The sequence below is a fragment of the Gobio gobio genome (assembly GCF_949357685.1).
Source record: "Gobio gobio genome assembly, chromosome: 25".
NCBI classification, from domain to species: domain Eukaryota; kingdom Metazoa; phylum Chordata; class Actinopteri; order Cypriniformes; family Gobionidae; genus Gobio; species Gobio gobio.
The window spans coordinates 455,112-527,200 of NC_137121.1; the positions used below are offsets into that span (position 1 = coordinate 455,112).

Consider the following 72,089-nt stretch of genomic DNA (forward strand, 5'->3'; position numbering starts at 1 on the left):
TTTTCCAACACGCCGAGGGAGGTAAGGAGGCTGGTGAATTGCTGTTGGCGCTCCGCCAGGGGAGACAAACGGCAGCGGAATACGCGCTCACGTTTCGCACTCTGGCCGCGCAAACGACATGGGTGGAGGACACGCTTAAATTGCTGTTTCGCAAGGGTTTGAACGTGGACCTTCAATCTGAACTTGCCTGTCGTGATGAGGGGATAACTCTGAATGGTTTCATTGATCTGGCAATCCACCTCGACAATTTAATTCGCTCACGACGTTACCCGAGAAACACCCCGTTATCTTCTGTTCCCAGTCCACCTCTGACCGACCCCGAACCCATGCAAGTTGGCATCACTCACCTGTCTGCCGAGGAGAGGGGCAGACGTATTCAGCACCATCTGTGCCTTTATTGTGGCCAACCCGGCCATCGGAGAGCTGCGTGCCCCACACGACCCACAAGCAGAGACAACGCTGCGGTGAGTTCTCCATCTACTTCTCTCAATATTGCAATTCCAGCCAGACTTGCAGTAAAGGATAAGCCTGTGAATGTTCAAGCCATGATAGACTCTGGGGCAGCCGGTAACTTCATGGATGGTGATTTTGCTAAGACTCTGAACATCACGCTAATTCCTTGTGATTCTGTTTTGTCAGTGGCAGCGCTAGACGGACGCCCTCTGGGGACTGGACAGGTTCACTACACCACGGGTGATGTATCTCTTCAAATTGGAGCTCTGCACACTGAAATCATTCGCTTCTTCATTATCAGATCACCTCAGAACCCCATTATTCTCGGATTACCCTGGCTACGGCTCCATAACCCCCAAATTTCTTGGGCAGACAACCAGATCACTCACTGGTCCGACCATTGTCATCGTAACTGTCTCCAGACTCCCGGCCCGTCAAGCTCATCCAACCACATCCCTACTACCAGCCAACTGCCAGTCGAATATCATGATCTCGCTGAAGCTTTCAGTAAATCCAGGGCAGCTCAGCTTCCTCCACATCGCTCCAGTGACTGTGCCATTGATCTCATTCCAGGTAGTACGCCCCCTAGGGGCCGAATTTTCCCCTTGTCACAGCCTGAGTCTGAAGCTATGAGAAATTACATAGAAGAGGAACTGGCCAAAGGATTCATTCAGCCCTCCACGTCTCCCGCATCTGCTGGTTTCTTCTTTGTAAAGAAAAAAGATGGAGGTCTAAGGCCCTGCATTGACTACCGCGCCCTCAACGAGATCACGGTGAAGTTTCGCTACCCACTACCATTGGTTCCTGCTGCCTTAGAACAACTTCGCACAGCCAAATATTTCACCAAGCTAGACCTTCGAAGTGCCTACAACCTGATCCGCATTCGAGAGGGAGACGAATGGAAGACCGCTTTCTCTACCACCACGGGGCACTATGAATACCGGGTCATGCCGTTCAGACTGGTCAATAGTCCTTCCGTCTTCCAGGCTTTCATCAAGGACGTCTTCCGGGATATGCTCAATAAGTGGGTCATCGTATACATTGATGACATTCTCATTTATTCAGACACCTACCCCGATCACGTCCGTCATGTCCGCTCAGTCCTCCAAAGACTCATTGATAACCAGCTCTACGCCAAGATTGAAAAGTGTGAGTTTCATCAGACCGTCATATCCTTCCTGGGGTATATAATCAGTTCTGAGGGGGTCGCTATGGACGACAGTAAGGTCCAAGCAGTACTAAACTGGCCATTACCCACCACTCTAAAGGAGCTGCAACGCTTCTTAGGCTTCGCGAATTTCTATAGACGTTTCATCAGAAACTTTAGCATAACTGCATCACCTCTTACCTCTATGCTCAGGAGGGGGAACCCCAAATTGGTCTGGTCAGCCACATCCCAGGACGCCTTTCGTAAGCTGAAGGAGTTGTTCACAACGGCTCCCATACTGCATCATCCAGACCCCGAACAACAATTTCTGGTCGAGGTGGACGCTTCCAGCACAGGTATTGGGGCTATTCTCTCCCAACGCCACGGCAATCCACCCAAGCTGTTTCCCTGTGCTTACCATTCACGCAAGCTCACACCCACCGAACAGAACTATGATGTGGGAGATCGTGAACTACTGGCGATGAAGGCTGCCTTGGAGCAGTGGCGACACTGGTTGGAGGGAAGCAAACACCCATTTGTAATCTTAACTGACCACCGGAATCTTGAGTACCTTCGCTCTGCCAAACGTCTCAACCCCCGACAGGCCAGATGGGCCCTGTTTTTCACCAGATTCCAATTCACCGTTACCTACAGACCCGGGTCCAAGAACACTAAAGCCGATGCCTTGTCCCGCCAGTTTGAATCTTCGTTGGCTCCGCCCACTCACGAACCCATACTGTCTCCCACCATCATACTCGCTCCAGTTCAATGGGACATTATGACCGAGATTACCGACGCCCAACAGGCCGAGCCGTCTCCCCCAGACTGTCCCAACGATCGCACCTATGTTCCCACATCCCTTCGCTCGAGGGTTATTCAACACATCCACACAGCACCCAGTTCGGGTCATCCTGGTATTGCAGCTACCATTCACCTCATCAGTAACCGCTTTTGGTGGTCTTCATTACGGTCCGAGGTCGTCACCTTCATCCGTAACTGTGCCGTTTGCCAGACATCCAAGTCATCACGTCAAAATGGTAAATGGTAAATGGACTGCATTTATATAGCGCTTTTAACAGACCTACGGCCATCCAAAGCGCTTTACATTTTGCCTCACATTCACCCATTCACACACTCATTCATACACCGACGGCGGTGTCAGCCATGCAAGGCGCCATCCAGCTTGTCAGGAGCAGCTGGGGTTAGGTGTCTTGCTCATGGACACCTCGACACTTGGTCAGGTGGAACCGGGGATCGAACCACCAACCTTCCGGTTTGTAGACAACCTACATGAACCACTGAGCCACTGCCGCCCCATCAAGTTCCTGCAGGTCTATTGAATCCACTACCCATCCCTCAACGCCCCTGGTCTCATATCGCCATAGACTTTGTCACTGATCTCCCCAAGTCGCAGGGCCAGACCACGATTCTCACGGTCGTGGATCGCTTCTCCAAGGCTTGCCGCTTCATTCCCTTGCCTAAAATACCCACCGCCCTGGAGACCGCTGAACAGCTCTGCAATTATGTATTCCGGTTCTACGGACTTCCCGAAGAGATTGTCTCCGATCGTGGTCCCCAATTCACGTCACGACTTTGGTCATCCTTCTTTCAAAGACTCAATGTTAATATCAGTCTGACTTCTGGTTATCACCCTCAGGCCAATGGTCAGGTCGAGCGCCTTAACCAGGAGCTCACCCGCTATCTTCGTTCCTATTGTCACCACAATCAGACTGACTGGAGCCGGTATTTGTTCTGGGCAGAGTACGCGCAAAACTCACTCCAAAAACCATCAACGGGGCTCACACCTTTCCAGTGCATACTCGGATACCAGCCCCCGCTGTTTCCATGGTCAGGAGAACCCACGGATCTTCCAGCTGTGGATCATTGGCTCCAGCGGAGTGAGGCAGTCTGGAACAGGGCCCATGTTCACCTCCAGAGGGCAGTAAGGCGCCAGAAGGAACAGGCTGACCGCCATCGTCGCCCACATCCGGAGTACCAACCGGGCCAATGGGTCTGGTTATCAACCCGGGACCTTCGTCTCCGATTGCCCTGTAAAAAGCTCAGTCCAAGGTACGTGGGTCCATTCAGAATCATTAGGCAGATAACCCCAGTTTCTTATCGATTAGCGTTACCCCAGGAATACCGTATCTCACCCACTTTCCATGTCTCTTTGCTCAAGCCCGCAGGTGGTCCGAGAGGAGTGGAGAACCTAGATGGGGCCCCTGACCAGAGACCTCCTCCCTTAATCGTGGAGGGCGAGGAGGCTTACCAGGTACACAAACTTGTGGATTCCAGACGCCGGGGCAGATTCCTACAATACCTCGTCGACTGGGAAGGGTATGGTCCGGAAGAACGTTCCTGGGTCAATGCAGATGACATACTGGACCCCTCGCTCATCAACGAGTTCCATAGGAACCACCCGGAGAAACCTGCCCCTCGGCCTCGTGGAAGACCCCGGCGTCGCCCGCCTCCTCGCTTCAGGAGCCGCTCGCAGGGAGGGGGCTCTGTCACAAACTCGGCCCCTGTGGCTCCCTCCGATCGCCACCAGAGGGCTCCCTCACCTGAATACTGATCTTGCCTGACTACACTTCCCATCAGCCTTCACTCGAGCTCATCACACACACACACCTGTTTCCCATTACCCGGACTATTTAGGCCTGTGCTCACAAACGCTCATCGCGAAGTCTTGTTTTGCCACGGCTGACATCTCTGAGCATTCTCCCTGTTTATTGTTACTATCGTGTTCTGGACCTTGGACTGTTTTCGACTATTGTGAGTGTTTTCTGCCTGCCCTGAACTTTTGCCTGTTTCTTGGATTACTCTGCCTTGTCTGCTGCCTGTCCTGACCCATTGCCTGTTCCTGTTCACGATCTGCCTTGCCCTTGATACTGTCGTTGCTGGTGTTTGACCCTTGCCTGTATTATTACGGTTACTTCTTAATAAAGCTGCTGATGGATCCCACTGAGTCTCCCGCCTCGTCACAGTAGGCTACTAGCTACTTAAATTAATTAATAAAAACAACCATATTGTTTTTTTCTTTTTAATTAAATTTCTATGGAAAGATTTCTCTCAAATTATGTGTTGTGTGTTTTCTGATTTTTTTTGTCAAACAATGTGCTGCACAACTGAGCTTTATACGGTTAAAATTAAAACATGAAGAAAAATAGTAATTTATTACTTAAAAAATAAAGTTTTGATAATTTATTGTTATTACATTAGTGTTATTACATTGAGACATATCTAATTTCTACTGTACAACAGTGATGTATTTGTCAAGAAAAACTGAACTTTTATTTTGACGTGTTGCAATGAAGATCTTTGAGTTTCTGTGTTTATGACGGTAGTTTTTCTCAAACAAAATGGTAAAATGCTGATGAAGTGACTCTCAGTGGCTCTGGAGATGATGTTCATGCGTTCATGTCTTCATATGAGACGGCAGAGATGGAAACACGCGACTGTCACACACGATTCTGAGTGTGTGTGTGTGGTAAACCACGCGTCTACGGCATTCATTCGCACAGAGACACACAGGATTCGTATTTAAATAGTCTTTTTGCGGTTTATTATTCACAGACACTAGCCTATATCACCAGATGTGTTCTCAGGTACCGAAATTTGGTACAGATTGATTTAATGTGAATCGGTACACGGTAGTACCATCGTAATTCGGTCGATGCCCTTAAAAGTACAGAGAACGGTACCCAAACCTTATTGTGGACATCTCTAAGATCAACCAGGATACAAAACTGTAAGATATAAAACACCTCAATACACTCTTATAAGTGTGTGTTCCCTCCGCCACTTACAGTTAGTGAATGGCTTGGGTTTTGTTGTATATTTCTTAGAAGAACATAAAAAGTAGACTGAAAGTATTATAATGTACAAGTATACTAAAAGCACACTTGAATAAACTCCTTTTTTGTAAGGGCAATGATGAGTTGCATTAAACAGTAAACATATAACAAATAAGAAGAATAAAAATGAACTCACCGTTGAACTCGATTTCAAATATGATCTGGTGTATCACAGCTTTGGTGAACTCTCTGCGTCTGAGATCCATTCTCCTCAGAGCAGGAAGCAAACTCTGCAGAAACTGCTGATCTGCGTCCGCTTCCACAGAGGAAGATTCTGGATTGCCTACGAACACAAACATGACAATGAGTGAGATATATTAATAACAAGAGATCTGGATAGCAGCCTCTCAATAGAAGATTAAAAGAAAGTGCAGTCAAACTAGAGTACTAGATGTTGTAATCACAGCTATGAACTCATGTAAAAGTAAAAACACCTCAATACACTCTTATAAGTGTGTGTTCCCTCCATCACTTACGGTCAGTTGTTGGACGGGGTGTTGTTGTTCTTGTATATCGAGGCACTGGGGCTCTTTCTTTAATCTTCTCTGCTGATCTCTGGGAGAATGAGCCGCGAACCTTCAACCCATCTGAAAAGACATCACAACATTCAACCACTGAAGACTCTTCCACAAGCACTTCACTAACCTACCAAAGAACGCATTACTTCTGTTAAACCCTCGTGCATCCTTATGGGCATTTTTTGTCTTTTTCAGTGTTTATTTTTATGATTTTGCCTGTGTTAATGCTAACTCCTTTTTCAAACCGTTTCACCGTTTGTATCACTCCACTGGCGGCAACTGTCATGGTGGTCATCAAATCCACCATACGTTTTAAAAATACTACTGTTGTTGTGTCACGAAATGTTGAGAGAGCGAACCAATAGGGGAAAAACCCGCCGAAAAGGGTCTCCTAAATTTGCATAGAAATAAGATTTTATCTCCTTCAGCAACACCATTGCTGACCTCCGGAATAAAGCAGCCGCCGTCGACAAGCAACCAGCGGAACCCTGCAGCCTTGAGGACGTCGGATTCCCTCCCGGTCTCCGCCTTCACATCTGCCGTTCCAGCTACGCCATCCAGTGCCATATCCTTTTATTCAGTGTTGTGTTGCCGCTGCAACCCTCACTTCACAAAAAGAGCAGCGAGCGTTGTTCCAAATGTCTCGCACCAACTGTGGCTCGTGCAGAGCCCCTCTCCTCAGCGGCGACCGCCACATTATCTGTGTGGCGTGTCTAGGATGGGACCACGCGCAGATCGCGCTCTCTCGGGGCGGTAGACCCTGAGGGCTCATCTCGCCATCTCCGACCAGATTCCCTCCCCGCCCGCGCCTCTGGGACCCACTGACGCTGAGACTCTGAGAGACCCGCGGAGCGCCACGGACCTAGCCCTTCGCGCTACTAAGTCCACCGCGCAGTCCATAGGCAAGAGCATTGCCAACCTGACAGTTTTGGAAAGACACCTGTGGCTTAACCTAACGGAGATGAAGGATGTGGACAAGGCCACCTTCCTGGATGCCCCCATCTCCACCACTGGTCTTTTCGGTCCGGCAGTAGTGGGATTTGCTGAGCGTTTCACAGAAGCGCAGAAGGCATTGCAAGCTATGAGGCACTTTTTGCCTAAACGCTCCAGCTCTTCCTCTGGTCGTCAAGCCAAATCTCCGCCCCCTCAGCCTGCTAAGGCGGTGCCGCCGACTTCACGAACCCGCTCTACTTCCAGGACACGACCCCGGTATATCAAATTGGGTGTTGAACATAATAAAACGAGGATACTCACTACAGTTTGCTCGCAGACCCCCACGCTTTCGCGCCGTGGTCGAGACCTCTGTGAAAAGCAGCGTCATTCACGTGCTTCGCACCGAGGTGTCGAAACTGCTGGAGAAGGGAGTGGTGGAACCCGTTCCCCCGTCATTAAGCTACTTCCTTGATCCCAAAAAAGGACAGAGGCCCCAGGCCCATCCTAGATCTCAGACATCTGAACAAAGCTCTCATGCTTCGTTCATTCAAGATGCTGACGGTGAAACAAATCCTCGCGCACATTCGCCCGGCGGATTGGTTTCTCACGATCGATCTGAAAGATGCCTACTTTCACATTCAAATAGTCCGCCACCACAGGCCATTCTTGAGATTCACCTTTGAGGGGCAGGCTTATCAGTACACAGTCCTGCCATTCGGGTTATCTCTGGCACCCCGCACTTTTACGAAATGCATGGACGCGGCAGTAGCCCCACTCAGACTGAGAGGTGTATGCATTCTCAACTACCTCGACGATTGGCTTGTAATAGCCCAATCAGAGACACAGTTGTTAACCCACAGATCCTGGCTCCTCAGCCATCTAGAATGTCTGGGTCTCAGGATCAATACCACCAAAAGTTCACTGTCTCCTGCCCAGAATGTCACCTTTCTGTGTATAGTTATAGACTCAATACACAGCGCGGCTTACATCACAGCTCGCTGTGATGTAAGCCGCGCTCTCTGTCCAGAGCTCTCTGTCCGGAGCATGGCAGCGTCATTCAAGATCGGGGCTCGCGCTCCCCTAAAACGTTTTCAGAGGATTCTGGGCCTTATGGCCTCGGCATCTGCAGTACTCAAACTGGGTCTGTTACACATGCGCCCCCTTCAGCGTTGACTGTATTCCCGCGTTCCGGCTCATGCATGGAAATCAGGCCAACTTCGCATCAAAGTAGACCACAGCTGTGACAGCTCTGGCTCTTTGGAAGAAGACCGCCTGGTACCAGAAGGGCGTGGCTATGGGCAGAGTCACGAAGTTGAAAGTGGTCTCAACAGATGCCTCCACCCTGGGGTGGGGTGCCCTACACGAGGGCAAGCCAATCTCTGGCCAGTGGGCAGAATCAGAGAGACAGCTGCACATAAACTGTCTAGAGATGAGAGCGGTTATTCTATCGCGGAGAGCTTTCCTTCCACACATAAGGGGTCACCACGTCTTGGTCCGATCGGACAATATGTCAGTGGTATCCTATATAAATCGCCAGGGTGGTCTGAGGTCAGACTCTCTGCACTCCATGGCGAAACACCTCCTTTTATGGGCAGAGGGCAACCTGAGCTCCCTGAGAGCGGCTCACGTGCCAGGTATCCTGAATCAGGGCCTGGATATGTTATCCAGGGACGGCATTCCCCCAGGGGAATGGTCCCTACACCGACAAACGATTCAGTCGATCTGGAGCATCTTCGGCAAAGCGGAAGTAGACCTCCTCGCCTCAGAAGACAATGCTCAATGCCCAAATTTTTTCTCCAAACGCAGGGATGCACTGGCCCACGTTCTCCCTCTGTATGCCTTTCCTCCGATCGCGATGCTGCCACAGGCCATCAAAAATATCAGAGAGACAGTTTCCACAGTGCTTTTAATAGCCCCGCTATGGAGGAACCGAATTTGGTTCTCCGAGCTGATTCAGCTGTCAGACACAGCCCCATGGCCTATTCCGCTGAGGAGGGACCTCCTCACGCAGGCGAAAGGGAAGATCTGGCATCCCAGTCCCGAATTATGGGCCCTCCACGTATGGCCCATCAACGGATACCCGGGAATCTCTCTGAAAGAGTTCTGAATACTATTTCTGAAGCCAGAGCCCCCACGACCAGGCAGCTTTATACTCTGAAATGGTCAGTATTTTCTAACTGGTGTACAGCACGAAACCTCGACGCACATTCGTGCGAGGTGGCGGAAGTGCTCTCCTTCCTCCAAGAGCTAATGGGCGTGGGTCGTTCACCCTCCACGCTCAAAGTGTACGTTGCCGCCATAGCAGCTCAAGTCGCGGGACAATCACTGGGGAAAAGTGAGCTTATCGTATGCTTTCTTAAAGGGGCCAGGAGAATGAACCCGCCTAGCCCCCCTCAGTTCCTATATGGGACCATGCCACAGTATTAGAGGCTATGTAGGGCTCCCCCTTCGAACCGCTTCAGTCTGCGAGCATAAAGCACCTGTCACTCAAAACCGCATTTCTTCTGACACGAGCCTCAGCTAAGTGGGTGGGTGATCTACACGCACTCTCCATAAGTGCTTCATGTCTTGAGTTCGGGCCTAACGACTCCAAAGTAGTCCTTAAACCGAGACATGGGTATATACCTAAAGTGCTTACCACTCCCTTCAGAGCACAGGTCATTTCACTGCTGGCCTTGCCCGAGTCGCAGGGAGAAAAAGACGCTAGCCTGCTCTGCCCAGTCAGAGCATTGAGAATATACCTAGAGCGCTCCGCCCCTTTCAGGCAGTCAGATCAGCTCTTTATTTGCTTCAGTGGCCGCACTAAAGGCTGTGCTATCACAAAGCAAAGACTGTCACACTGGATAGTGGACGCTATCTCATTGGCTTATAAGTCTAAAGATCTCGTTTGCCCTATAGGCATCAAAGCCCATTCCACTAGAGGCATGGGCATGGTCATGTGGCTTTTCTATGGAAGATATCTGTGCGGCAGCAGGCTGGGCCTCTCCGTCCACTTTTATTAGATTCTATAATTTGGAAGTTCCTGCTTTACAAAGATCTCTCTATCTAGGCTCGGGCCAGTTTTTTGCCCTACATTCATGAACAGATTTTTTTCACAAGCATATGCTACATTATACCATAAGGCCCGACTATGTCTGGTCAGGTGTTCATATGGCCTGATTTTATCCGGCCTCTTCTTCCCTTTATAGGCCCACTCTCGTTGGCCTAGCCAGGGATTTTATTACTTCCCATTATCATGTGTCTCTGGTTCCCCGAACCAGTCTGGGTCAGTCAGCACGCACAGCACTTTACATTGGGTTCCCGTAACGCAATATGAGAGACCTCTCGAAAGGGAACGTACCCGGTTACTTTCGTAACCTTGGTTCCCTGAGAGAGGGAATGAGTATTGCGTTGCCGTGCTTGTGCTTCTCAGGTATCGCTTCAGTCGATTTTTTAAATCTGATTTCTATGGCTAAGCAGGGTCTTTTATAGCCTCAATATGCAAATTTAGGAGACCCTTTTTGGCGGGTTTTTCTAGCGCCTCGCCATAGGTTCCTGCAGTTGCTCTGTTGTATTGCTGTGCAGCGGCACTGCTTTTACATAGATACTTATATGAATAAAAAAGTTTTGCTTCATATTCTCGAGAAAAGGAGTTTTCCCATAACGCAATACTCGTTCCCTCTCTCAGGGAACCGAGGTTACGAAAGTAACCGAGTACGTTTACATGAGTTCAGACTCTGTCAGATGTGAGCTCAGCGTCAGCGGCCATTCTGCGCTCATGTACCCGCAGAGAACAGCTTCATCTGGGACAGGCCTGAGGGAATTTACTTACTCTAGGTAGATAGTGGTTAAACATGATATCATTCATTTGGGCTTCATCTTTAAGGTTAGGCTGTTGCTCTTGAATCCTGTAGTGTAGTGTCTTCTGCAGCACTGCTTTTGTACGTGTGACTGCATTGTTTGCATGTGTGTTTACTTCCTTTTGTCTTTTATAATGGCTTTTGTTGTTGATTTAAATATAATTGTTCAATAAATATAACTTATATAAATAATATGCAGTATGGTCTGTCAGTGATTGAGTCTAAGGACCTCAAAGTAACTTTTAATTGATGCACAAGGGTAAAAATCCTCTTCGTTCTCTTTCTCTTCTGCATTTGTCTTCTGCTGTAGTTTGTTATACTCTAAATTTGGCATTGTGTACTATATACATATTTTTGCTCTTATAACAAATGGCATAATTTAATGATTTAATAAAGTATAAGCATATAACATGAGTCATACCTTCCACACCAGGCATTTTCAGCACAAAGAGAAGAAAAGATAAATGTCTGATTCTATAAAACGCAAGTGTATGATGGTCTTCCAGTGGCTTTGCCCCAAAAATCACCTTTATGTTTTCTGGATCTGATGAAACAAAAAAATTAATGACATGGTGACACGAATGTTCGTTTACAAACATAAATTCTGTTTATGAACAGATTATTACAGTATACTCTGTAGTTCCAGTCATATTGTTCTAAAATCAAAACAGAATGCATTATTGGCTTTATTTGTGCAGAGTAAAGTAATATTTCACCTACCAGGTGTTCCAGGATCCTTCTCTCTGAATTTCCTCTTCAGTTCTCTGATGGTGGTTTTATTAAACTCTTCTTCTGAATCCGCCACTGCTAATGGTCTATTCTTCTTATCATTAAAGTTGACGAGGACCTTATATATCATTCTGAGTCTGTTTAGCAGAGAATGACCACGAACAGAGAAGAAACAATTGTGTGTTTGCTGTGAGTTGAAGTTCAATCTGTGCAGTTTCACTTTTGCTTTAAACTGATTCTGTGTCTGTCAAAGGGCGTTACTCTTTTAAACGGAACGAGTTGGTCAGAAATTAAACAGTATTATCATAGAGTAAGGAAACATTATACATGAACCCATTACTGGTGTAGTTATAATTAACGAATATGACTCTTACACGCATACAGTTTGAGTTATTATGGGAGATATGCAGATAAAAATGCTGCGCCATTAGAAAATGTTTTTGACCCATAATAAACTGTAATTAATGTTATCACGTAATGAAAAACTTCGAAAAACTCAGCCTGTGTGGAGGTAATGACCCATTTGTAGTACTGCCATAGGTTCTCATGTATTATAGCCGTCATCATCCTATACAAAGCCCACAACAAAAAGACAACCAGTAGATAAGGCAATAGTCTGTCATGCCAACGGTGTTTACAAATGTTTTAACCAAATTTGAGTATTTTGTATGTATGTAGGCTACTACTGCATCATATTTGTTGCACCCCTGCCTTGCAGGTTAAAAAAAATGGACAACAACTTTAAAAAGAAATGCAAGTATGCAAGTTAATAGACACGTGATCTTTGCTGAAATGTATTGTGCTGTTGTGTTTGTTGTTAACAGGCATGTTTATTCTCTCTGCCTTATAGGATTGCAAGTGTCCTGGGAAAGGTGAGGGAGTGGGAAACTTGGCCATGGTGTGTCCTCATGGATGAGGTGTTGGGACAACCCTGTCTTCATACACTGCAGTATACACTAAATTTTTAAACTAAACATCGAAATACATCTAAATAATAAACTAAATTAACCATTTAAACTAAATTACTGATCAAATTATTGATCTAAAGCCCACACTGTCACTGTATGATACTTGAAATTTTTCCAGAATGGCTATACAGCTGAATAAAATTATGCTGCATTATTTTCCTGTTTGACACTGTAAAGCTGCTTTGAAACAATCTACATTGTTAAAAGCGCTATATAAATAAAGTTGACTTGACTTGACTTGACTTCATGACACACCAGGGCCAAGTTCAGCAGTGGATGAGCAAGATGAGGAGGAGCAACTCCAGCCAAGAGCAAACCGAGGAGACCGAGAGGAGGACCTGATGGAGACACTGAGGGAGGACAGGAAGAGAGAGAGACAGAGGAGAGCAGGGACAGAGTGTTTGCTCTTCTTGAGAGATTCTTGAGAACTAAAATGTTGGTTTCGTACTTTAAATATTATAGTTCTACACATTATTTTTGGTATGCAAGTTATAATTTGTAAATGAAATTATTTATTCTGTACATTTATTTTTGTCATGTCAATTAATTTGTAAATGAAACATTGTTCTATCCATTTGTTTACAACGATATACAAGATAAGTTACGTTTAAGCTGAGAAAAACTGTTAAATTAACAGTACATAAAACTGATTGGAAGAAAAGGTTTTTCTGTAGACTCCAGGACCAACGGTGCCTGATCTATGAGACATTTCAAGTGTATTTTATTCCTAGATTCTTTTTTTAAATGATAACTAATCTGAGATGAAGTTGAATAAAAATCTGAGGTACTTCACATTTATACTCAAATACAGAGTAAATGTATTTTGTTACATTATCTGTGATGTTTAGCAGCTGTGGCAGCTGAAGAGTAACATTCATACTGGACTTTATAAAGTTATACTGCCTAAAAACAAAACAACTAAAGATGTTCACCTCGGTCCATTTATCTACATAATAAAGAGTATAAACTATATAAAATCATATGTTGGTAATATATTAGTCAACATTTAAACATTCATTGCATGTTTTTAATTTTATCAGTAGGGTTAGGGTTAGGGTTAGGGTTAGGGTTACATTACATTACTGGAGTAAATTAAAACCCAATACTTACATTTAAAAGTGTAATCTGGCAATTTCTCTTAATTTTTGGGGTAGGCAAGGCTGCGAAGCATCCATCCGAGTATCCTTCATTTCACGGGAAAAGAGGGACGCATTTGCAGGTCTTCGAAGGCCCTACGAACCAGGTGGAGGTCACAAATGGGCTGAAATCAGTCTGTGGACGTTTCATACAAGATCTGGCAACTCAACAACCTTGGAATAATATATTGACTCCCGGCAGAAACGGGAGTGTTGACAGGAATGCTCAAATGGGACAAACAAAATGAAATCGTTTCTGTAAAAAGTCTTAAACATAATTTTGTAATGTGTCTCTTTGACCTTTGGAGCAACTGGGTATGCCATATAAAGGTAAAAGCCTTATCCCTTACTGACACTTGAATAACACTGAAAATCACCAGTGATAATGCGTTTGAGTTCTTTGTACATAAGTTTGTTATTACACTTATTGCCTAAGAGATCTACATCACACATGTTTAAATAGGGAAGAAAAGCTACAGGTCTGGATAAAGGATTTGAGAAACTGCTTTGGATTATTCTTAGCAATCCTGTGGGTATTGCATTGCATACCTTATAACCTTTTATTGTAATTTTAACTTTATATTTATAAATGAAATCATTATGAGACATGAAATACCCATTATCATCTAATAAATCATGGATAAATATAATGTCTCTACTATATCAATCACTTTTAAACAGAGATTTAATTAATAATTACAGCCCTATTATTCCAAAGAGTGGAGTTGTGAGGGGAAATTATGGGTAAAATCATCTTCCAAAAAAGCAATACTTGTTTATGAAACTTAGATCATTTCATAGGTATTTTGCAGGGATCAAGATCACATCTCAACTCAAAATCAAGGCCACCAATGTGTTTATTAAATGATTAGGAATATGGCATCATATCGAGTGTGGCTTTGTTAAACACTCTTTCAGCCATTTTGTTCCAAATGTTCCAGGGATTCAAAATCAATGGCTCTCAAGCCTCCATGTTCATACTCTCTAACCATATGGCATTGGCCTAAATAATGTGTTTTATTTTTCCATATACATTTAAATAAAACTGAGTTCACAGATTTAAGGGGCAGTATATAAAACATGAGATAAATAGATAAGTTTGGATATTCCCTCAGTTTTAGTCAAGAGGATTCTAGTATAGATAGGTCTCGAGATAACCAGTGATTAAAAGACTTTCATACTTTCTGTTTTAGAGTCAAAATGGAAATGTTCTCTATTGGCAACACTTTTGGTGATCATAACCTCTAGGTACTTAACCTCCATTGTCACTGGAATGCCTTCTATATCCTCTAAATCACAATTATGAATAGCCATTAATTCACATTTTTTAAGGTTTAGGGTCAGACCTGACGCCTTTGAAAAGATGGACGTCTTTATTTTTAAGAAATAAAAGAGTGTCGTCTGCAAACTGGCTTATATAGTAAAGGCCCTACCAAGAATGTCTATGCCTAGATTGTCCTCAAAAGATTTTATGAATAGAGATATTCATTCAACTGCTGAATTATAAAGTGATGGTGAAATGGGGCATCCTTGTCAGATTCCTCGTTTAATATGAATTCTGGGTGATGAACCTAAATAAGGCAAACACTACTAAAAATATCATTATAAAACATGGAGATTACTCTCATAGAGCAGCATTGAACATCTGAACATGTATATGTAAAGCCGTATAAAGCTCTTGATTAGAGATTCCAGCTTCAGTTCTGATGTGCTCGATCTCAGACGCTGTGTTTGAGTCTTCAGAGATTTCACACTGACGAGAAACTGGTCAAACTGGTTTCCACTCCCTGTAGCGTGAGGTTAAAGGTCATTTCTGAACACACACACACACTCACTCACACACACACTCACACACACACACAGATGAAGGAAGACAGCAGGCGAGTGCGTTCGGTCTCTATAAAGTTTAATTGAAGCAGGAAATCACGGACAGGTTAGTCACGTTAAGAGGCGGACCTGTGCTTGAACTGAACCAATGAGTATGATCAATCCCATCATGCACCTGGCCTCTGAGTAACTGCAGGCCGTAAAGCTCAAGGCATCCATGCATTTGGCAAAACTCTCTCACGCAGACGCAGATCAGGAGCGAAACACACGAAACACTGCTTCATCAGAACTAGACGCGCTCCTCCTGGACACACAACATCATCAGACCAACGGCCAATCACACGACTCAGAATCAGCAACACCGAACTAAAGTTAGCGACTGTTACAAACATCGTTAATGACATTCATCACGAGTCACCAGCGCAGCACAGAATGATACAGTCAAGACAGAAGCGCTTGTGCTCAAGAATCAGTGATAATGAATCAGTGAATCAGGGATAATGAATCAGTGAATCAGGGATAATGAATCAGTCAATCGGTGCTAATGAATCAATGAATCAGTGATAATGAATCAGTGAATCAGTGATAATGAATCAGTGAATCAGGGATAATGAATCAGTCAATCGGTGCTAATGAATCAATGAATCAGTGATAATGAATCAGTGAATCAGGGATAATGAATCAGTGAATCAGTGCTAATGAATCAATGAATCAGTGATAATGAATCAGTGATAATGAATCAGTGAATCAGGGATAATGAATCAGTGAATCAGTGCTAATGAATCAATGAATCAGTGATAATAAATCAGTGCTAATGAATCAATGAATCGGTGATAATGAATCAGTGCTAATGAATCAATGAATCAGTGAATCAGTGATAATGAATCAGTCAATCGGTGCTAATGAATCAATGAATCAGGGATAATGAATCAATGAATCGGTGCTAATAAATCAATGCTAATGAATCAGTGAATCGGTGCTAATGAATCAGTGCTAATGAAGCAGTGCTAATGAATCAGTGAATCTGTGCTAATGAATCAATGAATCAGTGAATCAGTGCTAATGAATCAGTGAATCTGTGCTAATTAATCAATGAATCAGTGCTAATGAATCAGTGAATCAGTGCTAATGAATCAATTAATCAGTGCTAATGAATCAGTGGATCGGTGCTAATGAATCAATGAATCAGTGAATCAGTGCTAATGAATCAGTGATAATGAATAAATGAATCAGTGATAATGAATAAATGAATCAGTGATAATGAATCAATTAATGAATGAATCAGTGCTAATGAGTCAATGAATCGGTGCAAATGAATCAATGAATCAGTGCTAATGAATCAATGAATCAGGGATAATTAATCAATGAATCAGTGCTACTGAATCAATGAATCAGTGAATCGGTGCCAATGAATCAGTGATAATGAATCAGTGCTAATGAATCAATGAATCAGACTAATGAATCAATGAATCAGTGCTAATGAATCAGTGAATCTGTGCTAATGAATCAATGAATCAGTGAATCAGTGCTAATGAATCAGTGAATCTGTGCTAATGAATCAATGAATCAGTGCTAATGAATCAATGAATCAGTGCTAATGAATCAGTGGATCGGTGCTAATGAATCAATGAATCAGTGCTAATGAATCAGTGATAATGAATAAATGAATCAGTGATAATGAATAAATGAATCTGTGATAATGAATCAATTAATGAATCAGTGCTAATGAGTCAATGAATCGGTGCAAATGAATCAATGAATCAGTGCTAATGAATCAATGAATCAGGGATAATTAATCAATGAATCAGTGCTACTGAATCAATGAATCAGTGAATCGGTGCTAATGAATCAGTGCTAATGAATCAATGAATCAGACTAATGAATCAATGAATCAGTGCTAATGAATCAGTGAATCTGTGCTAATGAATCAATGAATTGGTGCTAATGAATCAGTGATAATGAATCAGTGAATCAGTTATAATGAATCAATGAATCATGGATATTGAATCAACGAATCAGAGCTAATGAATCAATGCTAATGAATCAAAGAATCAATGCTAATGAATCAATGCTAATGAATCAATGCTAATGAATCAATGAATCAATGCTAATGAATCAATGAATCAGTGCTAATGAATCAATGCTAATGAATCAGTGAATCAGTGCTAATGAATCAATTAATCAGTTCATTCACATCTCAAACGTGTTCGTTTACATCAGCTGATCATATTTCATGAACACAAACACAAACGCCGCTTCATTCAGCCGCTGACGCTCCAATGCACAAATTATAGTCCTAATTAAAAAAACCTAGAGATATGCTAATATAAAAACAGATACAATACCGAAGAGACGGAAATCTATATAAATTATTGCATATATAATAATCCAGTAAAAGTGAAAGAATTGTTGCTTTGCTTTGACTGTATCCGTCACAGAAATGAGAGAAAGCCACTGATCTGACGACGACATGAAGACAAACATGAGACGCTCAGACGCTGATCCGTCACCGTGAACCGCACAGGAAGTGACCAGCAGCACTTCCTGTGTCCGCTCCTGCTGGACCAATCAGAGAGTGAGATGTTGTAAGGCATATTGAACTGACATTGAACACACGCTCTGTCCCGAATCTTCAGTCCGGACGGACTCGGGAACATGAGCGTGTTTCATCCGTGAGAGTTTGTTGAATCAGGATGAATCTACATTCAGAGAATCAAACTCAACAGAGCCGCGAAGAGCAGCGAGGAGAAGAAGCCGAGAGATGGAGACGCTAGAGCTGCCACCGCCGCTGCTGAGGAACCTGCACACACACACACACATCAGAACACTATACAGCTGAATCAACTTTGATTCATAATAGATGAGCTTTACATGTTGAACTGAATCAACACTGAACTGAATCAACATTTGAACTGAACTGAATCAACATTTGAACTGAATTGAATCAACATTGAACTGAACTGAATCAACATTGAATTGAACTGAATCAACATTGAACTGAACTGAATCAACATTGATCCTCAGGTGTAGGTCACTCTTGTGTAAATGATCCTCAGGTGTAGGTCACTCTAGTGTAAATGATCCTCAGGTGTAGGTCACTCTAGTGTAAATGACCCTCAGGTGTAGATAAATCTAGTGTAAATGACCCTCAGGTGTAGGTCACTCTAGTGTAAATGACCCTCAGGTGTAGGTCACTCTAGTGTAAATGACCCTCAGGTGTAGATCACTCTAGTGTAAATGATCCTCAGGTGTAGGTCAATCTAGTGTAAATGAGCCTCAGGTGTAGGTCAATCTAGTGTAAATGAGCCTCAGGTGTAGGTCACTCTAGTGTAAATGATCCTCAGGTGTAGGTCAATCTAGTGTAAATGAGCCTCAGGTGTAGGTCACTCTAGTGTAAATGATCCTCAGGTGTAGGTCACTCTAGTGTAAATGAGCCTCAGGTGTGGGTCACTCTAGTGTAAATGATCCTCAGGTGTAGGTCACTCTAGTGTAAATGATCCTCAGGTGTAGGTCACTCTAGTGTAAATGAGCCTCAGGTGTAGGTCACTCTAGTGTAAATGATCCTCAGGTGTAGGTCACTCTAGTGTAAATGAGCCTCAGGTGTAGGTCACTCTAGTGTAAATGAGCCTCAGGTGTAGGTCACTCTAGTGTAAATGATCCTCAGGTGTAGGTCACTCTAGTGTAAATGATCCTCAGGTGTAGGTCACTCTAGTGTAAATGATCCTCTTGTGTAGGTCACTCTAGTGTAAATGAGCCTCAGGTGTAGGTCACTCTAGTGTAAATGATCCTCAGGTGTAGGTCACTCTAGTGTAAATGATCCTCAGGTGTAGGTCACTCTAGTGTAAATGAGCCTCAGGTGTAGGTCACTCTAGTGTAAATGAGCCTCAGGTGTAGGTCACTCTAGTGTAAATGATCCTCTGGTGTAGGTCACTCTAGTGTAAATGATCCTCAGGTGTAGGTCACTCTAGTGTAAATGATCCTCAGGTGTAGGTCACTCTAGTGTAAATGAGCCTCAGGTGTAGGTCACTCTAGTGTAAATGAGCCTCAGGTGTAGGTCACTCTAGTGTAAATGATCCTCAGGTGTAGGTCACTCTAGTGTAAATGATCCTCAGGTGTAGGTCCCTCTAGTGTAAATGATCCTCAGGTGTAGGTCACTCTAGTGTAAATGATCCTCAGGTGTAGGTCACTCTAGTGTAAATGAGCCTCAGGTGTAGGTCACTCTTGTGTAAATGATGCTCAGGTGTAGGTCACTCTAGTGTAAATGATCCTCAGGTGTAGGTCACTCTAGTGTAAATGATCCTCAGGTGTAGGTCACTCTAGTGTAAATGATCCTCAGGTGTAGGTCACTCTAGTGTAAATGATCCTCTGGTGTAGGTCACTCTAGTGTAAATGAGCCTCAGGTGTAGGTCACTCTAGTGTAAATGATCCTCAGGTGTAGGTCACTCTAGTGTAAATGATCCTCTGGTGTAGGTCACTCTAGTGTAAATGATCCTCTGGTGTAGGTCACTCTAGTGTAAATGATCCTCAGGTGTAGGTCACTCTAGTGTAATTGATCCTCAGGTGTAGGTCACTCTAGTGTAAATGAGCCTCAGGTGTAGGTCACTCTAGTGTAAATGAGCCTCAGGTGTAGGTCACTCTAGTGTAAATGATCCTCTGGTGTAGGTCACTCTAGTGTAAATGATCCTCAGGTGTAGGTCACTCTAGTGTAAATGATCCTCAGGTGTAGGTCACTCTAGTGTAAATGAGCCTCAGGTGTAGGTCACTCTAGTGTAAATGATCCTCAGGTGTAGGTCACTCTAGTGTAAATGATCCTCAGGTGTAGGTCACTCTAGTGTAAATGATCCTCTAGTGTAGGTCACTCTAGTGTAAATGATCCTCAGGTGTAGGTCACTCTAGTGTAAATGATCCTCAGGTGTAGGTCACTCTAGTGTAAATGATCCTCAGGTGTAGGTCACTCTAGTGTAAATGAGCCTCAGGTGTAGGTCACTCTAGTGTAAATGAGCCTCAGGTGTAGGTCACTCTAGTGTAAATGATCCTCAGGTGTAGGTCACTCTAGTGTAAATGATCCTCAGGTGTAGGTCACTCTAGTGTAAATGATCCTCAGGTGTAGGTCACTCTAGTGTAAATGATCCTCTGGTGTAGGTCACTCTAGTGTAAATGAGCCTCAGGTGTAGGTCACTCTAGTGTAAATGATCCTCAGGTGTAGGTCACTCTAGTGTAAATGATCCTCAGGTGTAGGTCCCTCTAGTGTAAATGATCCTCAGGTGTAGGTCACTCTAGTGTAAATGATCCTCAGGTGTAGGTCACTCTAGTGTAAATGAGCCTCAGGTGTAGGTCACTCTTGTGTAAATGATGCTCAGGTGTAGGTCACTCTAGTGTAAATGATCCTCAGGTGTAGGTCACTCTAGTGTAAATGATCCTCAGGTGTAGGTCACTCTAGTGTAAATGATCCTCAGGTGTAGGTCACTCTAGTGTAAATGAGCCTCAGGTGTAGGTCACTCTTGTGTAAATGATGCTCAGGTGTAGGTCACTCTAGTGTAAATGATCCTCTGGTGTAGGTCACTCTAGTGTAAATGAGCCTCAGGTGTAGGTCACTCTAGTGTAAATGATGCTCAGGTGTAGGTCACTCTAGTGTAAATGAGCCTCAGGTGTAGGTCACTCTAGTGTAAATGATGCTCAGGTGTAGGTCACTCTTGTGTAAATGATGCTCAGGTGTAGGTCACTCTAGTGTAAATGATCCTCAGGTGTAGGTCACTCTAGTGTAAATGATCCTCAGGTGTAGGTCACTCTAGTGTAAATGATCCTCAGGTGTAGGTCACTCTAGTGTAAATGATCCTCAGGTGTAGGTCACTCTAGTGTAAATGATCCTCAGGTGTAGGTCACTCTAGTGTAAATGATGCTCAGGTGTAGGTCACTCTAGTGTAAATGATCCTCAGGTGTAGGTCACTCTTGTGTAAATGAGTGTTAGTACCTGCGATGCGCACATGAGCCACGGCGCCGTCTCCACCCTCGCTGTGCGCACGCACCTCCACCAGGTAATCTTCCTTCATCAGGGGCAGATCGATGGACTGCTTATCTGTGGTGTACAGCATCCAGCTGGACAGCTCATCCTTCCGGTACAGGACCTGAGGGAGAACAGGGACCGGTCAAGAGCTGATAGAACTCATCACGTGTGAGTCAGGAGCACAGCTGGCCTACATTTGTTCTTGTTTGAGAAGCGTTTCACTCACAGTGATGTACGCTAACCCTCTGTGCATGTTTTGTTTCGTGTACAGTATGGATGATAGCATGAGTGTTTGAGTGCTGAGACCTTATATCCGGCCACGGTCGACTCGTTGGCCAGCGCCTGCACCTTCTCCCAGGCGATGTTGATGGTTGTGCCGCTGTTGTGCACCTTTGTGCCGATGATCTTCGGAGGCTGACTGGGAGCTGAGGAACACAGAGACCATCTCATACTTAATTTAATTAATTTGTTACATTTATATAGCGCTTTTCTAGGCACTCAAAGCGCTTTTACATATAGAAGGGGGATTCTCCTCAACCACCACCAATGTGCAGCATCCACCTGGATGATGCGACGGCAGCCATATTGCGCCAGAACGCCCACCACACACCAGCTGATTGGTGGAGAGGAGACAGAGTGATACTTCATTTATTTTACTTTATCATTTTGTCACAGAGCTGTTTGTCAGTAGGTGCGTTTACATGGAGCACTGGAATCGGTTTAAAAGTCTAATCCGAATGAAAATGCTCCATATAAACACCTCAATCGGATTAAAATGGCCAAACCGAATGAAATTGTAATGGGTTTGAGAGGGGTGGGATAAACCTTTTCATGAACCGATCAAACGAAAAATTCCACCATGTAAACGACCTGATCCGATTACTGTGAGTGCATGTCCTTCTGTGATGTAATATACACCGCGCGCCTCCACAACTGAAGAGGTATACACACCAGGCTAATGTTGACTGAGAGGAAAGTTTTTTTCTGAGCTAATAAACTTTTTATTTCGTAACATGTTATGAACATGATGTTGGAATAATGACGCAGGCATAGCCTGGCTACAGCATCTCATCTGGACAGCGTTTGTCCTGTAGGCTTCAACTGCGCCTGACAGAAGAATGTATTTTTCTGAGGTGATTCTAACACTTTACAACAAGTAATGAATAGCTTTTATAAAACTGTATAAGTCCTGGTGGCCGCTGACAGTTGCCATGGCAACGGGGAACATTCAAGCCGATATTTCTGTTTCGATATATATGTCGATATTTCTGTTTCTTGTAAGCTAGATACAAAAAAAAGTTCAACAACTGCTTCAAATTTGTTAATTAACATTACCCACAGTCTACTCTAATTACTTTTGTTAAAGGTCCCGTTCTTCGTGATCTCATTGTTCAAACTTTAGTTAGTGTGTATTGTTGCTGTTAGAGCATAAATAATACCTGTAAAATTATAAAGCTCAAAGTTCAATGCCAAGCGAGATATTTCATTTAACAGAAGTTCCCTTTCAAAGCCTACAGCGAACGGCCGGTTAGGACTACATCCCTCTACTTCTTTCTTTAATGACGTCAGTAGAACAGTTAGTTGACTAACCTCCGCCCACAAGAATACGCGAAAAAGGGGTACGTGGAGAAGAGGAAGTGTTGCGTGGAGAAGAGGAAGTGTTGCGTTTGAGTGTGTTTGTCGCCATGTCGTCGAGACGCTGTTATTTTCATCCCAGAGTCAAATCACCTTTGTTTGGCTTTCCCAGGGACGCTGTAGAGATCATTGAGCGCATAGCCGCATACATCTCCCTGTTAAGAGGAGTGACCTTTCTGTGCAACGTGTGCTAAGCTGCTGTCCAATCACAACACAGGAACCGTGCAACGTGCCCTAAGCTGCTGTCCAATCACAACACGGGAACCGCTGGCACAATCAGAACTCGTGACGTATTTCTGAAGGAGGGACTTCATAGAACAGGAACTCATCAGCCGTTTTTAGGACAGTGAGAACAGCGGTGTACAGATCAATAAATTGTGTGAAAAATACTGTGTTTTTTTTACACGTGAAACATGAACACATGTTATATTGCACACTGTACACACAATCAAAGCTTCAAAAAAACACGAAGAACGGGACCTTTAATATTTAGACCTCTGTGATTATGGTATCTTTCCTTAATCATCTGAAATATCTATGCGTTTATGCCGAGCACGTCTTGTTCTTGTTTCACCATATCCTATGTTTTTATTAATAATTTGGGGGCATTTTATAGTTAATTTTGTGTTTTTCAAAATAAATTAATTGAATTAATTTTGATTCATCATTCATCATTCACAGCTGTAGAAATAGCCATTGTATAGGACATAAATTAGGTTAAACTACTGCATGTCCGCCCACAGAAAAATAAATAAATATAAAAATGACCAACACAGAACTATTGATCCACGATACGTTATGAATCTGATGCGGCAGACAAACTGTGTGCGCACGTCACAAAGTGATCCCGACTGAAAGTCAGCACATGAGAACACCAGATCGGTTTAGATAACGTCTCCTGTAAACAGTCCACCGAATCTTTCAATCGGAATGATTTTAATCGGAATGACAAAAAAGAGCGCATGTAAACTGAGAGCCGGTCTGACTGGGTCAGTGTTCGGTCAGACTCACGGGATTTCTTGGTGTGGATCTTGTGTCTCTGGCTGGCGGGTCCGTACCCGGCGCCGTTATACGCCCGCACCTCCACCAGGTACCGCGAGTCGGCCGTCATGTTGTCCAGACGCGTGTGGTTCTCTCGACTTGGCACCAGAACCCGCCGCGCCGACGCCTCATTCTCCAGCGCCTCCCTCCAGTACCGGACCTGAGAGAGAACACCCGCGGGAGATTAGCACGAGTCTAGCAGTGGTCAGGGCTGTGTGCCCGCGGGTCAGTACCTGGTAACCCTCAACGGTCTGCTGTGGCACAGGCACCCAGGACACCACGGCTTGAGTGGCCGACAGCGCTCTGGCCTCGGCGATGATGGGCGCGTCCGTTGGCACTGAGACACACACACACACACACACACACACACACAAACACGCACATACGGCAGTCAGACTCAGAACACTTCATCACCTGGGTTACCTGTGTGCGGTCACTCACCGTCCTGCGCAGAGTAGATGAAGGCGCTGATGCTGAACGGACCCTCGCCCTGACTGTTGAAGGCCTTCATCTTCACCTCAAATCGGGTGGCCGGGGGGATTTTGGGGTCCTTGTGGACGTACTTTCGGGCCTGTGGATCGGTGACCGTCACACGCAGCCACTCGGGGTCATTGAGAGGCTTGAAGGCGATGATGTAGCCGAAGTTACTGCCGTAGTAGTACTGCGACTGGACCGGCTGCAGAGCAAAACCACACAAGAACCAAACCCCATCAGCAAAACCAGGTCAGAACACGCCTCAGTTACTCTCCCCAGCTAATTAGTCACACTACAGACAATATTGTTCTGTAAATCAGCCAAAAGTGTTGTGCTGCCCCTTAACCTGCACATAAGCTTTAATGCCATCCCATTGTTAATCCGTAGGGTTAATATGGAGTCGCCCACCCTTTGCAGCTCTAATGTAGCGTTCACACCGGACACGAATGACGCAAATAATTCGCGCTATTCATGCGTAGTTGGACGCTTGAACATTTTGAGTTTACTCACTTCATTCGCGCATGACATTCACTTCACAAAAGACGTGAGTTCGCCTCATGGGCGGGGCTTCGGCCAGCGGCTCATCTCGTTGAGAAATGGCTGACATGGGCTGTGTTCATACGTCTTTTTTGTTAAAATCTATTGTTAATGTGTGACAAAACATAGTTTTAAGACTTTTTCAGGCGATAATGTAGTTGTTTAAAGCTCAAATCTGTGGTTTCTAAAGAGAGCTCCTCTCTGAACATGTGATCTGGTGTGTGTGGAGTTGAACATGTGATCTGGTGTGTGTGGAGTTGAACATGTGATCTGGTGTGTGTGGAGTTGAACATGTGATCTGGTGTGTGTGGAGCTGAACATGTGATCTGGTGTGTGTGGAGCTGAACATGTGATCTGGTGTGTGTGGAGTTGAACATGTGATCTGGTGTGTGTGGAGTTGAGCATGTGATCTGGTGTGTGTGGAGTTCAACATGTGATCTGGTGTGTGTGGAGTTGAACATGTGATCTGGTGTGTGTGGAGTTGAGCATGTGATCTGGTGTGTGTGGAGTTGAACATGTGATCTGGTGTGTGTGCAGTTGAACATGTGATCTGGTGTGTGTGGAGTTGAACATGTGATCTGGTGTGTGTGGAGCTGAACATGTGATCTGGTGTGTGTGGAGTTGAACATGTGATCTGGTGTGTGTGGAGTTGAACATGTGATCTGGTGTGTGTGGAGTTGAACATGTGATCTGGTGTGTGTGGCGCTGAACATGTGATCTGGTGTGTGTGGAGTTGAACATGTGATCTGGTGTGTGTGGAGTTGAACATGTGATCTGGTGTGTGTGGTGTTGAACATGTGATCTGGTGTGTGTGGAGTTGAACATGTGATCTGGTGTGTGTGGAGTTGAACATGTGATCTGGTGTGTGTGGAGTTGAACATGTGATCTGGTGTGTGTGTGGAGTTGAACATGTGATCTGGTGTGTGTGTGGAGTTGAACATGTGATCTGGTGTGTGGAGTTGAACATGTGATCTGGCGTGTGTGGAGTTGAACATGTGATCTGGTGTGTGTGGAGTTGAGCATGTGATCTGGTGTGTGTGGATTTGAACATGTGATCTGGTGTGTGTGTGGAGTTGAACATGTGATCTGGTGTGTGTGTGGAGTTGAACATGTGATCTGGTGTGTGTGGAGTTGAACATGTGATCTGGTGTGTGTGTGGAGTTGAACATGTGATCTGGTGTGTGTGGAGCTGAACATGTGATCTGGTGTGTGTGGAGTTGAACATGTGATCTGGTGTGTGTGGAGTTGAACATGTGATCTGGTGTGTGTGGAGTTGAACATGTGATCTGGTGTGTGTGGCACTGAACATGTGATCTGGTGTGTGTGGAGTTGAACATGTGATCTGGTGTGTGTGGTGTTGAACATGTGATCTGGTGTGTGTGGAGTTGAACATGTGATCTGGTGTGTGTCGAGTTGAACATGTGATCTGGTATGTGTGGAGCTGAACATGTGATCTGGTGTGTGTGGAGCTGAACATGTGATCTGGTGTGTGTGGAGTTGAACATGTGATCTGGTGTGTGTCGAGTTGAACATGTGATCTGGTGTGTGTGGAGCTGAACATGTTATCTGGTGTGTGTGGAGCTGAACATGTGATCTGGTGTGTGTGGAGTTGAACATGTGATCTGGTGTGTGTCGAGTTGAACATGTGATCTGGTATGTGTGGAGCTGAACATGTGATCTGGTGTGTGTGGAGTTGAACATGTGATCTGGTGTGTGTGTGGAGTTGAGCATGTGATCTGGTGTGTGTGGATTTGAACATGTGATCTGGTGTGTGTGGAGTTGAACATGTGATCTGGTGTGTGTGGAGTTGAGCATGTGATCTGGTGTGTGTGGAGTTGAACATGTGATCTGGTGTGTGTGGAGTTGAACATGTGATCTGGTGTGTGTGGAGTTGAACATGTGATCTGGTGTGCTGTGGAGTTGAACATGTGATCTGGTGTGTGTGGAGTTGAACATGTGATCTGGTGTGTGTGTGGAGTTGAACATGTGATCTGGTGTGTGTGGATTTGAACATGTGATCTGGTGTGTGTGGAGTTGAACATGTGATCTGGTGTGTGTGGAGTTGAACATGTGATCTGGTGTGTGTGGAGTTGAGCATGTGATCTGGTGTGTGTGGAGTTGAACATGTGATCTGGTGTGTGTGGAGTTGAACATGTGATCTGGTGTGTGTGGAGTTGAACATGTGATCTGGTGTGCTGTGGAGTTGAACATGTGATCTGGTGTGTGTGGAGTTGAACATGTGATCTGGTGTGTGTGTGGAGTTGAACATGTGATCTGGTGTGTGTGGATTTGAACATGTGATCTGGTGTGTGTGGAGTTGAACATGTGATCTGGTGTGTGTGGAGTTGAGCATGTGATCTGGTGTGTGTGGAGTTGAACATGTGATCTGGTGTGTGTGGAGTTGAACATGTGATCTGGTGTGCTGTGGAGTTGAACATGTGATCTGGTGTGTGTGGAGTTGAACATGTGATCTGGTGTGTGTGGAGTTGAACATGTGATCTGGTGTGCTGTGGAGTTGAACATGTGATCTGGTGTGTGTGGATTTGAACATGTGATCTGGTGTGTGTGGAGTTGTGAGCTCCAGTGGATCAGGGCGCTCAGCGCTCATTAACCCCGGCGAGAGCAGCCTTTCCTCGGCCAGTCCTTCAGCCGTTGGCTCTGGTGTCTCTGTGGCGTCTCCAGCTATAATTGGTCTTGTGTGGATCTAACGGCCCATCTTTGCTCTCATGGATCTATAATTTGTTCCCTGGTGAATCGTTTATGCTGAGGGCAAAGTGAAGTTTCATTACTCTTTTATTTTTAGGCTATTTAACTTTACGTTAGCGTTGTAGCCGACTAGCTCTCACTGTGAATGTTTGACTGAATTGTTTGCTTTATTTCATGTGTAGCTTCTTACACCTTTTACTTATTCTTCTGTATTATTGATCAATCATAAACTTGCATTTAACAAAAAGAGACTGGGTTTCATGTCATTTAATGTTATCACAGTGATAATCATATTGCCTGAACCAGATATTAATATTCAGATTTTCTCCTCATTGTTGTCACTACTAGAGCAAGCTCCTGATTGGTTAACACGGCGCGAATATCCGCCAAAGTTCAGATTTTTCAACTTGTGCGATTCGTGATTTGGCCGTCCCCACACTGTTCCCACAAAGATGGGAGCATGAAATTGTCCAAAATGTCTTGGTGAAGCATTAAGAGTTCCTTTCACTGGAACTAACCCCTGAAAAACAACCCCACCCCATAACTCCCCCTCCACCAAATTTACACTTGGCAAATGTGTGTAGAAGCATCTGCAGGCCTACATTTGTTCTTGTTTGAGAAGCATTTAAATTAAAGTTGAGTGTCAGTCACAGGAGAAAGTGTGTTTTGAGATGTTTCTGAGTGACACTGGTCTTGATGTGATAATGTGAGGTCTGGTACCGTCCATGTGATGGTGAGCTCACGACTGGCTCCGCCTCCTCCACCGATGTCTGACGGAGCCACGACCGGCCCTAAAGAGAGAGAGAGAGAGTGTGTTTGATATGGGAAAGAGGCTCAATATATTTGACTAAAGTATTTGAGAGACATAAGATCATGACAGATAACAAAGTGCACTTTAAAAACACTTCTAAACAAACAAATAAATTATGCATATTATGACAATCTTTAATAATTCACGCCGTTTGGTTCCTGCACTAAAACGCTGGATCTTCCAGTTGGAACAGGGACGGACTCACGGGCTTCTCTGGTGCTGACCCGGGGCGAGGGGTCGCTCGGCGGGCCGGTGCCCAGCGTGTTGGTGGCTGTGACCCTGAACTCATACTCCGTCCAGGGCGTGAGGCTGATGACCGTGGCCATTTCTGCATTCCCCTCCACATTGGCTGGAGCTGCGGACACAGAGTCCAGCGTTAGATGTACAGCAGCGCTCTGATGAGGGACAGGGACTGACCGTATGCACTGACCGGTGGAGGCGTCTCTCCAGGCCTGCTGCTCGTGCACCTCTCTGAGCTGGACGCTGTATTTGGAGATGGGGCTCAGGTTATCCGTCCCGTGACTCCACGTGACCTTCACGCTGCTGGCCGTCACCTCGTCCACACGCACGCCACCGGGAGGACCGGGAGGACCTGAGAGGAGGAGATGCATGTTTCTGTCACTCACCGTGTGCAGTGAGGTATTGTGGGAATGCGGGAAGCTTCCGGTGTCGGTCTCACCTCGCACCACCAGCTCAGCGGCAGCCGTGACGTTGTCCACCGGCGTCTGAGCCGTACAGGAGTATCGTCCGGCGTGTCTCAGCTGGGCATTACTGACCAGCAGCTCTGAGCTGGACGTCCCGGCCTGATTCACATCCTGACCAACACAGGGTTATTCATGTTAGAGAAACATCCGTTCACACCAAGAACCATAAAGTGAATAGTGGACGAGTGATTTCAGCTGATGAAGGATCAAATCTGGAATCTGAGGGTGCACAAAACTCTAAATATTGGGAAAATCTCCTTTAAAGTTGTCCAAATGAAGACCTTAGCAGTGCATATTGCTACTACTAATACATTTATTATACACTCACCTAAAGGATTATTAGGAACACACACTAATACTGTGTTTGACCCCCTTTCGCCTTCAGAACTGCCTTAATTCTACGTGGCATTGATTCAACAAGGAGCTGAAAGCATTCTTCAGAAATGTTGGCCCATATTGATAGGAGAGCATCTTGCAGTTGATGGAGATTTGTGGGATGCACATCCAGGGCACGAAGCTCCCGTTCCACCACATCCAAAAGATGCTCTTTTGGGTTGAGATCTGGGGACTGTGGGGGCCATTTTAGTCCAGTGAACTCATTGTCATGTTCAAGAAACCAGTTTGAAATGATTGGAGCTTTGTGATGGTGCATTATCCTGCTGGAAGTAGCCATCAGAGGATGGGGACATGGTGCTCATAAAGGGATGGACATGGTCAGAAACAATGCTCAGGTAGGCCGTGGCATTTAAACCATGCCCAATTGGCACTAAGGGGCCTAAAGTGTGCCAAGAAAACATCCCCCACACCATTACACCACCACCACCAGCCTGCACAGTGGGAACAAGGCATGATGGATCCATGTTCTCATTCTGTTTACGCCAAATTCTGACTCTACCATCTGAATGTCTCAACAGAAATCCAGACTCATCAGACCAGGCAACATTTTTCCAGTCTTCAACTGTCCAATTTTGGTGAGCTGGTGCAAATTGTCGCCTCTTTTTCCTCTTTGTAGTGGAGATGAGTGGTACCCGGTGGGGTCTTCTGCTGTTGTAGCCCATCCGCCTCAAGGTTGTGTGTGTTGTGGCTTCACAAATGCTTTGCTGCAGACCTCGGTTGTAACGAGTGGTTATTTCAGTCAAAGTTGCTCTTCTATCAGCTTGAATCAGTCGGCCCATTCTACTCTGACCTCTAGCATCAACAAGGCATTTTCTCCCACAGGACTGCCGCATACTGGATGTTTTTCCCTTTTCACACCATTCTTTGTAAACCCTAGAAATGGTTGTGTGTGAAAATCCCAGTAACTGAGCAGATTGTGAAATACTCAGACTGGCCCGTCTGGCACCAACAACCATGCCACGCTCAAAATGGCTTAAATCTCCTTTCTTTCCCATTCCGACATTCAGTTTGGAGTTCAGGAGATTGTCTTGACCAGGACCACACCCCTAAATGCACTGAAGACACTGCCATGTGATTGGTTGATTAGATAATTGCATTAATGAGAAATTGAACAGGTGTTCCTAATAATCCTTTAGGTGAGTGTATATTTACAGCAGCAAAATCACAAAATATCTTCATGGAATATGATCTTAATATCCTAATGACTTTTGGCATAACAGAACATTTTTATAATTTAGAGCAATTTAATGTATTGTTGGCTATGGGCACAGATATAGACGCAGGACAGGTGTTGAGGTCAAGGGTCACAGATACACCCGTGAGACGCAGGACTGCTGTTGAGGTCAAGGGTCCCATATGGTTATCATAGTTATAGTTATGGTTCTTGGTGTGATGATATTCATCAATAATCAAGAGCTGTTTGTCATCAGACTGAGGTTCACCATCTTGTGCTCGTAATGCTCTCTGTCCCGGTCGAAGTCGATGACGTGCTCGTCCAGGGACCAGATGAAGGTGAGGTCAAGGATCGGGTCATGTGACGCCGCACACTCCATCCTGGCGCTCTCGCCCGCGCTGATGTCAGCGTTCGACGGGGCCAACGTGATCTTAGTGGCGTCTGAGAGAGAGAGATTAAACATGATCATCTGAACACACACGACAGACGTACGGTCCTCTCACACACACCGGAGCAATGAGACGCGAGTGTGTTCACCCATGGGCATCCGGTCTGAACACCAGGTGTGTCAGGAGCATGTTGGAGCGTTGCTATTGTGTCTTTATCTGGGAGCAGTGTTGGGCACGTTACTTTAAAAAAGTAATTAGTTATAGTAACTAGTTACTTCTTACAAATAGTAACTGAGTTACATCATTATAAAAGTAACTCATTACCAGGGAAAGTAACTACGGGGTACCTTTTTTTCTTCAAATGTTCAAATATGTCAAATAACTTAGATGCCCCCAATATTAAATATGTTAAATGAATGAATTGGACTCTAAATAGAATAAATTATTATTATTATAAAAGATTGTACATTAATGTACACTATTGTAATGTTGCTGTGGGACAATGTGAGAGACACCTATCAAATTCAAAACATTATTGTAAATATTATCAGTAGACCTACTATAGTGTAAATATTGTGTGAATATTATCAGTAGACCTACTATAGTGTAAATATTGTGTAAATATTATCACTAATATACTACTCCTCTGGTAGTGGAGCTCATGTTATCACCTGGGTTTTTAGCCACTGATGTTGTGGCGGTGATGGAGTGAGGCTTCATTAGATTAGAATGACTGGCCCCCGGCGTGGAGAGACTCTTTCCTCCTGGGCATGAGTTACATAAACATTCTTACCTTTTACCCCAACGAGGGAAAAGTAGTGCTTATAAGTTATACTTCTAGTTTGCGAAAGCTACTTTTGAAGTCGTTGGACTTGCCATCGCCCTGACTCCTCCTGATCGATTCATTGGTGTGTGTGAGTGTGCATATGCGTGTGTGTGTGTGTGTGTGTGTGTGTGTGTGTGTGTGTGAACTCAACCTATCAACCTCAACCTTGTACCACCCCACCCACCCCCTAACAAGCATGGCATGCACACACACACACACACACACACACACACACACACACGTCAGAGCTCAATCACAGTCACGCTGCATTTTATTCTCAGTAACGCTAACGCCGCTGTAACGGGAGAAACAGGCATTCGTTTGAAAAAATAATTCCGCTAGTAACGCCGATTATCTATAACGCCGTTATTCCCATCACTGTCTGGGAGTCACACTGCTGGTCTTAGTGGTCAAGAGTGACCGGACCCCTGAAATTTAACTTCTTCTTTAGTGATACATTTTTGTTCAATAATATATTTTCTTTTTTATTTAGCATTTTGAGAGGGTTTGGTGGTACTGATTAATATTTATGCAGTGATTAATATCCATTTTCCCCATAGAAAATAATAGAACATTTGTTCCATGAATGCAGTATTTGAGGTTCAGATTCTGAGGGAGATGAGCGCCCTCTGTTGAGCAGACAGAGAGAACACATGTGATACCTGCAGTGACCACTAGTGGCCGCTCGTGTTTCAGCCTAGTTGTGTTTAGACATAATCACATATTATTATTAGGTGGAAGATTTAAATATGTATGTAAACAATCTCAAAGACTGCTTTCTGTCAAGTTTGAGATGGTTTGAAGTGTTAGTTTATGCATTATGATTACAGTCAAACCTGAACGTTAGAAAGAGAATGTAATTTATGTCACCCATCTTTTGATTCAGAATTTAATTAAAAAGTACAATTCATTAAATTACTGACTGCAGTATTGAGCTGTTATTACTGCATTATGACTGCATTATGACTGCAGTATTGAGCTGTTATTACTGCATTATGACTGCATTATGACTGCAGTATTGAGCTGTTATTACTGCATTATGACTGTAGTATTGAGCTGTTATTACCGCATTATGACTGAAGTATTGAGCCGTTATTACTGCATTATGACTGTAGTATTGAGCTGTTATTACCGCATTATGACTGTAGTATTGAGCTGTTATTACTGCATTATGACTGTAGTATTGAGCTGTTATTACCGCATTATGACTGTAGTATTGAGCTGTTATTACTGCATTATGACTGCAGTATTGAGCCGTTATTACTGCATTATGACTGTAGTATTGAGCTGTTATTACTGCATTATGACTGTAGTATTGAGCTGTTATTACTGCATTATGACTGTAGTATTGAGCTGTTATTACCGCATTATGACTGTAGTATTGAGCTGTTATTACTGCATTATGACTGTAGTATTGAGCTGTTATTACTGCATTATGACTGTAGTATTGAGCTGTTATTACTGCATTATGACTGCATTATGACTGCAGTATTGAGCTGTTATTACTGCATTATGACTGCATTATGACTGCAGTATTGAGCTGTTATTACTGCATTATGACTGCATTATGACTGTAGTATTGAGCTGTTATTACTGCATTATGACTGTAGTATTGAGCTGTTATTACTGCATTATGACTGCAGTATTGAGCTGTTATTACTGCATTATGACTGTAGTATTGAGCTGTTATTACCGCATTATGACTGTAGTATTGAGCCGTTATTACTGCATTATGACTGTAGTATTGAGCTGTTATTACCGCATTATGACTGTAGTATTGAGCTGTTATTACTGCATTATGACTGTAGTATTGAGCTGTTATTACCGCATTATGACTGTAGTATTGAGCTGTTATTACCGCATTATGACTGTAGTATTGAGCTGTTATCACTGCATTATGACTGCAGTATTGAGCCGTTATTACTGCATTATGACTGTAGTATTGAGCTGTTATTACTGCATTATGACTGTAGTATTGAGCTGTTATTACTGCATTATGACTGTAGTATTGAGCTGTTATTACCGCATTATGACTGTAGTATTGAGCTGTTATTACTGCATTATGACTGTAGTATTGAGCTGTTATTACTGCATTATGACTGTAGTATTAAGCTGTTATTACCGCATTATGACTGTAGTATTGAGCTGTTATTACTGCATTATGACTGTAGTATTGAGCTGTTATTACTGCATTATGACTAGTATTGAGCTGTTATTACCGCATTATGACTGTAGTATTGAGCTGTTATTACTGCATTATAACTGTAATATTGAGCTGTTATTACCGCATTATGACTGTAGTATTGAGCTGTTATTACTGCATTATGACTGTAGTATTGAGCTGTTATTACTGCATTATGACTGTAGTATTGAGCTGTTATTACTGCATTATGACTGTAGTATTGAGCTGTTATTACTGCATTATGACTGTAGTATTGAGCTGTTATTACCGCATTATGACTGTAGTATTGAGCTGTTATTACTGCATTATGACTGTAGTATTGAGCTGTTATTACTGCATCATGACTGTAGTATTGAGCTGTTATTACCGCATTATGACTGTAGTATTGAGCTGTTATTACTGCATTATGACTGTAGTATTGAGCTGTTATTACTGCATTATGACTGTAGTATTGAGCTGTTATTACCGCATTATGACTGTAGTATTGAGCTGTTATTACTGCATTATGACTGTAGTATTGAGCTGTTATTACCGCATTATGACTGTAGTATTGAGCTGTTATTACTGCATTATGACTGTAGTATTGAGCTGTTATTACCGCATTATGACTGTAGTATTGAGCTGTTATTACTGCATTATGACTGTAGTATTGAGCTGTTATTACTGCATTATGACTGTAGTATTGAGCTGTTATTACCGCATTATGACTGTAGTATTGAGCTGTTATTACCGCATTATGACTGTAGTATTGAGCTGTTATTACTGCATTATGACTGTAGTATTGAGCTGTTATTACCGCATTATGACTGTAGTATTGAGCTGTTATTACTGCATTATGACTGTAGTATTGAGCTGTTATTACTGCATTATGACTGCAGTATTGAGCTGTTATTACTGCATTATGACTGCTCTATTGAGCTGTTATTACTGCATTATGACTGAAGTATTGAGCCGTACCCGTGACGAGCAGAGATCCGGTGCTGTTGGCTCGGCCCAGGTTGTTCTCCGCGAAGCACGTGTATCTGCCCTCGTCTGGTTTGGTGAGGTTGACCAGCTCTAAACTCCCGTCCGGCCGGATGAAGACCCTGTGGCGATAGAGGACAGCTTTATTTGAGCCGGCCCATCGTGAGCCAGCGAGAGGTGCGGCGTGACCTCTGACCTGCTGGAGTTGTGCAGGAGCTCGGTTCCTTTGCTCCAGGAGACGCTGGGCCGCGGGGCCGCTCGGGGTCTGCAGTCCAGCACCACGCGCCCGTGTTTGGCCCCCAGGACTCTGGGCTTCACAGGGTTCCGCTCGAACGACGGCGCGCCGGCTGAGAGAAACGCGACACACAGTCAGAGCAGGAACACACACAATGACCTCTGACCCGGTCAGCAGCTGGGCTCACCGAACACCCGGAGCTCGGCGTTGGCGTAGATCACACCGTGACGGTTCTCAGCGACGCACTGATACATCCCAGAATCCTCAAACGCCAGGCCCGTGAAGCGCAGCTCGTGACTCCTGCCGGACTGATGGACAAACAACACACTCATATTCATAACATCATACTATCATCACACCCATATTCATAACATCATACTATCATCACACTCATATTCATAACATCATACTATCATCACACCCATATTCATAACATCATACTATCATCACACTCATATTCATAACATCATACTATCATCACACCCATATTCATAACATCATACTATCATCACACTCATATTCATAACATCATACTATCATCACACCCATATTCATAACATCATACTATCATCACACCCATATTCATAACATCATACTATCATCACACCCATATTCATAACATCATACTATCATCACATCCATATTCATAACATCATACTATCACACCCATATTCATAACATCATACTATCATCACATCCATATTCATAACATCATACTATCATCACACCCATATTCATAACATCATACTATCATCACATCCATATTCATAACATCATACTATCATCACACCCATATTCATAACATCATACTATCATCACACCCATATTCATAACATCATACTATCATCACATCCATATTCATAACATCATACTATCATCACACCCATATTCATAACATCATACTATCATCACACCCATATTCATAACATCATACTATCATCACATCCATATTCATAACATCATACTATCATCACATCCATATTCATAACATCATACTATCATCACACCCATATTCATAACATCATACTATCATCACATCCATATTCATAACATCATACTATCATCACATCCATATTCATAACATCATACTATCATCACATCCATATTCATAACATCATACTATCATCACATCCATATTCATAACATCATACTATCATCACATCCATATTCATAACATCATACTATCATCACACCCATATTCATAGCATCATACTATCATCACACCCATATTCATAACATCATACTATCATCACATCCATATTCATAACATCATACTATCATCACATCCATATTCATAACATCATACTATCATCACATCCATATTCATAACATCATACTATCATCACACCCATATTCATAACATCATACTATCATCACACCCATATTCATAACATCATACTATCATCACACCCATATTCATAACATCATACTATCATCACACCCATATTCATAACATCATACTATCATCACATCCATATTCATAACATCATACTATCATCACACCCATATTCATAACATCATACTATCATCACATCCATATTCATAACATCATACTATCATCACACCCATATTCATAACATCATACTATCATCACATCCATATTCATAACATCATACTATCATCACACCCATATTCATAACATCATACTATCATCACACCCATATTCATAACATCATACTATCATCACATCCATATTCATAACATCATACTATCATCACATCCATATTCATAACATCATACTATCATCACACCCATATTCATAACATCATACTATCATCACATCCATATTCATAACATCATACTATCATCACACCCATATTCATAACATCATACTATCATCACATCCATATTCATAGCATCATACTATCATCACACCCATATTCATAACATCATACTATCATCACACCCATATTCATAACATCATACTATCATCACACCCATATTCATAGCATCATACTATCATCACACCCATATTCATAACATCATACTATCATCACACCCATATTCATAACATCATACTATCATCACACCCATATTCATAACATTATACTATCATCACATCCATATTCATAACATCATACTATCATCACACCCATATTCATAACATCATACTATCATCACACCCATATTCATAGCATCATACTATCATCACATCCATATTCATAACATCATACTATCATCACATCCATATTCATAACATCATACTATCATCACATCCATATTCATAACATCATACTATCATGTCAAGTCAAGTCAACTTTATTTATATAGCGCTTTTAACAATGCAGATTGCCTCAAAGCAGCTTCACAGTGTTAAAAAGGAAAATAATTCAACAGAATTTTATTCAGCCGTTTTGGAGAAAACTGTGCTGTCATCAGTTCATTTCAATTATCATACAGTGACAGGGTGGGCTTTAGATCAATAATTAGATCAGTTATTTAGTTGATATGGTTAATTTAGTTTAATAATTAGATTTGTTTGGATATTTAGTTGAATATTTAGTGTCCCCAACTGAGCAAGCCAAGCCAGAGGAAACCAAACCCCATCAGGAGCAGAATGGAGGAAAATAAACCTTGGAGAAACCAGGCTCAGTCGGGGGGGCAGTTCTCCTCTGGCCAATTAACAAACAGCGTATGATTATTATTCTGGCAACTTTACAGGTCCGAGGTCATAATAGATCAGAATATTTGAAAGATCGGAGTCATCTCGCCGGAGACGGGTTTATTGAGGATGCCGTGACGATGAGGCAGTTTCAGGGGGAGTCTGTATTTTATTTTCAATCATATGATCATCCGCCTCTGAGGACATTCAATGAGCGGAGAAATGTTGCAGCCAAAATAAAACTTTGTGTTTACATAATATATGTATGAGTACAGTAATTATTATATACAAACACTGTAAAATAAAAATAAAATACAGCTAAATTAATAAATGATGCAGGACGAATCAATGATTGTGGCGAGGGGGGCGTGGTTTAGCGAAGTCTGTGACGGGAGAGAGAGTCAGAGGACGAGCGGCACGTAAGTGAATCAAGGCCAAATGAGAAACACCTGTCTCTTGTTTCAGTGATTGGCATGGGGAGACAGGATATAAGCCACCCAGGAAATGGGACTGGGGAGAGAGGAGCTGGAGAGACACACCCTGGGACTCGTAGCCACATGGATGCAGAGAGGAACTGCTTATGAAACCGACGAATGTAAAAAGAGAGTTTTGTTTATTGTTTTATGTTTTGTGCGATGTGCACACAGTTTGTTTACTGACTTAAAGAGAGAATAAAAGAGCATTTACGAGTCCCAGAAAGCCGACCCCTTGTCTTCTTCCTTGTCCCTTTACGAACTTTGTTACAATGATTTACTGTTTATTAATACTAATAAATGAATAAAGTATTTGATTAAATCAAATAAAAACAATAATACAAAAACATAGAAATAGAAATAAAGTCGAATATTAGCGTGAGCGTAAACAGTCCAGTCTGTCAGAGGTCATTATTCTGTCAGAGGTCATTATTCTGTCAGAGGTCATTATTCTGTTGGACGGAGTCGCTGTACACACACTTCAGGAGTCGGGATCAGACCCATCTGCTCCGAGTGTTATGTAACAGGAGCATGATGGGAAGGCGGGAACACAGCCAGCGTCTGGCGCTCAGTCTTTACACTGAGTTTACAAACACATTCACTGAAGCAGAGCAGAGATGATGATGTCAAACACCGGTAACTGAGTAAAGCCGCTCACAATGACCCTACAGTCAGTCAGTCAGTCAGTCAGTCCGTTCCTACCATCCGTCCGTTCTTCAGGAAGTGCACGTGGGGTTTGGGTTTCCCGCTGGCCACACAGGACATGATGTAATCGCCTCCGATGTCCCTCTCCGAGCTGCTGATCTTCTCCACCCATTCAGGAGCTCCTGACACACACACACAGGTCCGTTTGTTATGCTTGTGTGTGTGATCATGCTGTTGTCCAGAATGTGATGTGGTCATGTGACCCTCACCCTCCACGTGCAGGTGCGCTCTGTGCCAGTCTTTGCCTTTGGAGTTGTCGGCAAAACACTCGTACACACCCTCGTCCTCATACTGGACGTCATAGAGATGGAGGAGACTTCCTGCCATACTGACGTCATGACGACGGGGCGGCAGCTCGCCATCCACCTTCTTCCACCGGATCTGAGGGATGGGGCTGAACACACACACACACACACAAACACACACCATTTGGTCTCAGTCAGCTATAGATGATGCGAGAACTCTATGAATGTTCAAATTCAAAGCAACAGATCTAATGCTGAAGTGATCTCCGGAATGCAGTTTGAATGGAAAATGATTCTAATCTGAAATATTTGCAGAAAATTGTGCTGAATAATGAAGCGTGTGAGGGAAATGATTGAAGCGGTGCTTTTGCAAACAGCAGAAATCCTCTGGTTGGCGTATTTTCTTACTTTCCCAGCGCAAAGCACTCGAGCGTGACGTTCTGCCCCGCCAGCGCGGAGGTGTCTGGAGATTTGACTTTGATATCAGCGGGATATTTCCTCAGAGAACCTGAAGGAGAGCAGACACGAGACACACACGGTGAATGGCTGAGAACGACTCCTGCTCCGAGGCGCTGGACTCAACACACACACACACACACACACACAAACACATACACATGAGTGTTGCTGAAGTGGAGGAAAAACTCATAACCATTATAGATATGTACTGAAATTGAAATCCACACTTACATGTGTATTTCCCCTAGTCTGAAAGAAGAAATGGTATGGAAGCAAAATAGAATTGACATGAAAAACTTGTCTTAAATCTTTTGATGTATATATATACACTATAATGCCAAGAGTGTTGTGCCGCCCCTTCACACACACATGTGAAGCTTCCCATTCTTCATCCGTAGGGTTTAAGATGGAGTCGCTCTAACAGCTTCAGCTCTTCTGCTCTTCTTTCCTCAAGGTTTAGGAGTGTGTTTATGGGGATTCTTCATTTGTGATGTTGGACGAGAAGGCCTGGCTCTCAGTCTCCGCTCTAATTCTTCCCCAAAGCTGTTCTATCGGGTTGAGGTCAGGACTCTGTGCAGGCCAGTCCAGTTCCTCCACACCAAACTCGCTCATCCATGTCTTTATGGAGCGACGCTTTGTGCACTGTAGCAGTCATGCTGGGACAGGAAGGGGCCGTCCCCAAACTGCTCCCACAAAGTTAGACGCTTTTATCCAAAGCAATACCTTATTAAAATCCCCCTGGAGTAAAGTGCCTTGCTCAAGGACACACTGGTGGTGACTGCTGGGATCGAACCAGCAACCTTCTGCATACCAGTTCCATGGTTTAACCCACTGGACCACCATCTCACATTAGAGTTGGGAGCATGAAATTGTCCTATATGTTTTGGTTAAAGGTCCTGTTCTTCGTGATCCCATTTTTCAAACTTTAGTTAGTGTGTAATGTTGCTGTTAGAGCATAAATAATACCTGTAAAATTATAAAGCTCAAAGTTCAATGCCAAGCGAGATATTTTATTTAACAGAAGTTCCCTTTCAAAGCCTACAGCGAACGGCCGGTTTGGACTACATCCTGTACATCCTGCTTTAATGATGTCAGTAGAACAGTTTGTTGACTAACCTCCGCCCACAAGAATACACGAAAAGGGGGCGTGGTCTTGTTGCTCCCTCGTGGAGAAGAGGAAGTGTTGCGTTCGGTTCGGTTGCGTTTGTCGCCATGTCGTTCAGACGCTGTTATTTTCATCCCGGAGTCTAATCACCTTTGTTTGGCCTTCAGGGGCTGTAGTTTGAGCGCGTTCATCTCCCCGTTATGGTCAGAGGCGGGACCTTTCAGGGAAACGTGCGCTAAGCTGCTGTCGAATCACAACACAGGAACCGCTGGCACAATCAGAACTCGTTACGTATTTCTGAAGGAGGGACTTCATAGAACAGGGAAATCTTTCAAGCCATTTTGAGGACAGTGAAAACAGCGGTATACAGATAAGTAAATTGTGTGAAAAATACTGTGTTTTTTTACACATGAAACATGAACACATGTTATATTGCACACTGTAAACACAATCAAAGCTTCAAAAATACACGAAAAACGGGACCTTTAAGAGTTCCTTTCACTGGAACTAAGGGGCCAAGCCCAACCCCTGGAAAACAACCCCACCCCATAATCCCCCCTCCACCAAACCCAGACTCGTCCATGGGATTGTCAGACAGAGAAGCGTGATTGGTCACTCAGAGAACACGTCTCCACTGCTCTAGAGTCCAGGGGCGGCGCACTTTACCCCACTGCATCCCACGCTTTGCATTGCACTTGGTGCTGTAAGGCTTGGATGAGCTGCTCGGCCATGGAAACCCATTCCATGAAGCTCTACACACTGTTCTTGAGCTCATCTGAAGGCCACAGAAGTTTGGAGGTCTGGAGCTCTTGACTTTTCAGAAAGTTGGCGACTTCTGTGACCCTCAGCATGTGCTGACCCCGCTCTTCACGGCTGAGTAGCTGTTGTTCCAAATGGCTTCCACTTTGTTATAATCCCACTATCAGTTGAGCGTGGAATATTTAGTAGTGAGGAAATGTCCCGAATGGCCTTATTGCACAGGTGTCCAGCGATCACGGCCCCACACTTGAGTTCTCTGAGCTCCTGAGAGCGGCCCATTTTCTCACTAATGTGTGTAGAAGCGACCACACACACACACACTCCTGAGAGTGGCCCATTCTCTCTCTAATGTGTGTAGAAGCGAACACACACACACACACACACACTCCTGAGAGCGGCCCATTCTCTCTCTAATGTGTGTAGAAGCGTCTGCAGGCCTAGAGCTGGAGTTATACACCTGTGGTCATGAAGGGGTTGAACACCTGAACTCAGGGATGTGGAAGGGCGGCAAAATACTTCTGGCTATATAGTGTGTTTATATGAGTTTGTTGTACTATGATACTGTAACTTTCAGAGCTCGTACTTCCTCTCCAGTTCAAAGCAACACTTATTGAAACGAAACCGCAGAACCGACTCATTTACTGATGTCACTTCCCCTGTTGAGTGATCAGCAACTGAACAAACGTGTGTGTGAATTATGAGTTATGATTTCTTTAAGCAGATTATTTGAGCTAAAATAAGAAGCAGATGACTTCAGAAACTACAGACAGTGTTTCTGTAAGATCTTCTCTTTCCTCCCTCAGTCAGTTTCAACACACACACACACACACACACACACACACACACACACAGGAGCATGTGTGTGTGTGTGTAACTCACGCTCAGCCATGGGCACCAGCGGGATGAACTTGCTGAAGACGCTCTTGGCGATGGATGGGCTGGAGACGAAGCAGGAGTAGTTCCCGCTGTCGGACGAGCGCACCGTGGAGATGTAGAGGTTCCCGGTGGACTGAGACACGAATCGCCGCTCATCCTGAGGAATGAAGTCCGGAAACTCGTTCAGCATCCAGCGGAAGGACAGGTCCTCTGCAGAGACAGGAAATGACATCACTCTGACCACAGGTGCCAGTCAAAGGGTAACAAATAGATCGATCTGTAAACTTCAGTCTGTTCTATGAAAGTACAGAAAGGTTGCTATGGTAACCTGGGAAGTGTGGAGGCGGGTCACACAGAAGCACCGCCCCCTGCCCCTCCTTCACATAGACCGCCTCCCGCTCGTCGGTGGAGAACATGTCCAGGTCTGAAACACCAGAGTTTGATGAACTCAGAGAAACTGCACAGAACACACTCCAGAGTCACAATCCAGCACACACAGCACAAGTGAAGTCTGACGGGACACATTAATATCTGTCAAGTGCTGAACAATAACCGCACAATAACCGCTCTGTGTGTGTTAGAGAGTGTGTGTGTGAGGGAGTGTGGGTGAGTGTGAGTGTGTGTGTGTGTGTGAGGGCACTCTCATAGAGACTCACAGCCGAACTGAACGGACGCTCTCTGACTGACCACCATCCCGAACTCATTGCTGGCCACACATGAATAGTTCCCAGCATGCTTGCTCTTGTCGGGGAAGCTGATGACCAGGTTTCCGTCCATTAGGCTGTAGTGATCGTCAATGACGATATCGGTGTTGTTCAGTCTCCACCTGAGAACACACACACACACACACACACCCCATCAGAAACACAGAACTACTGTAGAATGGCTGATCAGATTATGAATGAATAATGAAGTGCAAAAGCATCAGGAGTTCTATCCTCAATCTCAATAACACTAATGATCAATGATCCACAGAAGCAGACTCAGACAGAAAATGATTTCACTAAATCAAAGATGGAAAAATGTTTTCAACATTAATAATTAACATTTCATTCATGAGTAATCCAACCCTATAATAGTTCTATATACAGTGGGGCAAAAAAGTATTTAGTCAGCCACCAATTGTGCAAGTTCTCCCACTTAAAAAGATGAGAGAGGCCTGTAATGTTCATCATAGGTACACTTCAACTATGAGAGACAGAATGAGAAAAGAAAATCCAGAAAATCAGTGTCTGACTTTTAAATAATTTATTTGCAAATTATGGTGGAAAATAAGTATTTGGTAACCTACAAAAAAAGCAAGATTTCTGTCTCAGACCTGCAACTTCTTCTTTAAGAGGCTCCTCTGTCCTCCACTGGTTACCTGTATTAATGGCCCCTGTTTGAACTGGTTATCAGTATAAAAGACACCTGTCCACAACCTCGAACAGTCAGACTCCAAACTCCACTATGGCCAAGACCAAAGAGCTGTCAAAGGACACCAGAAACAAAACTGTAGACCTGCACCAGGCTGGGAATCTGAAATCTGCAATAGGTAAGCATCTTGGTGTGAAGAAATCAACTGTGGGAGCAAGATATTCAAGACCACTGATAATCTCCCTCGATCTGGGACTCCATGCAAGATCTCATCCCATGGGGTCAAAATGATCAGAAGAACGGTGAGCAAAAACTCCCAGAACCCCACAGGGGGACCTAGTGAATGACCTGCAGAGAGCTGGGACCACAGTAACAAAGGCTACCATCAGTAACACACTCTGCCGCCAGGGACTCAAATCCTGCAGTGCCAGACGTGTCCCCCTGCTGAAGCCAGGACATGTCCGGCCCGTCTGAAGTTTGCTAGAGAGCATTTGGATGATCCAGAAGAGGATTGGGAGAATGTCATATGGTCAGATGAAACCAAAATAGATCTTTTTGGTAATAACTCAACTTGTCGTGTTTGGAGGAGAAAGAAGAACGCCATACCCACTGTGAAGCATGGGGGGGGGGGGGGCATCATGCTCTGGGGCCGTTTTTCTGCAAAGGGACCAGGACGACTGATCCGTGTAAAGGAAAGAATGAATGGGGCCTTGAGTAAAACCCTCCTTCCATCAGCAAGGGCATTGAAGATGAAACGTGGCTGGGTCTTTCAGCATGACTATGATCCCAAACACACCGCCTGGGCAACGAAGGAGTGGCTTCGGAAGAAGCATTTCAAGGTCCTGGAGTGGTCTAGCCAGTCTCCAGATCTCAACCCCATAGAAAATCTTTGGAGGGAGTTGAAAATCCATGTTGCCCAGCGACAGCCCCAAAACATCACTGCTCTAGAGGAGATCTGCATGAGGAATGGGTCAAACATCACTGCTCTAGAGGAGATCTGCATGAGGAATGGGCCAAACTACCAGCAACAGTGTGTAAAAACCTTGTGGAGACTTACAGAAAACGTTTGACCTCTGTCATTGCCAACAAAAGGTATATAACAAAGTGTTGAGATTAACTTTTGTTATTGACCAAATACTTATTTTCCACCATAATTTGCAAATCAATTCTTTAAAAATCAGACAATGTGATTTTCTGGATTTTTTTTCTCATTCTGTCTCTCATAGTTGAAGTGTACCTATGATGAAAATTACAGGCCTCTCTCATCTTTTTAAGTGGGAGAACTTGCAGAATTGGTGGCTGACTAAATACTTTTTTGCCCCACTGTATCCATCTCCCACACCCCTTCAGTAGTGATGTCTGCAGTGTGGTAAAGTGTGGTAAAGCAGGTGTGTGACCTGTATGAGGCGGGAGGGTTGGCTCGTGTCCTGCAGCTCACGCTGATCTTGTCCTCCGGAGACTCTTCGGGGTAAATGGTGTCGACGGGCTGCTCCTCAAACACCGGCCCGAATCCTGACGCCTCGTCTGAGACAGCAGGAGATACAGTCAGACGCTCAGATGAGGACGAGCTCAGAGTAACACATCAGCAGATACATTAGAAACATGACACGCATTATAAACACACATTATAAACTCAACACATGACACACGTCTGAGTGAGATCTGATCCGACTGCATCAGGAACAGTTGATTTGAAAAGTAGAAAGTGAAACATTATAACAATGACTTTCTCAACGTGCACTGATAAATTATGCATAATAATGTGCCTTAAGAGAGTAAAGAGAGTCCAGTCCTTTCCGGCTCCATTAGTGCATGCTGGGATATCAATCATTAGAGAGAGTCTGACGCCACTGCGATTAATGATGATCACAAATTCAGCTGTTGATTACTTTCACTTTCATGTGAAATAATGTGGTATAAAGCATGGGTTAATAACCAGCAGCTCACAGTCAGGCCGTCTGTAGAGGTTGATCAGTGATTGGTCAAAATCAGTCCCCAGTGGTTCAGATCAATGGAGTTTGTGCTTCCGGACACGGCTGCTCCAGGTTTCTCTCTCATCCTCTCGTGCTCTGAGTGCTTGACGTTAACTGCATTATTTGAGTCGCAGCACATTGAGATGATAAACACATGAGTTATGTTTCAGAAAGTGTGGTGAATGTTGTGGAGTGAGTGCGAGTGATTTAGAGAGTGTATCCGGACAGACGGAGGAACTGGGATCTTCTGATGTTAGATTCAGGAATCGGCTGCCGTCTCGTCTAATCAGATATGAATTATTCATGAGCGGGGGGTGTAATCTTCAGCTCGCTCGTGATTTAATGTTATTAACTCGTCCAGGCATCAGACGGATTGGTTACTGATCTAAACACACGCGTAAAACAGCCGTGATTATCATTACACTGGTCTCACACACTTCTGCATGATAACAAAGAAAACATTACATTTATATATTTAAAGAAACTAAAGTAAAGATCTTATGAATATTTTACAAAGCAACCCCTGTCCCAATTAAAATGATTAAAAAGAATAATTTGAATGGATTATACCAAGATGTTTGAATACTATATCATTAAAAAAAGTACTATAATACTATACAGTAATGTATATATTACAATAAAAACTAAATATGCAAATGAAAGCTCATTTAAATCTTAACTATATTACCATATCAGTGATGTTAAAGTATTAAAGCGGTTTGATTGACAGCTCTGCAGTCGCGCGGATGAAACACACACAGATCAAAGTCTCTCCAGGAACCACTAAACGTCTGGCAGGGCACGCGGGCTCCCAAGGCTCTGCTGGAGAACGGGTGGAGGCGGTCAGGCCGGGGAAATGGAAAAGCCACAGACGTTCGCTTAATCTCCTGCTCCCCCACAATGCCCTGCTTCTACATTAGAGCCCTGAATCACTGTACCGTCCGCCCGATCTTCCCTGAACAGATTCTCGTCACACTGCGTGTCCTAACCAGGACGCTTTAGCTTTCCAGCAACAACCAGTTTGTCTAAACACAATAGCGAATGTGACTGATGATGCCCACGGAAATAAACCTCACAGCGGAAACAAGGAGATGGACCTTACCTCCAAAGACTCCTGGGAAATCGGCACACACTGAGCAAACTGAAACACAAAACACCATGCCATCTTTACATGTGACATCCCAGAATGATTCAGTGCATCTCTTTAATTCTACCTATGAGACGCATGTGAACATCTATACAGTAAATACACGAGAAATGACAGTCATAGATCTTTAAGAGTGACTGAAGTTCATATTCTAGTCAATAATGAGGTCAGAAACATGCATTTATTGAACTTTGGACTGTTTAAGAGTGGATTTAATTTAATTTCAAATATAATTCAACTGAAAAACAAATTAAAATAAAGGTTAAATAAATAAAAGGAAGAATCTGGCGCTATAACCCTTTTATCTTGTTTTCATTATCTTTGGAAGAGCGAATCCTAATTGAGAATTAAGTCTGATTAAGCAGGAGTCATAGTGCAGATCCTCTCTGTGTCCGTTTATAAAGCAGTGACCGCTGATGTGTGTGTGAGATAGCGGACGATCAGAGCGCTGATGTGTGTGTGAGATAGCGGACGATCGGAGACTCTGATGTCCTCTGATCACTGACCGTCTGCAGTAACACAGGACGACAGCAGGACACAGATCTGATCCAGCAGATTCAGGCGTACACTCACAGTGAGAGGAAGGTTATAGTATTATATACTCAGAGCGAGAGGAAGGTAATAGTACAACCCCAAATCAGAAAAAGTTGGGACAGTATGGAAAACGCAAATAAAAAAAAAGAAGTGATTTCTAAATTTACTTTGACTTGTATTTCATTGCAGACAATATGAACACAAAATATTTCATGTTTTGTCTGGTCAACTTCATGTCATTTGTAAATATGCATCCTTTCCTGTCATTCAGACCTGCAACACATTTCAAAAAAAGTTGGGACAGTAAAGCATTTACCACTTTGTAATGTTGCCATTCCTTTTCACAACACTTAAAAGACGTTTAGGGACTGAAGACACCAAGTGATGAAATGTTTCAGGTGTAATTTTGTCCCATTCTTCCTGCAAACAAGTCTTAAGGTGGGCAACAGTTCGGGGTCTTCCACACATTCTCTATTGGAGACAGGTCGGGACTGAGGCAGGCCAGTCAAGTACCCGAACCCTCTTCCTCCACAGACAGGACTGCAGAATGTGTGCAGAATGTGCTTTTGCATTGTCTTGTTGAAATATGCATGGACGTCCCTGGAAAAGATGTCTTCTTGAAGGCAGCATATTATGCTCCAAAATCTCGATGTACTTTTCAGCATTAATGGAGCCTTCACAGAAGTGCAAGTTACCTTTGCCAAGGGCACTGACACAACCCCATACCATGACACACCCTGGCTTCTGGACTTGTTGCTGGTAACAGTCTGGATGATCCTTTTCTTCTTTGGTCCGGAGCACACGGCGTCCATTCCTCCCAAAAAATACCTGAAATACTGCTTCATCTGAGCACAGTACACGTTTCCACTGTGTGATGGTCCATCCCAGATGCCTCGAGCCCAGAGAAGTCGACGGCGCTTCTGGACACTGTTAACATAGGGCTTCCTTTTGGCACAGTACAGTTTTAACTGGCATTTGTGGATGTAACTACGTATTGTGGTACTTGACAAAGGTTTGCCAAAGTAGTCCTGAGCCCATGTGGTGATATGGCTTCTAGATGATGACGATGCTTGATGCAGTGCCGCCTGAGGGATCGGAGATCACGGTTGTTCAGCTTAGGCTTGAGCCCTTGTCCTTTACGCACTGAAATTCCTCCAGATTCCTTGAATCTTTTAATTATGTTATGCACTGTTGAATGTGAAATATCCAAATCTCTTCCTATCTTTCTTTGAGGAACATTGTTTTTAAACATTTCAATAATTTTCTCACGTATTTGTTGGCAGACTGGCGATCCTCGGCCCATCTTTGCTCCTAAAGGATTAGACCTTTCTTGGATGCTGCTTTTGTACCAAATCATAATTACAATCACCTGTTGACATCACCTGTTTCAAATCACATCATTATTTAACCATTTTACCTCATTACTAGCCCTAAATTGCTCCTGTCCCAACTTTTTTTGAAATGTGTTGCAGGTCTGAATGACAGGAAAGGATGCATATTTACAAATGACATGAAGTTGACCAGACAAAACATTAAATATTTTGTGTTCATATTGTCTGCAATGAAATACAAGTCAAAGTAAATTTAGAAATCAATTCTTTTTTTTTTATTTGCGTTTTCCATACTGTCCCAACTTTTTCTGATTTGGGGTTGTAGTATCATATACTCACAGTGAGAGGAAGGTTATAGTATCATATACTCACAGCGAGAGGAAGGTTATAGTATTATATACTCACAGCGAGAGGAAGGTTATAGTATTATATACTCACAGCGAGAGGAAGGTTATAGTATTATATACTCACAGCGAGAGGAAGGTTATAGTATCATATACTCACAGCGAGAGGAAGGTTATAGTATCATATACTCACAGCGAGAGGAAGGTTATAGTATTATATACTCACAGCGAGAGGAAGGTTATAGTATCATATACTCACAGCGAGAGGAAGGTTATAGTATCATATACTCACAGCGAGAGGAAGGTTATAGTATAATATACTCACAGTGAGAGGAAGGTTATAGTATCATATACTCACAGCGAGAGGAAGGTTATATTATTATATACTCACAGTGAGAGGAAGGTTATAGTATCATATACTCACAGCGAGAGGAAGGTTATAGTATCATATACTCACAGCGAGAGGAAGGTTATAGTATCATATACTCACAGCGAGAGGAAGGTTATAGTATTATATACTCACAGCGAGAGGAAGGTTATAGTATCATATACTCACAGCGAGAGGAAGGTTATAGTATCATATACTCACAGTGAGAGGAAGGTTATAGTATTATATACTCACAGTGAGAGGAAGGTTATAGTATCATATACTCACAGCGAGAGGAAGGTTATAGTATTATATACTCACAGTGAGAGGAAGATTATAGTATCATATACTCACAGCGAGAGGAAGGTTATAGTATCATATACTCACAGCGAGAGGAAGGTTATAGTATAATATACTCACAGTGAGAGGAAGGTTATAGTATCATATACTCACAGCGAGAGGAAGGTTATAGTATAATATACTCACAGTGAGAGGAAGGTTATAGTATCATATACTCACAGCGAGAGGAAGGTTATAGTATTATATACTCACAGTGAGAGGAAGGTTATAGTATCATATACTCACAGCGAGAGGAAGGTTATAGTATCATATACTCACAGCGAGAGGAAGGTTATAGTATTATATGCTCACAGTGAGAGGAAGGTTATAGTATCATATACTCACAGCGAGAGGAAGGTTATAGTATCATATACTCACAGCGAGAGGAAGGTTATAGTATTATATACTCACAGTGAGAGGAAGGTTATAGTATCATATACTCACAGCGAGAGGAAGGTTATAGTATAATATACTCACAGTGAGAGGAAGGTTATAGTATCATATACTCACAGCGAGAGGAAGGTTATAGTATCATATACTCACAGCGAGAGGAAGGTTATAGTATCATATACTCACAGCGAGAGGAAGGTTAAGGTTATAGTATCATATACTCACAGCGAGAGGAAGGTTATAGTATCATATACTCACAGCGAGAGGAAGGTTATAGTATCATATACTCACAGCGAGAGGAAGGTTATAGTATAATATACTCACAGTGAGAGGAAGGTTATAGTATCATATACTCACAGCGAGAGGAAGGTTATAGTATCATATACTCACAGCGAGAGGAAGGTTATAGTATAATATACTCACAGTGAGAGGAAGGTTATAGTATCATATACTCACAGCGAGAGGAAGGTTATAGTATTATATACTCACAGTGAGAGGAAGGTTATAGTATCATATACTCACAGCGAGAGGAAGGTTATAGTATCATATACTCACAGCGAGAGGAAGGTTATAGTATAATATACTCACAGCGAGAGCGGAGCGAGGCGGCGATCAGCAGCACGAGGGCCGCGTGGCTCATGGCTCCAGGGATCATGGCTTACAGCAGATCTTCAGACATCAGGAGCTGCTGGGATTCCCTGAGGATAGAAACACAGATAATGAGACGAACAGCCTTGTCTGATATAGAGCACATTCCTGATCTGCATCATCTCGATCTTTCAGACACAACAGACCCTCAAGTATAATCATCTAGAACTGAAGGGCATATATTGTCATGTATAAAGACTTATTTCACACTGCAGATGTTTCTGATGATCTCTGGAGATCTCAATAATGTCTCATTTGCTCTCTGATTGGCTCACATTAGTATGAGGATGCCAACATTTTTGACAACACCACTACACTGAGGCAAAGTGATACGAACAGTAACGCTTCTTACACAAGAATAACTAGAAGTTATTCCTCCTGCAGCTTTCTTTCCCTCTCTCTTCAATCCTTTCTTTTTTAAATGATTTATTTTCAGATTTTTACTGTTTTTCTCTACATTTTTCCACAGACTGGTTTGAAAACTGCAGATCTAAACAAAAGCCTTAACCAGACTGACCTTATACCGGTTAGTAGCTCAACTGATCAACCACCCAAACCAGTGTGGAGAGGTAATGACCTGTATTATGGTCCCTTTCAGCAGCAGACGGTCACATGATCATGATAATCAGCTGTTTAATATTCAAATCTCCTCACAATGACACACACAAGCTGCTTTCAATGCGGATTTGCACATGAACTGAATGAAAGGGAAATTATGAGCGAGAAGAACAGAGAGTGAGTGAGAGATGATCTCATTCATATCTCAACTGTTTCTCCAACAGACATGAGTTTAAACTCATGTGTCTCATCCAGAGATCTCTAATAATGTCTCGCTCGCTCTCTGTGTTATGAAGACACAAACAGATCAGTGCCAGAATCCATTAACTGTGACGAGCTCAAGCAGAGATATACTGCAGTATCTACAGAGAATACCATGGTACATTGTGTTCAGTGGATGTTGTAATGTAATACCAGTAAATTACATCACACTATTGATTGTTTATGCACAAACATGCATCCATCACTGGCTCCGGAATCATCCCATCTTTCCACATTATTCCAGCGGATTGTTTCTGCTTCCTGCTGGAGTCACTGATGATTCCATTAGAGGCGGCTGGTTATCTGTGCACTGACAACACACACACACACACACACACACACACACACACACACACACACACACACACACACACACACACACACACACACACACACACACACACACACACACACACACACACACACACACACAGAACAAACCCCCTCTGACCAGATCCTTCTCATACACACACCAATGACTCCATCATTATTTACTTGCCCTCGTGTCACTGAAATCTGCATGACTTTCTTTCTTCTGATGATAATTTGAAGAATTTGGAACCAATCAACACTGAACCTCATTGACATTCATTTCACAAGTTCACAAGTGAGGAGTCAGGGTGGAGACTGGAGAGAGTAAGGAGTCAGGGTGGAGCCAGCCGAGAGTGAGGAGTCAGGGTGGAGACTGGAGAGAGTGAGGAGTCAGAGTTGAGACTGGAGAGAGTGAGGAGTCAGGGTGGACACTGGAGAGAGTGAGGAGTCAGAGTGGAGACTGGAGAGAGTGAGGAGTCAGGATGGAGACTGGAGAGAGTGAGGAGTCAGGGTGGAGACTGGAGAGAGTGAGGAGTCAGAGTGGAGACTGGAGAGAGTGAGGAGTCAGGGTGGAGACTGGAGAGAGTGAGGAGTCAGGGTGGAGACTGGAGAGAGTGAGGAGTCAGGGTGGAGACTGGAGAGAGTGAGGAGTCAGAGTGGAGACTGGAGAGAGTGAGGAGTCAGAGTGGAGACTGGAGAGAGTGAGGAGTCAGAGTGGAGACTGGAGAGAGTGAGGAGTCAGGGTGGAGACTGGAGAGAGTGAGGAGTCAGAGTGGAGACTGGAGAGAGTGAGGAGTCAGAGTGGAGACTGGTGAGAGTGAGGAGTCAGGGTGGAGACTGGAGAGAGTGAGGAGTCAGAGTGGAGACTGGAGAGAGTGAGGAGTCAGGGTGGAGACTGGAGAGAGTGAGGAGTCAGGGTGGAGACTGGAGAGAGTGAGGAGTCAGGGTGAAGCCAGCCGAGAGTGAGGAGTCAGGGTGGAGACTGGAGAGAGTGAGGAGTCAGAGTGGAGACTGGAGAGAGTGAGGAGTGAGAGTGGAGACTGGCGAGAGTGAGGAGTCAGAGTGGAGACTGGAGAGAGTGAGGAGTCAGGGTGGAGACTGGAGAGAGTGAGGAGTCAGAGTGGAGACTGGAGAGAGTGAGGAGTCAGGGTGGAGCCAGCCGAGAGTGAGGAGTCAGGGTGGAGACTGGAGAGAGTGAGGAGTCAGAGTTGAGACTGGAGAGAGTGAGGAGTCAGGGTGGACACTGGAGAGAGTGAGGAGTCAGAGTGGAGACTGGTGAGAGTGAGGAGTCAGGGTGGAGACTGGAGAGAGTGAGGAGTCAGAGTGGAGACTGGAGAGAGTGAGGAGTGAGAGTGGAGACTGGAGAGAGTGAGGAGTCAGAGTGGAGACTGGAGAGAGTGAGGAGTCAGGGTGGAGACTGGAGAGAGTGAGGAGTCAGAGTTGAGACTGGAGAGAGTGAGGAGTCAGGGTGGAGACTGGAGAGAGTGAGGAGTCAGAGTGGAGACTGGAGAGAGTGAGGAGTCAGGGTGGAGACTGGAGAGAGTGCGGAGTCAGGGTGGAGACTGGAGAGAGTGAGGAGTCAGAGTGGAGACTGGAGAGAGTGAGGAGTCAGAGTGGAGACTGGAGAGAGTGAGGAGTCAGAGTGGAGACCGGAGAGAGTGAGGAGTCAGGGTGGAGACCGGCGAGAGTGAGGAGTCAGGGTGGAGACTGGAGAGAGTGAGGAGTCAGGGTGGAGAATGGAGAGAGTGAGGAGTCAGGGTGGAGACTGGCGAGAGTGAGGAGTCAGAGTGGAGACTGGAGAGAGTTAGGAGTCAGAGTGGAGACCGGAGAGAGTGAGGAGTCAGGGTGGAGACCGGCGAGAGTGAGGAGTCAGGGTGGAGACTGGAGAGAGTGAGGAGTCAGGGTGGAGACTGGAGAGAGTGAGGAGTCAGGATGGAGACTGGAGAGAGTGAGGAGTCAGGATGGAGACTGGAGAGAGTGAGGAGTCAGAGTGGAGACTGGAGAGAGTGAGGAGTCACTGTGGAGACTGGAGAGAGTGAGGAGTCAGGGTGGAGACTGGAGAGAGTGAGGAGTCAGAGTGGAGACTGGTGAGAGTGAGGAGTCAGGGTGGAGACTGGAGAGAGTGAGGAGTCAGAGTGGAGACTGGAGAGAGTGAGGAGTGAGAGTGGAGACTGGAGAGAGTGAGGAGTCAGAGTGGAGACTGGAGAGAGTGAGGAGTCAGGGTGGAGACTGGAGAGAGTGAGGAGACTGGAGAGAGTGAGGAGTCAGAGTGGAGACTGGAGAGAGTGAGGAGTCAGGGTGGAGACTGGAGAGAGTGCGGAGTCAGGGTGGAGACTGGCGAGAGTGAGGAGTCAGAGTGGAGACTGGAGAGAGTGAGGAGTCAGAGTGGAGACCGGAGAGAGTGAGGAGTCAGGGAGGAGACCGGCGAGAGTGAGGAGTCAGGGTGGAGACTGGAGAGAGTGAGGAGTCAGGGTGGAGAATGGAGAGAGTGAGGAGTCAGGGTGGAGACTGGCGAGAGTGAGGAGTCAGAGTGGAGACCGGAGAGAGTGAGGAGTCAGGGTGGAGACTGGCGAGAGTGAGGAGTCAGGGTGGAGACTGGCGAGAGTGCGGAGTCAGAGTGGAGACTGGCGAGAGTGAGGAGTCAGGGTGGAGACTGGAGAGAGTGAGGAGTCAGAGTGGAGACTGGAGAGAGTGAGGAGTCAGAGTGGAGACTGGAGAGAGTGAGGAGTCAGAGTGGAGACTGGAGAGAGTGAGGAGTCAGAGTGGAGACTGGAGAGAGTGAGGAGTCAGAGTGGAGACTGGAGAGAGTGAAGAGTCAGGGTGGAGACTGGAGAGAGTGAGGAGTCAGAGTGGAGACTGGAGAGAGTGAGGAGTCAGAGTGGAGACTGGAGAGAGTGAGGAGTCAGAGTGGAGACTGGAGAGAGTGAGGAGTCACTGTGGAGACTGGAGAGAGTGAGGAGTCAGAGTGGAGACTGGAGAGAGTGAGGAGTCAGGGTGGAGACAGGAGAGAGTGAGGAGTCAGGGTGGAGACTGGAGAGAGTGAGGAGTCAGGGTGGAGACTGGAGAGAGTGAGGAGTCAGGGTGGAGACTGGCGAGAGTGTGGAGTCAGGGTGGAGACTGGAGAGAGTGAGGAGTCACTGTGGAGACTGGAGAGAGTGAGGAGTGAGAGTGGAGACTGGAGAGAGTGAGGAGTCAGGGTGGAGACTGGAGAGAGTGAGGAGTCAGGGTGGAGACTGGAGAGAGTGAGGAGTCAGGGTGGAGACTGGAGAGAGTGAGGAGTGAGGGTGGAGACTGGCGAGAGTGAGGAGTCAGAGTGGAGACTGGAGAGAGTGAGGAGTCAGAGTGGAGACTGGAGAGAGTGAGGAGTCAGGATGGAGACTGGAGAGAGTGAGGAGTCAGAGTGGAGACTGGAGAGAGTGCGGAGTCAGGGTGGAGACTGGAGAGAGTGAGGAGTCAGAGTGGAGACTGGAGAGAGTGAGGAGTCAGGGTGGAGACTGGAGAGAGTGAGGAGTCAGAGTGGAGACTGGTGAGAGTGAGGAGTCAGGGTGGAGACTGGAGAGAGTGAGGAGTCAGAGTGGAGACTGGAGAGAGTGAGGAGTGAGAGTGGAGACTGGAGAGAGTGAGGAGTCAGAGTGGAGACTGGAGAGAGTGAGGAGTCAGGGTGGAGACTGGAGAGAGTGAGGAGTCAGAGTGGAGACTGGAGAGAGTGAGGAGTCAGGGTGGAGACTGGAGAGAGTGCGGAGTCAGGGTGGAGACTGGCGAGAGTGAGGAGTCAGAGTGGAGACTGGAGAGAGTGAGGAGTCAGAGTGGAGACCGGAGAGAGTGAGGAGTCAGGGAGGAGACCGGCGAGAGTGAGGAGTCAGGGAGGAGACCGGCGAGAGTGAGGAGTCAGGGTGGAGACTGGAGAGAGTGAGGAGTCAGGGTGGAGAATGGAGAGAGTGAGGAGTCAGGGTGGAGACTGGCGAGAGTGAGGAGTCAGAGTGGAGACCGGAGAGAGTGAGGAGTCAGGGTGGAGACTGGCGAGAGTGAGGAGTCAGGGTGGAGACTGGAGAGAGTGCGGAGTCAGAGTGGAGACTGGAGAGAGTGAGGAGTCAGAGTGGAGACTGGAGAGAGTGTGGAGTCAGGGTGGAGACTGGCGAGAGTGCGGAGTCAGAGTGGAGACTGGCGAGAGTGAGGAGTCAGGGTGGAGACTGGAGAGAGTGAGGAGTCAGAGTGGAGACTGGAGAGAGTGAGGAGTCAGAGTGGAGACTGGAGAGAGTGAGGAGTCAGAGTGGAGACTGGAGAGAGTGAGGAGTCAGAGTGGAGACTGGAGAGAGTGAGGAGTCAGAGTGGAGACTGGAGAGAGTGAAGAGTCAGAGTGCGGAGTCAGGGTGGAGACTGGAGAGAGTGAGGAGTCAGAGTGGAGACTGGAGAGAGTGAGGAGTCAGAGTGGAGACTGGAGAGAGTGAGGAGTCACTGTGGAGACTGGAGAGAGTGAGGAGTCAGGGTGGAGACTGGAGAGAGTGAGGAGTCAGAGTGGAGACTGGAGAGAGTGAGAAGTCAGAGTGGAGACTGGAGAGAGTGAGGAGTCACTGTGGAGACTGGAGAGAGTGAGGAGTCAGAGTGGAGACTGGAGAGAGTGAGGAGTCAGGGTGGAGACAGGAGAGAGTGAGGAGTCAGGGTGGAGACTGGAGAGAGTGAGGAGTCAGGGTGGAGACTGGAGAGAGTGAGGAGTCAGAGTGGAGACTGGCGAGAGTGTGGAGTCAGGGTGGAGACTGGAGAGAGTGAGGAGTCACTGTGGAGACTGGAGAGAGTGAGGAGTGAGAGTGGAGACTGGAGAGAGTGAGGAGTCAGGGTGGAGACTGGAGAGAGTGAGGAGTCAGGGTGGAGACTGGAGAGAGTGAGGAGTCAGGGTGGAGACTGGAGAGAGTGAGGAGTCAGAGTGGAGACTGGCGAGAGTGAGGAGTCAGGGTGGAGACTGGAGAGAGTGAGGAGTCAGGGTGGAGACTGGAGAGAGTGAGGAGTCAGGGTGGAGACTGGAGAGAGTGAGGAGTCAGGGTGGAGACTGGAGAGAGTGAGGAGTCAGGGTGGAGACTGGAGAGAGTGAGGAGTCAGGGTGGAGACTGGAGAGAGTGAGGAGTCAGAGTGGAGACTGGCGAGAGTGCGGAGTCAGGGTGGAGACTGGAGAGAGTGAGGAGTCAGGGTGGAGACTGGAGAGAGTGAGGAGTCAGGATGGAGACTGGAGAGAGTGAGGAGTCAGGGTGGAGACTGGAGAGAGTGAGGAGTCAGGGTGGAGACTGGAGAGAGTGAGGAGTCAGGGTGGAGACTGGAGAGAGTGAGGAGTCAGAGTGGAGACTGGAGAGAGTGAGGAGTCAGAGTGGAGACTGGAGAGAGTGAGGAGTCAGGGTGGAGACTGGAGAGAGTGAGGAGTCAGAGTGGAGACTTGAGAGAGTGAGGAGTCAGAGTGGAGACTGGAGAGAGTGAGGAGTCAGGGTGGAGACTGGAGAGAGTGCGGAGTCAGGGTGGAGACTGGAGAGAGTGAGGAGTCAGAGTGGAGACTGGAGAGAGTGAGGAGTCAGAGTGGAGACTGGAGAGAGTGAGGAGTCAGGGTGGAGACTGGAGAGAGTGAGGAGTCAGAGTGGAGACTTGAGAGAGTGAGGAGTCAGAGTGGAGACTGGAGAGAGTGAGGAGTCAGGGTGGAGACTGGAGAGAGTGCGGAGTCAGGGTGGAGACTGGAGAGAGTGAGGAGTCAGAGTGGAGACTGGAGAGAGTGAGGAGTCAGGATGGAGACTGGAGAGAGTGAGGAGTTAGGGTGGAGACTGGAGAGAGTGAGGAGTCAGGGTGGAGACTGGAGAGAGTGAGGAGTCAGGGTGGAGACTGGAGAGAGTGAGGAGTCAGGGTGGAGACTGGAGAGAGTGAGGAGTCAGGGTGGAGACTGGAGAGAGTGAGGAGTCAGAGTGGAGACTGGCGAGAGTGAGGAGTCAGGGTGGAGACTGGAGAGAGTGAGGAGTCAGGGTGGAGACTGGAGAGAGTGAGGAGTCAGGGTGGAGACTGGAGAGAGTGAGGAGTCAGGGTGGAGACTGGAGAGAGTGAGGAGTCAGGGTGGAGACTGGAGAGAGTGAGGAGTCAGGGTGGACACTGGAGAGAGTGAGGAGTCAGAGTGGAGACTGGCGAGAGTGCGGAGTCAGGGTGGAGACTGGAGAGAGTGAGGAGTCAGGGTGGAGACTGGAGAGAGTGAGGAGTCAGGATGGAGACTGGAGAGAGTGAGGAGTCAGGGTGGAGACTGGAGAGAGTGGGGAGTCAGGGTGGAGACTGGAGAGAGTGAGGAGTCAGGGTGGAGACTGGAGAGAGTGAGGAGTCAGAGTGGAGACTGGAGAGAGTGAGGAGTCAGAGTGGAGACTGGAGAGAGTGAGGAGTCAGGGTGGAGACTGGAGAGAGTGAGGAGTCAGAGTGGAGACTTGAGAGAGTGAGGAGTCAGAGTGGAGACTGGAGAGAGTGAGGAGTCAGGGTGGAGACTGGAGAGAGTGCGGAGTCAGGGTGGAGACTGGAGAGAGTGAGGAGTCAGAGTGGAGACTGGAGAGAGTGAGGAGTCAGGGTGGAGACTGGAGAGAGTGAGGAGTCAGGGTGGAGACTGGAGAGAGTGAGGAGTCAGGGTGGAGACTGGAGAGAGTGAGGAGTCAGGATGGAGACTGGAGAGAGTGAGGAGTCAGAGTGGAGACTGGAGAGAGTGAGGAGTCAGGGTGGAGACTGGAGAGAGTGAGGAGTCAGGGTGGAGACTGGAGAGAGTGAGGAGTGAGAGTGGAGACTGGAGAGAGTGAGGAGTCAGGGTGGAGACTGGAGAGAGTGAGGAGTCAGGGTGGAGACTGGAGAGAGTGAGGAGTCAGAGTGGAGACTGGAGAGAGTGAGGAGTCAGGGTGGAGACTGGAGAGAGTGAGGAGTCAGGGTGGAGACTGGAGAGAGTGAGGAGTCAGAGTGGAGACTGGAGAGAGTGAGGAGTCAGGGTGGAGACTGGAGAGAGTGAGGAGTCAGGGTGGAGACTGGAGAGAGTGAGGAGTCAGGGTGGAGACTGGAGAGAGTGAGGAGTCAGGGTGGAGACTGGAGAGAGTGAGGAGTCAGGGTGGAGACTGGAGAGAGTGAGGAGTCAGGGTGGAGACTGGAGAGAGTGAGGAGTCAGAGTGGAGACTGGAGAGAGTGAGGAGTCAGGGTGGAGACTGGAGAGAGTGAGGAGTCAGGGTGGAGACTGGAGAGAGTGAGGAGTCAGGGTGGAGACTGGAGAGAGTGAGGAGTCAGGGTGGAGACTGGAGAGAGTGAGGAGTCAGAGTGGAGACTGGAGAGAGTGAGGAGTCAGAGTGGAGACTGGAGAGAGTGAGGAGTCAGGGTGGAGACTGGAGAGAGTGAGGAGTCAGAGTGGAGACTGGAGAGAGTGAGGAGTCAGAGTGGAGACTGGAGAGAGTGAGGAGTCAGAGTGGAGACTGGAGAGAGTGAGGAGTCAGAGTGGAGACTGGAGAGAGTGAGGAGTCAGAGTGGAGACTGGAGAGAGTAAGGAGTCAGAGTGGAGACTGGAGAGAGTGAGGAGTCAGGGTGGAGACTGGCGAGAGTGAGGAGTCAGGGTGGAGACTGGCGAGAGTGAGGAGTCAGGGTGGAGACTGGAGAGAGTGAGGAGTCAGAGTGGAGACTGGAGAGAGTGAGGAGTCAGGATGGAGACTGGAGAGAGTGAGGAGTCAGAGTGGAGACTGGAGGGAGTGAGGAGTCAGGGTGGAGACTGGCGAGAGTGAGGAGTCAGGGTGGAGACTGGCGAGAGTGAGGAGTCAGGGTGGAGACTGGAGAGAGTGAGGAGTCAGGGTGGAGACTGGAGAGAGTGAGGAGTCAGAGTGGAGACTGGAGAGAGTGTGGAGTCAGAGTGGAGACTGGAGAGAGTGAGGAGTCAGGGTGGAGACTGGAGAGAGTGAGGAGTCAGAGTGGAGACTGGAGAGAGTGAGGAGTCAGAGTGGAGACTGGCGAGAGTGAGGAGTCAGAGTGGAGACTGGAGAGAGTGAGGAGTCAGAGTGGAGACTGGAGAGAGTGAGGAGTCAGAGTGGAGACTGGAGAGAGTGAGGAGTCAGGGTGGAGACTGGAGAGAGTGAGGAGTCAGAGTGGAGACTGGAGAGAGTGAGGAGTCAGAGTGGAGACTGGAGAGAGTGAGGAGTCAGGGTGGAGACTGGAGAGAGTGAGGAGTCAGAGTGGAGACTGGAGAGAGTGAGGAGTCAGGGTGGAGACTGGAGAGAGTGAGGAGTCAGAGTGGAGACTGGAGAGAGTGAGGAGTCAGGGTGGAGTGTAATGTGTCCTTGATCTCTGCAGTTTGAGCTGAATATTAGCGCTAACTCAGGCTCATAAACGCCTTCTCCAGACGCACTGACTCACACACACACACACACACACACACACACACACACACACACACACACACACACACACACACACACACACACACACACACACACACACACACACACTGACTGACCTTCATCTGCAGCTCGTGTTGATTCAGCTTCTTCAAGTGCTTTGTGTTCTAACTCCTGAATAACCAGCCAATTCCAGCTGGATAATAACACCATAGAACCGGCAGGAACCAGCAGATCAATGAGAAACGCTTAGCTGAGGAAAACACACCAATACATGAGGTCAGGAATTATTATCGGTCACACACACACACACACACACACACACACACACACACACACACACACACACACACACACACACACACACACACACACACATAATCAGCGCTGGACGTGACATCTTCATCCAGATCACGTCATCGTCACAGAATAGACACATTCATGATTCTCCCAGACAGACACACTAATGTTGACCCTTTACACCACACACATACACACGCACACTACTGTCATGAAAGTGCCTTTATTCCATTAATGTTATATTCTCTGCACATATATCTGAAGTACAGCCCATTTCCTCATGTTATAAGCCGTTTGCTGATGTGGTCCAGTAACACCCTGGACCTTCATCCTCACGTCCCATGAGGCCGCAGAATCCCTGACAGCTCAGTCCTGTGGAGAAGTGTGTGTGCCTGCAACCATCCCAGATCCTCCAGCGCTCATTGTCCCCTGAACAAACGGCGGAGGGGGAGATCAGATTAACCCCTGAACCCCTGCTGCGACCCCCCCTCCCCTCAGCACACACACACACCGCTGAACTCCAGCTCTCCTGCATGAGGGACGTTAGGCCACTTGCAGCATCAAGGCCACGGGTTCGACTCTCAGGGAAGGCATGAGTGTGTCCCAGTTCGTGTGTGAGTTTGAGGTGTTTTGCTGTATTGTGTTCAGAGAGCTGCAGATTTGGGTCACAGCTTTCACTGCTGAACACTAGAGACGGATCATCCAGCATCACTCCAGTCACCATTAACACATCAGACACACCAAACACATCTGAACTATAGTGGACTCAAACACAGAGTCTGTCCTTCATCAACACCAAGAGGAAGAGGGAAAGCTGGACTGATCCTTCAGGACTCTCAGAAAGAGATGCAAACACTGTTATTGAGCCTCACGTACTGTAATACACACCAAACATGACAGTCATCAGCACACAGGGTCAAGACACACACACACACACACACACACACACACACACACACACACACACACACACACACACACACACACACACACACACACACACACACACACACACACACACACACACACACACACACAGGGTCAAGACACACACACAGGAAACACACTGTTTCAAAGCAGCGTCACAGGATATCATGAAGTTAGTGTTTATAATATCTTAATATCTTAATGTCTTACAGTCGCATTCATCAGAGCAGAGCTGGACAATAATAATATATTTTATGATGATACAAACAATCATACAGGTTATCAATACTTTGACATGTGCTCATTACTCCGACACGCTCATTACTCCGACACGCTTATTACTCCGACACGCTTATTACTCCGACACGCTCCTTACTCCGACACGCTCATTACTCCGACACGCTCATTACTCCGACACGCTCATTACTCCGACACGCTCATTACTCCGACACGCTCATTACTCCGACACGCTCATTACTCCGACACGCTCATTACTCCGACACGCTCATTACTCCGACACGCTCATTACTCCGACACGCTCATTACTCCGACACGCTCATTACTCCGACACGCTCATTACTCCGACACGCTTATTACTCTGACACGCTTATTACTCCGACACGCTTATTACTCAGACACGCTCATTACTCCGACACGCTCATTACTCCGACACGCTCATTACTCCGACACGCTCATTACTCCGACACGCTTATTACTCCGACACGCTCATTACTCTGACACGCTCACGCGCTCATTACTCCGACACGCTCACGCGCTCATTACTCCGACACGCTCATTACTCTGACACGCTCACGCGCTCATTACTCCGACACGCTCACGCGCTCATTACTCCGACACGCTCATTACTCCGACACGCTCACGCGCTCATTACTCCGACACGCTCATTACTCCGACACGCTCATTACTCCGACACGCTCATTACTCCGACACGCTCATTACTCCGACACGCTCATTACTCCGACACGCTCATTACTCCGACACGCTTATTACTCCGACACGCTCATTACTCCGACACGCTCATTACTCCGACACGCTCATTACTCCGACACGCTCATTACTCCGACACGCTCATTACTCCGACACGCTTATTACTCCGACACGCTCATTACTCCGACACGCTCATTACTCCGACACGCTAATTACTACGACACGCTTATTACTCCGACACGCTTATTACTCCGACACGCTTATTACACCGACGCGCTCATTACTCCGACACGCTCACGCGCTCATTACTCCGACACGCTCATTACTCCGACACGCTCATTACTCCGACACGCTCATTACTCCGACACGCTAATTACTACGACACGCTTATTACTCCGACACGCTTATTACTCCGACACGCTCATTACTCCGACACGCTTATTACTCCGACACGCTCATTACTCCGACACGCTTATTACTCCGACACGCTCATTACTCCGACACGCTCATTACTCCGACGCGCTCATTACTCCGACACGCATATTACTCCGACACGCTCATTACTCCGACACGCTCACGCGCTCATTACTCCGACACGCATATTACTCCGACACGCTTACGCGCTCATTACTCCGACACGCATATTACTCCGACACGCTCATTACTCCGACACGCTTATTACTCCGACACGCATATTACTCCGACATGCTCATTATTCCGACACGCTTATTACTCCGACACGCTCATTACTCCGACACGCTCACACGCTCATTACTCCGACACGCTCATTACTCCGACACGACACGCTAATTACTACGACACGCTTATTACTCCGACACGCTTATTACTCCGACACGCTAATTACTCCAACACGCTCATTACTCCGACACGCTTATTACTCCGACACGCTCATTACTCCGACACGCTAATTACTCCGACACGCTCATTACTCCGACACGCTAATTACTCCAACACGCTCATTACTCCGACATGCTTATTACTCCGACACGCTCATTACTCCCGACACGCTTATTACTCCGACATGCTTATTACTCCGACACGCTTATTACTCTGACACGCTTATTACTCCGACACGCTCATTACTCCGACACGCTCATTAATCCGACACGCTCATTACTCTGACACGCTTATTACTCCGACACGCTCATTACTCCGACACGCTCATTAATCCGACACGCTCATTACTCATTACTCCGACACGCTCATTACTCCGACACGCTCATTACTCCGACACGCTCATTACTCCGACACGCTCATTACTCCGACACACTCATTACTCCGACGCGCTTATTACTCTGACACGCTTATTACTCCGACACGCTCATTACTCTGACACGCTCATTACTCCGACACGCTCATTACTCCGACACGCTCATTACTCCGACACGCTTATTACTCCGACACGCTTATTACTCCGACACGCTCATTACTCCGACACGCTCATTACTCCGACACGCTCATTACTCCAACACGCTCATTACTCCGACACGCTCATTACTCCGACATGCTTATTACTCCGACACGCTCGTTACTCCATGCTCTTGTTACTCCGACACGCTCGTTACTCCATGCTCTTGTTACTCCGACACGCTCGTTACTCCATGCTCTTGTTACTCCGACACGCTCATTACTCCGACACGCTAATTACTACGACACGCTTATTACTCCGACACGCTTATTACTCCGACACGCTTATTACTCCGACACGCTTATTACTCCGACACGCTCATTACTCCGACACGCTCATTACTCCGACGCGCTCATTACTCCGACACGCATATTACTCCGACACGCTCATTACTCCGACACGCTCACGCGCTCATTACTCCGACACGCATATTACTCCGACACGCTTACGCGCTCATTACTCCGACACGCATATTACTCCGACACGCTCATTACTCCGACACGCTTATTACTCCGACACGCATATTACTCCGACATGCTCATTATTCCGACACGCTTATTACTCCGACACGCTCATTACTCCGACACGCTCACGCGCTCATTACTCCAACACGCTCATTACTCCGACACGCTCATTACTCCGACACGACACGCTAATTACTACGACACGCTTATTACTCCGACACGCTAATTACTCCGACACGCTCATTACTCCGACACGCTAATTACTCCGACACGCTCATTACTCCGACACGCTCATTACTCCAACACGCTCATTACTCCAACACGCTCATTACTCCCGACACGCTTATTACTCCGACACGCTCATTACTCCCGACACGCTCATTACTCCGACATGCTTATTACTCCGACGCGCTCATTACTCCGACACGCATATTACTCCGACACGCTCATTACTCCGACACGCTCACGCGCTCATTACTCCGACACGCATATTACTCCGACACGCTTACGCGCTCATTACTCCGACACGCATATTACTCCGACACGCTCATTACTCCGACACGCTTATTACTCCGACACGCATATTACTCCGACATGCTCATTATTCCGACACGCTTATTACTCCGACACGCTCATTACTCCGACACGCTCACACGCTCATTACTCCGACACGCTCATTACTCCGACACGACACGCTAATTACTACGACACGCTTATTACTCCGACACGCTTATTACTCCGACACGCTAATTACTCCAACACGCTCATTACTCCGACACGCTTATTACTCCGACACGCTCATTACTCCGACACGCTAATTACTCCGACACGCTCATTACTCCGACACGCTAATTACTCCAACACGCTCATTACTCCGACATGCTTATTACTCCGACACGCTCATTACTCCCGACACGCTTATTACTCCGACATGCTTATTACTCCGACACGCTTATTACTCTGACACGCTTATTACTCCGACACGCTCATTACTCCGACACACTCATTACTCCGACGCGCTTATTACTCTGACACGCTTATTACTCCGACACGCTCATTACTCTGACACGCTCATTACTCCGACACGCTCATTACTCCGACACGCTCATTACTCCGACGCGCTTATTACTCCGACACGCTTATTACTCCGACACGCTCATTACTCCGACACGCTCATTACTCCGACACGCTCATTACTCCAACACGCTCATTACTCCGACACGCTCATTACTCCGACATGCTTATTACTCCGACACGCTCGTTACTCCATGCTCTTGTTACTCCGACACGCTCGTTACTCCATGCTCTTGTTACTCCGACACGCTCGTTACTCCATGCTCTTGTTACTCCGACACGCTCATTACTCCGACACGCTAATTACTACGACACGCTTATTACTCCGACACGCTTATTACTCCGACACGCTTATTACTCCGACATGCTCATTACTCCGACACGCTCATTACTCCGACGCGCTCATTACTCCGACACGCTCACGCGCTCATTACTCCGACACGCATATTACTCCGACACGCTTACGCGCTCATTACTCCGACACGCATATTACTCCGACACGCTCATTACTCCGACACGCTTATTACTCCGACACGCATATTACTCCGACATGCTCATTATTCCGACACGCTTATTACTCCGACACGCTCATTACTCCGACACGCTCACGCGCTCATTACTCCAACACGCTCATTACTCCGACACGCTCATTACTCCGACACGACACGCTAATTACTACGACACGCTTATTACTCCGACACGCTAATTACTCCGACACGCTCATTACTCCGACACGCTAATTACTCCGACACGCTCATTACTCCGACACGCTAATTACTCCAACACGCTCATTACTCCCGACACGCTTATTACTCCGACACGCTCATTACTCCCGACACGCTAATTACTCCGACATGCTTATTACTCCGACACGCTCATTACTCCGACACGCTTATTACTCCGACACGCTCATTACTCCCGACACGCTAATTACTCCGACATGCTTATTACTCTGACACGCTTATTACTCCGACACGCTCATTACTCCGACACGCTCATTACTCCGACACGCTCATTACTCCGACACGCTCATTACTCCGACACACTCATTACTCCGACGCGCTTATTACTCCGACACGCTTATTACTCCGACACGCTCATTACTCTGACACGCTCATTACTCCGACACGCTCATTACTCCGACACGCTCATTACTCCGACGCGCTTATTACTCCGACACGCTTATTACTCCGACACGCTCATTACTCCGACACGCTCATTACTCCGACACGCTCATTACTCCAACACGCTCATTACTCCGACATGCTTATTACTCCGACACGCTCGTTACTCCATGCTCTTGTTACTCCGACACGCTCGTTACTCCATGCTCTTGTTACTCCGACATGCTCGTTACTCCATGCTCTTGTTACTCCGACATGCTCGTTACTCCATGCTCTTGTTACTCCGACACGCTCAGTACTCCATGCTCTTGTTACTCCGACATGCTCGTTACTCCATGCTCTTGTTACTCCGACACGTTCGTTACTCCGACGCGCTCGTTACTCAAATAAGTGTCATCAATTAAAATCCCAAATGTTTATATTGAGAAACTGTTTCAATCACTGAACCTTGAAGAGTAGTAATTGAACATGGATTAAAGTTGGACACAGGCTCATCACGAGACTCTAGCAGACAAACACAGGTTTAAACACACACACACACACACACACACACACACACACACACACACACACATGTAGCCTGTCTTCAGCTGGTGTTGGTCGTAGAGAGAGAGTCAGACGTGCTGAAGTGTGTCCTCCAGGAATCAAGCATCATCTCAACAATGAGCCGCTCTTCAGGCCGTCGTGACTGTCACTGCCCTCTGACACACACACACACACACACACACACAGACGCGCTACTGTACAGCAGACAGAGCCGTTAACACATCCAGACTTCATGAATCTCAACAAAGACACATCTGAGCTTAAATGGAGTCTTTATGGTCTGGCTTCACAGACAGGGCTTAGACTGGGCCAGGATTATGATGATGTTCTGTCTCATCATCTCTGCTAATACAAACATCTCTTCTCAGAAAAAAAATCTAATTTATTATTATTATTATATAATACAAATATAGTCAGTTTTGCATGATCAGCAGACACACGTGAGACTCCTCGGCTGTTTTTCTCAGGAGGAACAGGAGAAGCCGATCGCGGAACACAGTCCGTCCAGAAACATGCTTCGGCTGACTGATGCATTCTGGGAGTTTCTTCTGTGCTCTCGCTTCTTAATCTGCTCAATGATTAATTAATCTATAGATTAGCGTCTATTAAACACGATTCCCAAAGGCACAGAGTAAACACAGAATACAGAGAAAGAAGCTTGAAATAAGGCAGACATCGATCAGAGTCTGGACACAAACACGACCCACAGAAAACATAACCAGACAATCCTTCAGCTCACAGTTTAAGCGCTGACCTGAACAACTACACAAAAGAAGCGGTACATGTTACTGTTAAAACTTCATTTCTCTGAAGACATTAAAACATTGAAGACAACATTAGCATGAGCAGAATCCACTGAAGCCATGTGGAGAGCGAGCGAGAGAGAGTCTGACTTACACACACACTGATGATACTGATCAAACTCCAGACTTTATATAACGCTGTGAAAACACCCGTCCAGCCCACACACACATCCTCACACATCCACTGGATTCAGAGTCAGATCATTAGCTCAAATCTCATAATAATGAGTGAGGATTCCTGAAGGAAAGTGTTGTCTTTCATGAGGGAAGACTCTGTGATATTAGTCTGTAACCTTCGTTATCTGTGGCCTTGAACACGTTTCTCAGTGTCCGCTGATTACTGTTATTGAGTCAGAAGTCCTCACACACACTGTATGAGATGAAGACCTGTGAGTGTGTGTGTGTGGCTTCACACGGCCGTCTCACACTGAGCTTCTCTGTTCTCTGATTGACCTTCTTCAAAGACACTTATTTTTTCCATTTCAGCCTCACCATTATTAAAGTTTCTTTTATCCATGACAGATCATGTGACGCTGAATTCAGCTTTGATCACAGGAATAAATTACATTGTACAATATATTCACATTAACCGTTACTTTAAATCACAATAATATTCCACTGTTTTTGATCAAAAAATACTTCCAAAATATTTTTAAAAATGTTCAAACAGTTGAACTGTAGTATTTATACACTATATTGCCAAAAGTATTGTCGCCCCCAAAATTGTGTGGTAGGCCATGTAAAATCACAGAGCGGGGTCAGCGCATGCTGAGGGTCACAGAGCGGGGTCAGCGCATGCTGAGGGTCACAGAGCGGGGTCAGCGCATGCTGAGGGTCACAGAGCGGGGTCAGCGCATGCTGAGGGTCACAGAGCGGGGTCAGCGCATGCTGAGGGTCACAGAGCGGGGCCAGCACATGCTGAGGGTCACATAGCGGGGTCAGCGCATGCTGAGGGTCACAGAGCGGGGTCAGCGCATGCTGAGGGTCACAGAGCGGGGTCAGCGCATGCTGAGGGTCACAGAGCGGGGTCAGCGCATGCTGAGGGTCACAGAGCGGGGTCAGCGCATGCTGAAGGTCACAGAGCGGGGCCAGCGCATGCTGAGGGTCACAGAGCGGGGTCAGCGCATGCTGAGGGTCACAGAGCGGGGTCAGCGCATGCTGAGGGGCACAGAGCGGGGTCAGCGCATGCTGAGGGTCACAGAGCGGGGTCAGCGCATGCTGAGGGTCACAGAGCGGGGTCAGCGCATGCTGAAGGTCACAGAGCGGGGTCAGCGCATGCTGAGGGTCACAGAGCGGGGTCAGCACATGCTGAGGGTCACAGAAGTGACCAACTTTCTGCAGAGTCAAGAGCTCCAGACCTCCAAACTTCTGTGGCCTTCAGATGAGCTCAAGAACAGTGTGTAGAGCTTCATGGAATGGGTTTCCATGGCCGAGCAGCTCATCCAAGCCTTACAGCACCAAGTGCAATGCAAAGCGTGGGATGCAGTGGGGTAAAGCGCGCCGCCACTGGACTCTAGAGCAGTGGAGACGTGTTCTCTGAGTGACCAATCACGCTTCTCTGTCTGACAATCCCATGGAGAACGGGACTTGCCTGACTGCATTGTGCCAAGACATTTTGGACAATTTCATGCTCCCAACTTTGTGGGCCCAGTTTGGGGACGGCCCCTTCCTGTCCCAGCATGACCAGTGCTCAAAGCGTCTCCATAAAGACATGGATGAGGAGTTTGGTGGAGGAACTGGAGTCCTGACCTCAACCCCATAGAACAGCTTTGGGATGAATTAGAGCGGAGACTGAGAGCCAGGCCTTCTCGTCCAACATCACAAATGAAGAATCCCCATAAACACACTCCTAAACCTTGAGGAAAGAAGAGCAGAAGAGCTGAAGCTGTTAGAGCGACTCCATATTAAACCCTACGGATGAAGAATGGGAAGCTCATGTGTGTGTGAAGGGGCGGCACAACACTTTTGGCAATATCGTATATATATAATAGAACAACTATTTTTAACTTTGCAATGCATTGTGGGACTCCTGTCTTCCTGAAGTCTGAATGCAGCAGAATCTGTCCTAGAGCAGGATTGGCGTTGCCTTCGTTCTGGAACATCAGGAACATGCAGATGAAGCTCTGCCCACATACAGACAGAGCTGTGAGCCCACAGTCTCTACAACCAGCTGAGATAAGAACAAGAGAAGTCTATGACATGTGTGTGTGTGTGTGTGTGTGTGTGTAGGTTTAAGGGTAGAGTTAGTGTAAGGGGAGAGCATATACAGTTTGTACAGTATAAAAACTATTATGTCAATGGAGAGTCCTCACAAAGATAGCGAACCAGACGTGTGTGTGTGTGTGTGTGTTCTTGGCTGTGTCAGACGCTTCTGACGAGCACATTGATGTGAGGTCATTAGTATTCGTGAAGCAGCAGGTCTCAGTGTTGTTCTGGATCCGCTCAGGTTTTCCAGAATCCGTCTTACAGCTAAAATAGAGACGAGAGTGTGACTCAGACAGCAGCCAGATCACACACACTCCATCAACACACATCTCACACACACACACACACAGGGATCAGGACAAGTGTTGGACACACCCGGAGCAACAGGAATGATTTCCCTAAGAATAACGAGCGCAGATGAAAGTGGCCAATAACAGCAGACACACGGGTCGTTACACGCGTCTGATTTCATGTGTTAATTATTCTGCTTCACTCCAGCTCCATTAATCCTGATAATAATCAGCGGTGACGCGGCACAACATTTCCTTTTCATTTTTCTGGATTTTATTTTAAATGGTTCATTATTAGATCAACCATCAAAAAGCCAATCGAATCAAGTCCATTAATTTGTAAAGTGTTTTTCACAATAAACAGCGTTTCTAAGCAGCTTTGCAGAAAATCCTGTCATCATTAATCATTTTGTTCCAAACCCATAAGACTTTCGTTCATTTTTGGAACACAAATGAAGATATTTTTGATGAAAACGGACACAATATATTTCCGTCATCACTGAAGCGGAACAGTTGTCAGATCTTCAGCTCGTGGTGTGTGTTAATGGCAGGACGAGGGAAACGGAGCTTCCTTCCTCTATCCCACGGATCAATAGACTTGATTCAACATTCATGAGGATCCATCATCAATACGGATCAATAGTCTTAATGATCCAGAGACACACGTGAGATTCAACATTCATGAGGATCACCTATATTATTCAATAATCAGTTCAAGTGTATTTTTGTTACACGTGAGTGAATGAAATCTCCTCACTTTCTCTTTTTATTCTGCTCTTCATGAAGTCAAATCAAGAGATCAGATGATCAAATAAATCAATCGATCTGAGTTTAAAACAGATTAAACTGATACTTAGGCTGTGGAGCGATGAATACAGCATCAGTGAGGCGTGTGTGTTTCTGCTCTTCTACAGTAATGGGTTTGAGCTCTTCAATGCATTTACACTCTGGAGTCGCCGCCATCTCAGAGGAAGCCATTGATCCGCAAACAGTTTAGCCATCCGAGGCCGGAGAACACGCTTATCTCCAAGCTCTCAGAGACTCTTTCATGTGTCCATGAACCAGAGCAGGTCAGAGAGCAGAAATCAAGGCCAGCGGCTTCATCTGAGGCCGTCCATAACGCACACGGGCATCCATCAGCTGACCCGCGAGACGTATGGGAACGTTTCAAAAAACGTATTTTTTGTTCGCTGGGAAAGAGGAGCTCTGTTTAACTGACGTCTGTATCTCACACTGATTCACATCAGACCAGCGGATCCTTGTAATCGACTTCTAAATGAGTCTCTGGTCTCCCTTCAGGCATCCGTCAGCCGCTAAAAATACCCTGATGAGCAGCTCTGGCCTTCAATATCTC

The 72,089-nt window shown here is 45.8% G+C and overlaps 2 protein-coding genes across 2 annotated transcripts in view; both read right to left on the bottom strand.

Annotated features, from left to right (window-relative positions):
- Positions 1-6,539, bottom strand: part of LOC307121775 (uncharacterized protein) — a gene marked incomplete at its 5' end in the record, with an annotated part of 194,234 nt that extends 187,695 nt beyond the window's left edge. Inside the window, 3 exons of the mRNA XM_079809532.1 lie at positions 5,591-5,737; positions 5,931-6,041; positions 6,407-6,539. Coding sequence (XP_079665658.1) covers positions 5,591-5,737; positions 5,931-6,041; positions 6,407-6,539 — 391 coding nt within the window. The remainder of the gene's footprint in view (positions 1-5,590; positions 5,738-5,930; positions 6,042-6,406) is intronic.
- An 8,929-nt stretch (positions 6,540-15,468) lies between these two features.
- Positions 15,469-51,184, bottom strand: cntn1a (contactin 1a). Its single transcript, XM_079809000.1, has 23 exons — positions 51,075-51,184; positions 47,137-47,175; positions 45,459-45,585; positions 43,362-43,531; positions 43,034-43,129; positions 42,709-42,915; positions 39,915-40,014; positions 39,471-39,655; positions 39,259-39,383; positions 35,669-35,789; positions 35,443-35,593; positions 35,241-35,368; positions 31,155-31,327; positions 29,292-29,427; positions 29,043-29,204; positions 28,818-28,967; positions 28,522-28,592; positions 24,526-24,760; positions 24,318-24,421; positions 24,055-24,244; positions 21,715-21,833; positions 21,376-21,529; positions 15,469-18,204 (listed from the first exon to the last, which is right to left on the bottom strand). Exons 1-23 carry the CDS (start codon positions 51,139-51,141, stop codon positions 18,110-18,112), a joined length of 3,105 nt encoding a protein of 1,034 aa, XP_079665126.1. The 5' UTR covers positions 51,142-51,184; the 3' UTR covers positions 15,469-18,109.
- Between the last annotated feature and the right edge of the window lie 20,905 nt (positions 51,185-72,089).

Bases quoted from the DNA above. Each gene is read 5' to 3' on its own strand.
- cntn1a (XM_079809000.1), bottom strand. From the start codon at position 51,141: ATGATCCCTGGAGCCATGAGCCACGCGGCCCTCGTGCTGCTGATCGCC. The intron at 31,328-35,240 runs GTACGGCTCAAT...TCTCTCTCTCAG, and splicing joins CGGATCTCTGCTCGTCACGG to ACGCCACTAAGATCACGTTG. The intron at 18,205-21,375 runs GTACTAACACTC...GTGTGTGTGCAG, and splicing joins GGCTCATGTGCGCATCGCAG to GTTCCTCAGCAGCGGCGGTG.